General features: G+C 43.3%; 1 protein-coding gene across 1 annotated transcript; it reads right to left on the bottom strand.

Annotated features, from left to right (window-relative positions):
• Positions 1-20,853: 20,853 nt before the first annotated feature.
• Positions 20,854-66,771, bottom strand: C1QL1 (complement C1q like 1). The gene is made up of 2 exons (XM_044418751.1): positions 66,166-66,771; positions 20,854-21,033 (listed from the first exon to the last, which is right to left on the bottom strand). The coding sequence occupies exons 1-2, from the start codon at positions 66,769-66,771 to the stop codon at positions 20,854-20,856; spliced, it is 786 nt and encodes a 261-aa protein (XP_044274686.1).
• Between the last annotated feature and the right edge of the window lie 5,318 nt (positions 66,772-72,089).

Here is a 72,089-nt window from a genome sequence, read left to right as displayed (position 1 = left end):
CTTCTAGACGTGGGGAGAAGTAAACAAGTGCTGTACCAGAAGGTTCAGTCCTGTGTCCAGAACTCTTCAACATTTGTATTAATGATTTGGACAAAGAAGTTCATGGAATGATCAGAGAGCATGAGATCCTGGGTACATCATAGTATCATAGAGCTTGCAGGGCATTTGAGGCCAACCCTCTCCTTGGCACAGGACTCCAGTTCAAAAGAACCCCAACAGCGAGCTATGCTTGAAAATCTCCAGTGGTGGAGATGGGCTCATGCTCCAGTTAAGACTGCCTCGGTACCGTGCCTCTTCAAAACCGCATCTGAGATCACTTCTGCCAGCTTGGTCAGGGATGCCGCTGAGCAGCAGGGTGGCCAGTAAGCCAATAGCATTCCCAGTTTGTCTCTCTGCATAGAGCAACTGGGTAGATAAAGCTGAGCCAGTTCCAATCCACCCAGTTCATCCATCCATGTCTCAGTAATGCATGCCAGGTCACCTTCATCGGTTATCAGTTTACGGATGAATGAGGTCTTATTATGGGCTAGATTGGCATTTTTCAACAGCACAAACAGGACTGGTGCTCTATCCAGTTTAAAGAAAATGAATGTTAAGAGGGGGGAGTAGGGGGGTTATTGTTGTCCATCAACTGTGAGTTAGGGAGGTATGAAAAATGTGCTTCCATTATTTTTTTTCTCTGGAATTATACTCCCAAACTAAATATGGAGTTAAACACAGCTGATATTTGTAAATTTCTGAACTTGCCTTGAGATTTGTAGACCAAAACAAAGTGTTCAGAAACATACATACATTTGAGAAACATGCATGAAAAAGTGCTCATGAATTTCATGTGCAAAGAAACGAAGTCCATAATCTGATAGTGATGCAAAACGGAATGAACATCAGCATAGAACTTGGATGAGCTCTCACTTTTCTGATTAACACATGTGTACCATCGGCATCTGAACAGCGGACTGAATAGGGGTCACATGGCCACAGTCTACATAACTATGGTGAGAAGTATTTTTATTTACATTATAGCAATTTCTAAATGTGCATCTGTCTATATGAACCAGCCTTTGCAAATTTAATGCAAAATGCCATCCTTTTGTTTGGCAATGTCTGCCCTAGACTGACGTTCTTCAAGTTCAACTGAAGGATAATGTCAGGAAATGCAGATGATTCCTTTTCTACTTCAACATTAATTTAAGCACCCTTTGGACATACTGAAAACTGGGAGAGCAAAGCAGAAGAGCTTTGATCTGGTAGATCTCTGGTTTGCATCTTTCTTCACCCATGAGCTCATTCGGAGATATGAGGCAAGCCACTCTTTTCTCCAGTCGAGATCTGCATTTGTGATAGGTAGGTAATAAATCTGGTCTTTTTACAAGATTGTTTTAAGGATTACTAAGATTACAGTACCTGGAAGACAGAAATTACAATATATTATAAGTGTTAAGTATAATGATTTCTGAACTGTATAGCATGAGAAAGTCCAGGTGAAGTATCTTTGGAGCCCCACTGGGTAGGAGAACATAGGAAGCGACTTTATAGTGAGACAGGCTGTTGGTCAATCTAGCTCAGGATTCCTGACAATGTCTGGCAGCAGGTAGATTTTTTTCAAAACCTGCATGGAAATGCCGTAGATTGAACACTGGATCTTTTGCACACAGAGCAGGTGTTCTGCCTCTGAGCTGAAACCCCTACTGCAGTGGCCGGCAGAACACTCCAGTGGTTAATTCTGCAGCTCTCACAGTGGTGAGGGTCTCTGAACAGGGCTGTGTCCACCCAGATCGCAGCTGGGAACAGTAGGCCCCACAGCGCTCCAGCCCTTGAGCAAAACAAAGACCAGTGGGTCATTGTGTCTCATGTTTCTCTGCTGTTCCACTCCAAAACAAGGACTCCCTGCAGCAGCCAAGCTTATATGCAAGGCTGAAGTTGGTCAGCTGCCCCTCTTTTCCTCTTGCACAAACTGGCCTGTGGTCATCCTTGTCCTGGAAAAACTGTATAGCATGAGAAACAGCCTGTCAGACCTTGTTAGGCATCAACTATCTTGTGAAATGGAAGGGAATTGAAATCATGCAAGTGGCTCGCTTGCATTATGCTGGTAAATGGCAGAGATGTGGAATGGAGAGGGGAGCTTGAGTGATAGAATTAAGAGACAGCCAGGAAAGTCTCCCCCCCGCCACCCTAATTCTGACAAAGCACAACCAGGAGTGACAGAAGCGGAGATGCAGAGGCTGGTGAGGAGTCTGCCAGGCCAACTCAAGGCCTGTCGTTCTGTCCATCAACACCCTTTGGTGATTATTCCTGGCCCACGTTTCATGCAAAATCATGCGGGGTATCAAAACCTCTTGCACTCTGATTACCCCAAACTTTTCTGAAGTAAAGCCTGGAAGGAAGATCTGACTGCCTGCTGCCAACTATTTTGTATAAGTGATCTTCCCTTCCCCACGCCTGCTCGCGCTCTCTCTCTCTCTCTCTCTCTCTCTCTCTCTCTCTCTCTCTCTCTCTCAACACATACACAGAGTTGCATGATTCCTTTTTTTAGAGCTATATAATGGCTTTTTCAGTAATTTCAGAACCTTGGGTTACAAAGAATTCTTTCATGTGCAGGATGCAAAAGGAGATTATGAATTATATGAAGGGCAAAACATGATTTAAAATGTAAATATACATAGATATGAAGAAACCATCTGTCTCCACTGTACTCCACTACTAGCTGCTTCAGCAGTAAGAATGCAGCAAGCACAGGTTAAGACAGTTCCTGCTAAGACGTACTACACATTTCAGCAGCACTGGTGATGTATAATAGTGTTTGGGCCATTTTGATAACTTGGAGACAAAACAATTAGTGTCATGAGAAGTGATTGGAAGACCATTTTTTAAATGAAACCCAGAAGGATTATGACGCCCGATTCATATTGGCAGGCTAATATTTTCTGTTTCTCTGGCTCATGTTATGAAATTGTCAAATAAAATTCAATTTTAGCAAGAGTTATATTACTAGAAACTTCAAGCATGATTGAGAAGAGATTCTGCCCTTCCTCTTTGTGACAGCCTTTCAAGTGTTTGAAAAGTGTTATCATATTTTCCCTCAACCTTTTCTTATCCAGGCTGAACATGCCCAGTTTTTTCAGTCTGTCCTCATAAGGCTTTGCTTCCAGACTCCTGATCACCCTTTTAACTCTCTTCTGAACCCCCCACCCCCCGCCCCAGCTTGGCTACACCCAACTTGAAGTGTGGTGCCCAGAACTTGACATAGTACTCAATTTGGGGGCTCAGCTGGTGCCAAATAGAGGGAAACCAGTACCTCACATGATTTGAAATAGTCTATTAATGCAGCCCAAAATAGCATTTTCTCCTTTTGCAACTGCATCACATTGTTGGCTTATATTCAGCATGTGATCTTTGGCAATTCCAAAAAGTCACATAGAAGACAATTCTCAAAAATATTGTTCTCTTCTCAAAAATATTCATATATAATATATATCAAGCCTCAATAGGATCAAATACATTTTCTTACCATGGAGTCATTTATACAATAATTAATACAGGAGACAATAATTAATACTGGAGACAGACCTAGAGTCTGAAAGCCTCTGTATTCCTAGATCACTTGCTGGAGAAAATACAGATGACTACTGCACATTATCCAGAAACAAATAGTACTTCAGGGATTTTGAAAACAATACTTCGGGATGCCCTGAATGCAGTGGTCAGAAGAGCTTGTATTAGTGAATGTAGCTACTTTCAAATCTTATTAACAGAAATAAGCAAGATGCCTATTAATAGACAAGTCACAAAATTAAGCAGAAGTCAGTGAAATTGGCATGCTAGAAACAAAGCATAAGAGGAACAACAGATAAATCTACAGAATTATAGAAAATCATTGCAGAAGAGTTAAATTCATTATATCTAAATAAATAGCAAATATTCTGCAGCTATGTAATAATAGTATGAACTTGATAATTCATAATTAATAGTCAAATAATTCTAAATTATTAGCCAATAAACTGAAGAAGGCAAAATAATCTCAGAACAGAATATGCACCATTCAAAATAAGAAATGTAACTGATATAAAGAAAATCTGCAAGGAATGTATAGTTGCTGCTATCGCTGTCATTATCGTCATCATCATTTTGGCCAGTTTCCACTTTTCAAATCACTCAGACTTGGATCAGTTACAGAATTAACACATACAAAGAAATTAAATAAGGAACATCAAGCCTGTCTTAATTGGAATATTATAGTAGAAGAAATATAAAACATTATAAAATTGAAATCACATAAAGCACCAGACCTGACAGTATTCCTGCAGAGTTCTATAAGAAATTCACTGTAGCTCTTATCACAACTGGAAACCCTGTTTAATGACCTACTGAATCATGGAGGTGTTTTTTCCTCTTGGCAAGAATTAAAAATTGCAATATTCCAAAACCAGAAAAGGACAACCAGTGTGGACTCAGATGCAAAATGCTGATGAACCAAGACTTAATCATGCTTGAAAGATTAAGCAATAATACACTACTTTCCAAATCAAATCAAACAGGATTTATCAAAGAGCAAAATGTTGTATACAATTAGAATTTTCTGAATTTAAGATATAGCAAAAACAAATGTTAACTGGACACTTAAAATATCTGGAGATGCAACTAAAGCTTTTGATATGTTGGAGAAGCATTTATCTTTAAACAACTTAAATAATTAAAATTTGGGCAAACTTTTCCAGCTATGCTACCTCATTTGTATATTAAGATTAAAGCAACTATAATAATCAACAATGTTAATTCAGAAAAAGTTGGCACTAATAGGAAAGTTAAGCAAAGCTATCCAATTTTTGCCTGCCTTTAGAACTCTGGGTGGAGGTTATGTAGAACAACACTGAGATTGATGGTATTCATGCAATGGATACCATATTCACAGATGATATGGTTCTAACTATGCAAATATGTTTACAGTTAATGTACTTCTAACTATGAAAATAGAAAATTTCCATAACAAATGTGGCAGAGGAATTTAATCAATTCAGTACCGTGACATTCTTGCACATTACTTATAAGAAATCAGAAATGTGAGCAATCAATTTATCCCGAAAATCCAAGACACATGCAAGTGCCACGAGGGAATTAGCAGTTTGTAGGGTGGGTTTTAAATATTTAGGAGTAAAAGTTTCAACAAATACAATGATCATTAAGACTCAGTCCAGCACTGTAATTAAATGAATTATTTTAAAAATTGGGAGAAGAAACCTGGCTGCATTCCAGGGACCATACAATTGTTTGGATTCCCCCTCCCAAAGCTGTAGACACTGCTATGCCTTGGGGTGGGGGTACATGATCCACCCCCCTCACCCTCACAGTTGCCACAGGAAGAACCATGGTACCTGCCTTCTGAGATTCAAAAGGTGAGGGAGAGATTAAAATAGCCGGTCGCTCCTTTTCCCCTGGCAGCACTAGTCTGGCACGGCACAGATAATACTCAGAAGCCTTCAAGATTAGACAGCCCCATCTAGCAGGTGTCAATCCAGTAGACTTGCACCCTAAGCTAAATTTATCATGGTTACAAAGTGCATCAGCCATTAAAATGATTTTGTTATCAACATAATTATATTTATTTCATGATTTACTCATAATCAGTACTCAGCATGTCTAAATTTACTTTCTTCTGCCTTTTCAGGGAAAAACGTAAATTGTGTAATCATTTAATCCTTTAAAAAGTAGTAAGTTTCATGATGGTTGCCCCAAGACATGTTACTGTGAAAAACTGGAAAAATGACTACAGATCTTGATCACTAAAACAATGGTACCACTTCAGCTGCTTATGGAATAAAATTTTAGGTGAGACATCTACTGGTCAAATATAAATTCCCCGTAAGCAGGAAGATACGGATTTTGTTAACAGTGCATGGCACTCTTTCGCTGACCAGATTAAGACTGTGGAAGAAGGCCACTGGCCACACATGGTCACTTGGGCAGGATACCTTTCAGTGTGATTCGAGTGCAAAAGGCATAAATGAATCATACTGATTTCCAGGCATTCTGAGATGGTGGCTTCCAGCTAAGCTGATTTCTCTCATTCCTGGCCTCTCTGGCTTGATTAGGAAACCTTTCAAGAACCTCCAGCAATTTTGCTGGCAGTGAGAATGAAGTGTGCATTTGAACTCAGTGTTTAGGAATTAGGAGGAGGGAGAACTTAAGTTTTCAATCATCACAAACCCTCCGTCCCTCCCTCCCTCCCTCCCTCCCTCCCAGCTGTTTGATATAGCAGCCTTCAGGGTTCTCTACTCGATGCCTCTAGAATCTAGAGTCTAGATCATAGCTTGGATCATATGGGTGCTTTCAGGGTATCCAATTCAAACAAAACCATTCCCTTGGCCAGGAATCTTGTCTCTGTGCACTCAGATTTGGTTTGGTTTTTGTAACAAAAGTGACTGGGGGAGTGTTTTAACATGCCCAATGTTCCCCCTAGCTGGGGACAAGAAGAAAAGCTGTTGTAGGGAGCCAGGATGACTGTGCTGCTGCCACTGTGCCGCTTTCCTTCCGAGGTCTGGCCAGCTTGGTCTGTGGAGCACTGGAAGAGGTGGTCGACCCATCTAAGAGGGATGGTGTCAGTTGGTGACCTGCAAGAGCAGCGGCTGGACCTGACAGCCTTCATGGCCCCTTCCAACTCTACTATTCTGTGATTCTATGACAAGGCAGCCGGGAAGTAGTATGGCTGCGCAGCTAGCCCCCTCTAGCAGGCCATCTCTGCCTGAGCCACCGCTGCTTTGCAGTGATTGTAGTAAATACCCTTTAAAGCTTGAGTTAAAGTGCACTTCAATTTTAACTTTAAATTTAACTTAAGCCTTAAAGAGTATTTGCTACTGTCATGGAGTAAGCGCTCCTTATAGCCAGCTCACTTCAGTAAGAAGGACCCCATTCTCGGAACAAAAGGCATTGAAAGCCCCAAGGAGCAGCTGGGGCAGAGGCACATGATTCATGGTAAAGCTGGGCCTTTGGCTGCCTTATGGGGTTGATTTTGTGGGCAGGGAATGGGGCAAGGCGTTAGAGGACAGAGCATGGCGCACCAGGCAACTTCCCCTGTGCTCTTTAGGCTAGCCTAGGTGAGGCAGAGGCATTGTCACCATGAAGATTCAACTACAAGTCCAGTTGCTTTCGGTATGTGGGGTGGAAAGAGGCATCATCTCAGGCTTTGCCTCACGTAACAAAACGTGTCGTGCAGGCAGTGGTAACAGCCTTTGTTTGTCTCATTCATCCCTTTTACACTTGCCTCTCCTATGCCATCCCACCAAACCTTGTGGGGTGGGCTTGGATGGGCTGTCTGCTTTCCAGGAATCAATCCCACACTTGGTGTCTTGCAGTCATTTAGTATTCTGAATGTATGTATGTATGTATAAACTGAAAGCTTGTATATGGGCAGGGGGCGAGCTTGATAATCAGGGGTGCCTGCATCCGGAATGCCCTTTATTGGGTCAAACTGCAGGCCAATGTAACTCCAGGAAGGGATATGCCTAAGACCTTGACTTCCAGGCAGGCACATAAAGGTGAAGTCACTTTCTGTTAGGCATCCAGATCTTGAGCTGTGTAGGGCTTGTGTCTAAGCACAAGCACCTTGAACTTGACTTCAGGGTGTCACTCCTTCAGAACTGGTGCAATGTATTCCAGGAGGCTGCCCCACCCAGCAGCCCAGCCATGGCATCTTGCATGAGCTGCAAAATGGTGGGCGTGTGTGAGGAAATGTGTTAGTGACAGAGAACTGAAGAACCCACTTGCTTCCTTTCCTAATGAGCCCTTGTGCCATCCAAGGCAAAGGGAGTTGTACAGAAAGCCCTTAGTGTCAGAAGCAGGTAGGTGTGGAGGAGGAAAGAAGAAAAGCGTGTTCACTTCAAGAGGGTTTATTTCAGCCAGCCTCTGTCAATTTGACAAGCCTCGAAATCACAAGGACAGAAGGGGAATTAACACAAGATGGAACTGCCCAATAGTTAGAGATAGGAGATGTTCCCATGTTTTGAAGCATGAAGAAACAGGGGAAGGATGGGGGAACTGCTTTGCATTCTCTGGGATTAATTAAACCCAGGCAGAACAAGAATTATTTCCATAATATTTTTTTTCTATTGGAAATTGTGATGCTATCTTCTAAAAGGACAATTCTGAGCATGGGGTGTTTTCTGCATCAACAATTTCTTACAACATTTTCCTCTTGATGATAGATACCTCACCACACCCTATTAGGAGTATCGGAACATTGCAAGTTTTGGAGCAAATCACGTGAGCAAAAGCTCAAAGGAAAAATGTGAGATTTGATCCCCTCCCCTATTTATGTTAATACCTCTTGCCTTTGGCAACTTCTTCCACTTTCCAGTCCTTCAATCCCTGGAAATTCTTTCCTGTTCTTTCTGCCAGTGCTATGGCTCCCTCCAGGACCTGGCTAAGGTTTGTCCCTCATCCAAAGTGATGTTTTATGTAATATTCATAGCTACACCATCAACATCTTCTTAGTGACAACTCTCTCCTCACTGGTTAGAATGTTTGTGAACATTCCATGGCATCAAAGCAACTCATCAATGGCTATCACAGTGGCAATGGCAACACAACAAAATTCCTTTTGAGAATGATAGAAGTGATGGAAGAATAGTGTTTGTCTTTATGCTGCCCGAGTGAAGACATATTTTCTTCCTTGGATCCTCATCTCCCAATTAAACTCCAAAGAGCCTTGAGATCCAGCTTAGTCCAAAGGTTAAAAATGCAGAAGAAGTGGCTGGAGCAAAGCCAGGCATTAATTGTCATTCTCATTATATTTGGCAGCTGATGTTGCAATTTTCGCTGTAGTACTTGAGACTTGAGTGCACACCCGTTCTGCTCGTTACTTCTACTAGCATGAAAAGGCTCTTCTTTTTCTTTTCTTCCTTACATGTGATTTTGTTTCATTGAAGTTCAAAATCTAATCAAACCTTAAAACTTAGAATGGACACTCCTTCCTAAGCTATTTGTGCAATGTGTGACTCAGAGGAACATAAGAAGAGCCTGGCTGTATCGGCCAAGGGTCCACCTAGCCCAGGATCCTGTCTGCCCAAGGGGGGCCCACAAGCAGGGCCTGTGCACAACAGTGTCCTCCTCTCCAAGTTCCCCAACAACTGGTGTTCATGGGCCTATTGCCTCTGCTATTCGAGGTAGTGTACATCCCTCAGGACTACTAGCCATTGATACGCTTCTCCTCCATGAATCTGTCCAGACCGCTTTTAGAGTAGCTTTATTGGTGGCCATCATGGCCACTTGTGGCTGTGAATTCCATAGTTTAACCATGTGCCGGATGAAGAAGTATTCCCTTTCATCTGTCCTGAATCTCCCAGCAATCAGCTTCATGTGAAGATCCCAGGCTGTAGTATTATGAGAAGGCAAGGAAAATGTCTCCCAACCCACTTTCTTCACACCATGCATAATCCTGTACACCTCTGTATGTCTCCCCTTACTTGCTAAGCAGTCCCAATTGTTGTAACCTTTCCTCATAGGGGAGTTGCTCCAGCCCCTTAATTATTTTAATTGGCATTTTCTGCAGTTTTCCATTTCTACAATATCTCTTTTTTAAAATGTGGTGACCAGAACCATACATAACCTTACAGTGTGTTTGCACCATAGATCTGTATAAGGGGAATCTGATGTTAACAGTTTTATTTTCTGTTCCTTTCCCACGTATGCTTAACGTGGAGCTTGCCTTTTTCATAGCAAAAACACATGGGGCTGACATTTTCATCAAGCTGGCCATCATAATCCCAAGTTATTTTTCTTGCTAGCTCACATCTGATCAGCTTACATTTGAAATTGGGATGTTTTGCCCCAGTGTGCATCCTTTTATACTTGCTTGCACTGAACTGCATTTTCCCATTGTCCAAGTTTTATATTTAACAATACTTTCTACCAATTTACTCAGAATCAATATGAAGTTTCCTTCTCTGCAATTTCCTGGATCTCTGCTGGATCCCTTAAAAAAAAAAGTGTTGTGTTGGCCATTCTTCAGTCCTCTGCTTCAGGGACTAATCTTAGGGACATGTTACATATTTTTGTTAAATCAGCAATTTCATATTTGAGTCCTTTCAAATGGATACCATCTGAGCCCAGCTGATTTATTAACTTTAAAATTCTCAGTAAGGCTGAGTACTTCATCTCTTGTTACCAGTATTTGCCTCAGTTCCTCGGACTTCCTTCCTGGAAACAGGCAACAGGTATCTGTCCTCTAGATTCCCTGCAGGGCAGCCAGATGAAAATAATTTATTCAGCTTTCTTGCAATCTCTACTATGTTCTAGTGGACCAATTGCTGTTCTTGCTGGTTTCCTGCTTTCGATATATTTAAAGAATTCTTTACTGTTGGCCTTGATGTTGTTAAGTGAATGCTCCTCAGATGTTCCTTCACAGCTGCTGTTGTCTGCTCGCATCTCTTGCCTACACTCCTTTCTGTTTCTTCCTTTGGGCAAGACTTCAGCTTTCTGTTCTCTAAGTGTCCTTGCTACTGCTCATTAACTGCGCTTGTGACCTCTTGAACTTCGAACTGCTTTTTCTCACATTCTAGCTGAGTTTTTATTATTGGTTTCACACATTTTGTGTGCATTCTGAGCATATTGAGGGTATTTAACCATCCTAAATCCCCCTTTCAACTTCCTTTTTACCAGTTCCTTCACTGTAGATGAGTTTCTGCCCTGCAAGTCAATGTAATTGTGTAGGAACTCTTTGGCCATTTCTCACTTAAATATATCTTAAATATTATATCACTGTGATCACTTTTTCCAACTGGTTCAACAGCATTTACACCTCATACTAGGTCCTGGGTGATCCCATTTAGGATTAAATCCAGGATTTCCTCCCACTGGTCAGTTCCATCATGCACTGCCTGAGGGCACAATTGTTTAGGACATCTTGAAATTTAACCTGTTTGTTGTGACTGGAACATGCATTTAGCCTGTCAATGTGGGAGTAACTCAAGTCACCCTTTATTGCAATAGTTCCTCATTTGGTGGCATTTCTGATCTCATTTTCCATCTCAAGATCATCCTGAGTGTTCTGGGCTAGGGTTGATAGCATGCTCCTCACACTAAATTAGTTAACTTTCACCCAACCCTGATCATCCCAAAGCAATAGAAAACATTCCTTTCTAAGCTTAGTTTAATTGCCATGGAGGGAATAATATTGAGGCGTGTTGTGAGAAAGGGAGCGTTAACCATTCCCTTGTTGGTGCAATGCACCTTGAAAAGGGGTACCCACATAGCAATTAAACTGAGTGGTGAGGAAACGTTTCATTGCCACCAATGGACACTCAGGACCCTGGGCAATTCCAGAAACCATAAAACTATTCTAAGCAATAATGGTATCCAGGAGAAATGGCCTGGAATACTAAATATAGATTAAACCAAGTCATCCAAATCACCAGACATATTGTCTGTGATTGGACAAAAGAAACACAATAAGCCATAAAACATTCACAGAAAAACTAAATTCTGGTATCTTTTTCAGGCAACTATTAATATTCCAGAAAAACAACCTGGCATGCTAATTGACCAGCTAGCCAAACTAAATGAATCTGCTATGATAAACTACAAATCGTCCTAAAAATCATATTCTGGTGTGTTGCAGACAGACCATATTCTGGAGAAATGGTCTGGAAAACCAATTTCCCAGAAGATGAAACCAAAGAAATTCATACACTGGATTACACTGAAAATTACCAGGGATTTTAAATAAAGCTATCCTGGGTAACAGACCATTTAGGAGGCTATAATGCCTGTTTGTAAACATCCTAGTCATGAAAATATCATGCCACATTGACCTGAATGGGAATAAGCATCCTGAAATAGTCAAGTAAGGTCTGCCAAAGATCTAAATTTACCACTATCCTACTTACATTCTACATTTCCTACTTACATTCACAGAGAAAGATTAGAGCTACATGCTGCATTTTCCAGTGGTAAATTAGACAAATTTCAGATGATTTGAAGACAAATTTCATTTGATAGGTCAAATCTTGCTTCTTGTTAAAGACATGTTTCTGTAATTTCTGAAACAGTTTTGATTCTTTTATTGAAAAAACAACAACAACTATAGATGGCTTTTCATACTGTCAGTGAGAGGTAGTTTTTGTTTATGGGTTACTGTATACTTCCCAGCTAGTCCTGTGTGATGTGTGATGGTTTGGTATACTTGGAAGTTGGCATTCTGGGACATTTCTGGAATACTGCTTATTGCCTGAGACCGGTATTGGAATGTGGTTTCTATGGATGTTGCATGGCTTTTTACCTCACTCCCATCTGGTCCTGTGTGGCTGGTGAAATTTGGTGGTTTGGCTGACTTGGAAATTGGCATTCTATCCCATCCTGTCCTGTTCCATGTGGGCTCTGGACATGATGAGATTAATACCAGTATAATGCTGCAAATGTTTCTCTATGAAAATATGGTTCTTAAGAGTCTGTAAAATCTGCTTTGCTTTTGGCAGGGATTTTTAAAACAAATGGCCCATTCTGGCCTGTTCCATTTTGTTCCTTCTTTAATAGTGTCCCAGCCCCCACCCCAGCTCAAGTAACCATGAGGAGAACATGCAAACAAGTGCATGAAGCTTAAATGGAAGTGGTACAGTCCACTTCAGAATTCCAATGTTGTGTGTGGCTTCCATCCTGGAGATCAAGTCTGTCCTGACAAGGAATTCCCTGATCCAAGTCCCAGCTGATGTCAACAAGAAACAGGTTTGATTCTGTTTCTTGCGAAGTAATATTAGAGGCAAGAGTACCTTTGATGCCTAGTGAAAACGTACTTTTTCTAACATGCATTTCTAGGCAGGCAGTATTATTGTCTGTATACAGTAATTATATAAATTAATCATGAATTTATGCTGTGTTTTCCTATATTGTTTAGTGTCAGCAATTCACAAATATCATTAAACATTGTTAAAATAAATAAATAAATAAGGGGCCTCTGGGTATCTGGAAAAGTCATTTCCCTCGAGAACCAACAAGCAGCTTCCCATGTATTATTGAAAAAGGATAGAGCATCTAGCTCACTAATGGATCTCCTGTTTGAAATTAACCATGGTTGCACCTTAATCACAACTTTAAAATTAGCCAAGAGATTACATCATCAAGTTTGAAAGTGTTAACTTCTCAGAAATTCCTTGACTCCAACTTGTAAGTCAGTAGGGCTTTCCTCTCCAAGCTGCCATTAAATTGCTGGCTTACCTCTGTAATTTTTAAAAACGTTTAACCAGTGCTCCTCTGCCTAAATGGGAAACAATAGGAAAAAATCCAAAGGATGCAGCTTTTTCTTGCACTTACCACTAAACTGTTTAATATACTTTTGGTATGACAAAGTCAGTTCTCCATACTTGTATCTGACACTCGGGGGGCCTTGACATTGTACTAAGGATCCTCTTTCATCCTACCATCCCTGAAGAATTCTTAAAACTTTGTGTCCGAGCCCAGCTGGTTAAGGCCACACATGGGAACAAGGACTGGCAGCTGTGAACAATGCGCGACAGATGGCAAAAGGCGACCTGTTCTGTCAGTTTAACATTGGACATTTCCTCTTGTCAGAGGAACTGCTGACCAGAACTTTTCCTGAGAAAACATGCTGGAAAGAACTCGTCCAGGGCAATGTGCATTGCTGGATCATGCAGCTCATTACTGGGAATCTTCTGCAACCACTGTTAAGTCTGCATCCAGCAGACTGCGAAAACAAAAATGCCTCAGTGATACCAAGTACTTTGCAGTGGTAGCAACGCTCATTCATTGGTTTATTTGGTATTTTGGCGATGTTTCATGATTAATATTTCATATAAAGTCTCCCCTCTGTGGTGAGAGAAGGTATTTGCCAAATCATGTTTGTCAGACCAATAGAGTTCATTTTATGGAACTGGCTGCATGACAACCTGCTTGGCTTTATACCCACTAAGCTGCCATTTCAGAGGATTACAATACCCTAGGCTTGGGATAGGAGTGGGGAGGGCCTCACTCCTGGAACTAATCTTCATGTGTTTCATGCGCTGACACACATTTCCCTGTTTTAGAATTGCAGGGGAATTGTTTTTCTGTAAAAGGTAACAGTGGATTGGCACATTTTTGCTAATGTCCTTCCCTGTGCCCCAACTATTTTTCAGCATTCCAGGCAGCCTTTAACAATCAGGGCCTGCTGGTTGGGAGAAAAAGCCCATGCTCACTCTTCCCATCTGCCAGAACCACCAGCTTGTGGATGCTGAACCCTTTGGCAAGGCATCGTAACCTGGAAGGAAGAGGGCACATGAACTGTGAATTCACCTTGCCTCTTTCTTGAATGCTAGGTGCAAAGGAAAAATCAGGGTTTTTGTTAGGTAATTTATTTTAGACATTTATTTATGAATTCAATAGTCTTATGGGAGAGGGAATTCTTTAGATGGCCATGGGCAGAATGTAGATCTCCAGATCTTTTGGGGGTCAGTTCACAGAAGCCCTTCCAGCCTGGCCAATAGTTAGAAATGCTATTTTCTAAAACATCGGGAGATCAGTATCTTTCTGCCTGCCCCTGCTTTAGATTTTGATGTGCAACTTATTTCAAAATATGGCAAGCCAGACTTGCTTCCTTTTGGGTCCTTCCTGCTCATTCCAGTGAATGAGGCCCTGAACATCTGACCCAAAGTCCTGTTTTGAAGGTATTGAAGTGACAATTAGATGCCGTTTGCACTGTGATTCTTTTGCTGGTTTTGAACACATGGCAAAAGCTGACTTCTCCACCCTTTGCAGCAACAGTGGAAAAGCAGTGGCCCTCCAGATATCATTGCACTACATCTTTTACCATCCTTAACCAATGTCCATGCAAGCTGGACCTCATGAGAGCTGGATTTGAACAGCATCTGGGAGAGCCACAAGTTGCTGACTTCTTTGCTACTGGACCAATAAGCCAAGTTCTAAAAGGCAACTGCTTTTAAGAAGACTTAAATACAGGAGTGAATAAAGCTCGAAGCAGCAAAACCATTAGAAAGGTTAGATGAAATATAGAAAGTTGAAGCAATAGGAAAGGATGGATGAAGTCACTGTGGTGTATTGGTTAGAGAGTTGGACCCAGGTTCTAGTCTCCACTCAGCCAGGAAGTCCAAGAGGTGACTTTGAGCCAGTCACTGACTCTTAGCCCAACTTACCTCACAGCTTTGTTGTGAGAATAAAATGGGGGCGGGGGGGGGGGGGGGGGAAGAAGGGTTATGGAAGCCATTTTGGGATCCTCCCTGGAAAAAAGGATATAACTAAATAAATATGAGTGACTTTATTATTATTATTAACTGTGGATATAGACAAAGTGGCATCAAAACTAGACTTCTGAAAAGTGTCTCCCCACCACCAGGTTTTCCATGGCAGTTAAAAAGTTTAATTTGTCATATTTTGTGTAAGCAGCTTTGAATTCCTTTGTGTATAGTGGTGCAAACTTAAAAAGGTGGGGAGGAAGAAGTTCAGAATAAATAAAACAAATACATGGTACCAAAAATGAAGTGCAGCATGCCCAAAATAAAGAGGGAAGACTAACATGTAACAGATGTTGTGAGGCATAGTAGCTAAGCTGGACTTGCAGAACTAAAACTGAGCTGAGACTACTAGGGTTAGCATCCTCCAAAGAAAACATCAGACAAAATGGACAGAAGAAAGATATGGGGAACCTCAAGATCAGGGACCAAAACCATCCATCCAGGTGTCCCAATCCCCTCTTCTGTGGTTATCCAGATGATTATGCCCCATCTTCCTGGCCCCACTGTTTCCTCCTCATGATAGTTGTGCAGTTTTTCCTCCATTCTAAAAGGTTGAAATGCCTCTCCAGAGGCCTAATTACTGGCAGGGAAAGCTTTAAGCTGCAGTTTGTGTTCTCTCTGACCCTCATTCCCTCTGCCTGCTTTGCTTGATCCCAGCCCACCATTAGAACCTGGCTTCTGAGAGTTTTACTCAAATTGAATCTAGCCCTCAGGCTGAAAGAGGATCCCCTTCTCTTGTGTGGCAACAGCTGTACAACCCAGTCAAAAAGGGGTTCTCATAGGAAGGGGAAGGCTGGAAAAGGGCTGTGAACCTCAGGCCTGCACACTTTGCGACTCACAAGCAATTTGCCAGCCGAGTCTTGCAGCCTGCCAAGAGCTCGATAACCCCCATATTTGTCATCTCAGGCAGACAGTGAAAGTAGGAGGCTCATGAGGCCCTTGGCGGGCCAACACTGGTTTATTTAAATTATTTACCATAACTTGTTTCTGGATATAAATTATTCTAAGGTAGTTATCAAGAAAAATCCAAATATTACAAGGCTGTATATATTATAGTTCAGAGGCATGGATGTCGTTTGCTCTACATAGTTGGAGAGGAGAGTCCCGCTGGAGCAGGCAGTCTTGCTCTTTTATTGCTCCCTTGTTCTCTTGTTCTTGCCCACAGGAACCTTCGGGAATGACAGATTTCCTGCCACTAAAAGTTAGCCAGCAATGGAAAACACACTGTATTTACAATCATATAAACAATATATTGGTGATAAATAATAGCCACAGGGCTACAAGGTATTTTCACCTTTAGCACACTTCTCTGCTGTTAATGAGAATAATCCATTCAATTCCGTGGAACGCCTGTTAACTTACAAGAATGCATCCAGGCCCTTTGAAAGCCCATAATCAAAGATAAAAAATGTTAGATAGTCAAACAAACATCCTCTATTTTGAGCCACTGCAGGTTTCTCTGTTAAGAGTTCGTTTTATAAAGATTTACAGTTATTACAATGAATGAATGACTCCCACATTCCAATGCATGAAGAAGGCATCCATCGATGTCAATGGACCACACAAAACCTTTTTGATTTTCAAATGAAGCATAGGCTGGGTTCACACAATGTGAGAAGCCACAGTGAGCTATCAGCCTTGTTAGTGATGGTTCCTCCACTCTCACAACAAGCCACTCTGAGAACTCAAGGCTTGGTTTGTTGAGGATAGGTTTTTCCCAGGGAGGCTTGTGACCTCAGAATCCAGCACTGTAGCTTGTCCCAAGTGGCTACAAAGCCGCTTGGCGAAAGTGGGCAAAAACAGGCACAAAAGCATGCAGCTCTGCAATCTCATCAGTGCCGGCGCATCAGCCCCACCCACCCTCCCACCAATGCTGAACTGGCACTTGGAATTCTTCTCGCCTTTGAAAACCAATCAATCAATAAATCTGTCCTTTGGGAGTACACAAATGGAGTCGTTGCTGTTTATTTCCTGGTCTTTTGCAGATGTGCAAGAGTGCACATTTGGCTGTTTCATATGTGTAGTCTTACCTCATTTCCATGTATGTTTCAGCTATGAAAGGGAGGTGGAGCAAGTGTACAAAGACATTGACAAGATGAGGATGCACAGTCCCTTATTTGCACACCGATGTGAAGGACCAAGTGGGAACAGGGAGAATAATGCTAAAGGAAAATCCATTTGTGTAACTCGTGTAATGACAAATAAGAAAAAATGTGAACAAAGTGTTCTGAAGAGAGCACCGAAGGGGTAGGGTCACTTGGCGATGTCATCTTCTCAGTATTTTGAACTGACACTTGTCACTTTATTCCCTGCTTATAGCACTTTGCTGAATCTTCAGCAAGTTCAGATTGGCAGCTATTGGCTTTTCCCCACGTTTGCTGCTCCTCTTTGGAGCAGTTACTACAGTTGTGCACATTAGTGCAAATACCCTTGACAATTAAAAAAGAAATCTAACCTTGGAGGGAGGCTGAATGTGATAAAACAAAAAGAGCTCTTGTACCAGCAGTAATCAAACCTGCCCCCTATGGTGGGGCTCCAATTGCTCCATCCTACGCAGCCAGCATTTTACTTCTCTTTTTCCCTTTAAACAGTCAAGGAGATTTATGCAAATACACTAATGCACAGACACTGCAGCAGTAATTGTTATTGTGTTCACACTTACCTGGGAGTAAGACCCATTGAACTCAGTGGTGCTTTTGAGTAAATTTGCAGAGAATTGCATTGTTAATGTGATTTCTATTTATTTTTGTTTCTCAGTCCATTCACCTTTGCTTTCCCTCTGAGTCACAATAAGCAATGGGTGCGGTTGGCTTGGTGGGTTACACATGCAGAATTGGGCTAGACTGCTCATGTGGAACAAGCTTTTTGGTAAGAAACTGAGGCATGGAGCATAGGCAGGAGCTTGCTTGCAGTGCTTAAACTTCAAGAAAAACTATTCTTGGAAATAACAGTCTCTGATCAATAAACCTATCCCCTATTTCCTCATGGGGGAAGCCTCTCCTTACACACTATAATCTATTGTTCCTTTAATGGTAGGAAATCCTCACGTAGTCACTGTGAAGGGAAAATTATCAAAGGCTCCCTCAGTGCTTGGCAGTCCTGACCTGAGAGGGGTGTTGAGGCCTTTCATATATTGACCATCTTAATAAGTGTTTGTGCTTATGAAGATATCCTGAGATTTATGTAAAAGCATACATAAACAAGAGATATTACACATACTGTACTCTGTTGTGAAAGAAAACTTGGTATGCTCAGGGGAATGTCCATTTATTCTTCATATGTATTATGGTTCAATCCTGGCATGGGAAGCATGCTGGTGCTGAGCCCCATTTCGCATGAGCACTAGTTACTCATAAGCCCTGTTCAATGGCTGACTGTACCAAAACATAGCTGCTAGTTTTCTGGATGCACGGACATGGTTCTCAAGCTCCCACACCCACAATGCCCATGCACTGTGGCACCCAACAAGAAACCTTTGTGACACGACATTTCCAGGCCACAAGCTTATGGCGATGTGCAAAGCCCGGTGCAAATTACAGGGCATGTACAATTAAATGCACATGCTATGTTGTTTGTGGTGTGCGTGGACTGTGCCTGCGAATCAGCCTAGCCCTACCCTAGTCTAAATGTCAGGTTTTGCCGCATGAACTAACATATTTCATCCTCTATCATCCTGTTAAGTGAGAAAAAGGCTACTTACTAGTCATGTCGGCTATATATTACCATCAGTACCAGAGGGAGTATGTTTCTATGTTACAGCTACCGGGAAAAGTGTATGGGTACTGTTGCACCTATGTTCTGTCTGTTGGCTTCCCACACGTATCTCTTTACCACTCCGTAAGCAGAATGTAGGATGAGATTAGTTTTTGATAAGATCCAGCAGAGCCCTTGTTATGTTATTGTGAGAACCAAAACCAGTAAAAGAAGCTCATTGCTTCGATGTCAGAGAAGAAAACAGAAAGGATTGAGAAAAGGGGCGAAACTGGGAGATGGAGGGCCAGGATGGACTCCTCTTTCTGGCACTGCTTCTTACAATGACATATGTAGATATGGCATTCTTGTAGTCGGACCTATCTAGGGAGCATACATTTATACTGTACATATATAGAGAATAGAATGACCAGAGTGAGTGTTGGAATCTACCCACATGCTTCTTAGTAGTGAAGGAATTGTGATTTACCAGATTGTGTGCATGTGCACACGTGCGCGCACACACACACACACTCACAAAAGGTTCCAAGCAAGGGATAGATACTGAGACTACAGTAACCCTCTGACTAGCCCAGTCTTGGCTAGCAATGAGCTTGGACTTCCTCAGTGGGGAGTGCTGGGAATGAAGGATCCAGCATCCCTTGTGGAAGATGGCAGGGGAGGCTGCACATATAAGGCCATTCTCTCCTTTGGAAGGAAATGGGGTGGGGGAGTGAGTGGGCTGCGGTTTGTGATCAAAGGCAAAATTTGAGTTTGCAACAAGCAGAAAGTGAGGGAAAGCATTTGTTGATGCTCTGGTTTCATCCTGGTTTTATGAAATCAATTATGGCTGTTCTTTGATTCTGTTATACATAGATTAACATCCTGAAACAACTCATGGATGAAGAAAGACCCAAAATCACAATTTTACACCAATTTGAAATTTCAGGGATGTCATCATTTACACTCTTAAAAATAAAAAAATGTATATATTACTCTTCTAATATTTCCATAGATAAAAATACTGTGTGTTTTAAGAATCCATATACACACGCATATATAGACTCTACTCCAAATACAGACTCAAATCCCAATTTGAATTTTGGCATGTAGATTTGAGGATCTTAAAAACATTGCCTCCCGTTTCAGCTTGAGTCCCAACAAACACTATGGCAGGGGTGCAGTTCAGAACCTTTGGTCTGCAGGGCTAACCTGGTCTGCAGGGTCTGTCAGTCTGGTTTGTAAAGGTTCTTGAGGTCCTCCAGGAAACTGGGTTTAGGCCCCAAACCCTGCCTTCTGGGGGAATCCCACCTGGAGGACATTCCCTTGCTGCTTTCCCCAGTTTGAGATAGAGTTGAGTTTGTCTCCATCACTCCCCATCAGGGGAGCAATGCAGGCTAGTCTGGCTTGAGTTAACTGCACCTTTGCACAGCAAAATCTGGTCCCTGATCCAAGCACTGGGTGGAAAAACCCACTTGGTCCTTGGGGCAAAGAGCAAATCATGGCAGGTGGGCACAGCCAGGTCCACTTGTGTTAGTGGAGTGGCCATGCCCACAGGGTAGTATATGGCCCCCAGAGGTCATATAGCCCCCCACCCAAAGGTAGCTTCGCACCCCTCAAGCCTCATCCCAAGTCCCTTGGCTTCCTTTAGCTACCTTCCCCAAAATTAATCCTTTGAAAGGCCTAGTGTCCTGTGATGCTCTTGAAAATGAATGGAAGGAAGGAAAAGAGACAGGAATAATGATTGTCTTCAATGATCTATTGTTCCTCTGCAGTGACCCTGAGGGGGAAGGAGACAGGGACCCAACCACCGTATTCCCACAAACTGGCTGGGACACCAGCTGTGTATGAAGATGTCACTGACGTGGAATCCACAGCTGAATTTGCCACATAAAGAAGTCCGGGGCTGGGAATCAGGATGGCTGCACAGCCCTCAATCTGAGTAGATTATGAAGCCTGAAAAGGTGCTGTATTTGTTGTTATTGCCCCCGTGGGCTTTGCCCCCATCCAGCTTGATGAAAACCTCGTCACCAGCATCCAGGTGTAGGATGACACTGTTGCTAGCATAGTCATAGTTCTGATCTGCATCTTGCGCAATGGCACTGGCTCTCACCTGGGATGGGGAAGTTGGAAAAAGAGACAGATGGGGGAGGGAAGAAAAAACACAGACAAGAAAAAGGTGAAACAGTTACTGACCGTATGCAAATGACCATTATCTAGCATTATTCACAGGAAACGGGTGGGAAGGGCAGCAATGAGACAATACTGTGCCTCTGTGGCAACATTCCTCTTTAATTTTATCTCGCTAATCAAGTCACTTTAATTCCCACACTACAGGACAGAAGCAAAGCCAGAGTAACTTCTCTACTGCAAACGACCAAGCTGATGTCTCACTTGGGTCTTAAACTACCTATTTTTTCTGGGTCCAAAGCCAGTTTAGCAACTTACATGCACAATCATGTTCTTTGTCACTATCTGGCGAGATCATGGCATAGTGGCTCTATGCAGTAAGGACTGAAGCAGGGCCAGAGGCAGCGGTTTGGGCAGTACAGGGGGGCTCAGTGCCCCAGGTTCAGGTTCATAATCTGGAGGGTCCTGTTGGATGCAGCAATGGCATGACATGTACTACATGGCATGGAACACCTTTTATTAGTTTATGCTGATACACCAACTCTATCTGAACAGGGAGAGCCTAGCTACAGTTGCCCTTGCACTGCTCATCAGAATTACAGCAGTCAATGCAGCATTCATGGGTCTGCCTTTGAAAATGGTCTGGAACCTTCAGCTGGTTTAAAATAGGGCAGCGAACTGGACACTAGTGGGAACTGGACACTATGGTTACATTATGGCAGTACATTTTCATCTGCACTGGCTACTTTTCCATCCCTAAGGCCCAGTTCACAATGGCAGCACAAACATTTAAAGCCCTGACGTTTGGGGCCAGGTTATCTGAAAGATCATCTCCCCCCATATATACCTATCCAGGTCCTAAGATCATCCAGTGTCCCTTCTCAGCAAACTCTTGCCAAAGAATTGTGCTGGAGGGCTACTAGAAGAGGACCTTTTCTTTTGCACCCCAATTTTGCAATGAGCTTCCCAGAAAGGCTTGCATTAGTTCTTCGGGTGAAGAACTAATTTTCCCCAGGCATTTTAGACTTTCCATTTCTGTTGCTTAAAACTATGTTTTAGATCTTTGTACTACTGCTAAACTTTTAATATCATACAGTAGTTTTAAACTTGTAAACTTTTATAGTGTATTTAATTGTGTTAATTGTAGTGAACTGCACAGAGTGCTTTCGCTGTTATAATCAGTAAAATAATAAACAGAAATCTGGCCTCTGAGGAACCCGGGTTCCCTTGTCTCTCTGAGTGTGTAATAATATCTCTGCTGTGTATCCCTGTTTGTTCGGGGCATTAGGCAGTCAGACACTTGCATGCAGCAATAGGCACAGGCTGTGATGCTCTGGGAACTGCAGGAGCCCAAAGGAGCCATCACTGTGCCAGCTGACTGAAGACATTGCTGACTTCCGCTACACTTCAGCACCACTTTGGCAAGTGCCTAGAGAGCAGTATTGCAGCTACCGGCTCAGCAGGGATTAGCTAACACAGACATTTGAAATTTAAAAAATAGCACACTGCTATCTATTTCTGACCATTCATTGGAGGTGAGGCAGAAAGCAATTGCACTCCAAAAATGTGGGAAAGCGTGAGAGTTTAGAAGCTTTGGAGCTTCTCTTATTGTAGTAGGAGCATTGTAATATTAAAAAGTCTGTATTTTATTGTTGTTTGCCACTTAGAGTGCCCTGTTGGGTTATTCAGCAGCCTATAAATTTGAAAATGAATAAATAAAATAAATAAAATTGTAAGGGAGTGGGTGCTCTTTATCTTACCATGTTTATCCTTTCCCATCTTAAGCAGCAATCTGACTTTTTGAGCTTTCTGAAAGTCTCCCTGGAGGACTGAACCAGAACTTCCTCTGAGGAGCCTTTTCAGTGCTGCTGCTTGCTAAAGGCATGAGGAGGCATCCTTGGTTTTGTTTTGCTGCCATTAAAAGATCTTTTAATAGCAGCAGAAACTTCTCCAAAAATATGGAAGAATTATTTACATATATGATAACAGCAGCTAGAGTTATAATTGCAACAAAATGGAAAGCAGAAGACTGCCCAACTAGTGAAGATTGGAAAAATAAATTAGTGGAATATGCAGTAATGGCAAGATTAACCAGCTATAGGAACAGAAGACTGGTCAAAGAATTTAATGATAAATAGAAAGCTTACTATGCATATTTTACTTAAATTCTATTTTTTTGTCTGAATTGTTATGTAAGGATGACCTAGTTGATACATTTACTGGTCAGTTATATATAGAAGACTGGTTAAAGAATGTGATGTTAAATGGAAAGCCTATTATATATTAAATATATTTTACATTTAATATTTATTTAGCAATCAGAAGTGTTACTATTTAGTATTATGTTTACAATGATCACATTAATATAAATATTTTATGAATTTAACTTTTTATTATGATATTGTTTTATCTGGGAAAAAGAAAAATATTAGTTGCTTGTGGGTTTGTGGATATGTTGCAAGATGAGGTATTACTTACTTGATACCCATCTTTATTTTTTGTAATAACCAAGTCAAAATTGTAGTTATAAAATGGATAGAAATAATAATTATTGACTTTCTGTGTAATTTCCTGCACTTAGCGCTATATGTAATTTTTGTGTAACATTCCTTGGCATCTTTTTCTTTCTTTTTCATGCTCCTTTTACTTGTTTTTCTCCTTTTATGTATAAAAAACCCAGAAAAAATCTTTTAATAACAAGAAAGGAAGAAGGAGACAGACTGACAGGCAGACCAACTAGAACCCAGGCAGCTTCCAGGCCCTCCTCAGGCAGCAGTGCTGAGGGACCCAAAGGTGGACAGCTGGGCTGGGTTCTCAGTTAGTGGCTTTCTCAGAAAGCTCAGGCAACCAGAGGAGCTGCAAGGAAAGAGCCGAGGAAAACGGGGAATGCTAAAAGAAGGTGCACCCCTTCCAGCCACCTCCTTACAGTAAGAGAAGCATTGAAGCCCTGTGCCCTGAGGAATTTCTCCCAAATTCTTACCATCCCAACAAAAGTGGCAGAAAAATGACTGTCTCTTTTGCAGAGAAACAAAGACACTGAGAAAGGGCAGGCATGGTTTCCCCATCTGGTCATATAAAAGTAATGTCTCTGGCCTGGCTCCTTCATCCGAGCCAGAGACATAAAGCGCATTTCATGGTGGATCAAAATGGGAATGCCCTTCCTCCACAGGAGTACAGCTGTCACAGTCTGAGTTGTGTACAGCCCCCTTTGAACAGAGCCTGACAGAAACCAGCACTCACAACCTGTCCCCACTTCTGTCACGCCCTCCTTGCTCACCTCCATCCTTCTCCAGGCTGAAGATCCTGCAGAGGGTCACCTTCTCTTTGAGCCCCGGCAGGAGCGAGCAGCATGTATCATTTGGTGCTGGGGAGAGGCATCATATGCCATCTCTTGGGTTCATGGAGATGACCTATTATGCCCCTTCCCCGTAAGAGAGGTTGCATTACAAGAGTAGGGGAAGGCAGCTCAAGTGGTTCATACTGAGTACTCAAATAGCCCCTGAAGGCATCTCGCAAGTTTGATATGAATGCTGAGAAAGCCCTATTCATGTTGGATGTTCGCCCATTGGTAGTGTAAGCAACTTGGTACTCAAGGACAGATGAAACTGCTTCTGGGCTACTCATGTTTTGTCCCAGGAATAAATGCATAGCAATGGTTGTGAAAATAGTCCCTCATAATTCATGGGTTGTAAAATAATTCAGATTGAACTTGAAAGCCACTTGATGGCCTGCGGAAGGAGAATGTTGTTGTGTAATTATAGCAGGATACCTGAAAGAATGATTGAAGTAATGTTGGGATTTGTCTGTGGTTAAAGGTAGAACTTCTTTGTGTAAAATATCCATTGTGGAAGCAGTATTATTTGCCATACTAGTAAATACTATTACTAGTTTTTGCAGAAGATCTACAAAGAAGCCAGATCACTGAAGTTAAGGAGAACACAACTTCCATCATTGACAGTCCTCTAGTGTAGTTCTTCCAGTTTTTTTAAAAAAGGGGAATCATCAAGACCCTAAAATCGAAGACTGATAAGCCTGTTGAATGTGCCCTTTCTAAGCTTTGCTCCCTTTTTTGCCTTAACTAAAAACCTGGGTGGAAGCTAGTAGCATTGCTGGTGAGGAGCAGGCAGACTTTTGTAAAGGATGAAGCATGATAGACCCGTTCTTTGTCCTTCACTGTCAAATAAAAAACAAACATCCAACCACTAAGAAATTGTTTGCAGCATTTATAGATCTGACCTCAGCTTTTGTCTCAGTAAATAGGCCTTGTCCACTGGGAACACTTTCTGGTACAAATATTGACAAAAGATTGCTGTGGTTAATTCAAAAGCTCCATCAAAATAATGTTATGCAGGTACGTGTGGGTCTTCCATGGACGTCTGACAGAGGACATTAGTATCGGCTGTAGCGGTCAGATAAGGTTGTTATCTTGGCCCTTTCTTATTCAGTGTTTTAATCAAATATAGTACAAGAGATGGCTTCATCTACCTCCATAGCCCTGTGCCTGGACACAGATTAAGTTCCAGTTCTAATACATGCATTCGATTTAGTTTTGCTGTTTGGGACTGATCAGATTGGCCTGAGAAAACTGTAAGTTAAGTCCAGCTCCGATTTTGCAATAAGGAATATCTTAGCATTAAAAAATGGAGACTGTGATGTTTGGAAGAAGAACTAGGAAACCTAAACGGGCAATGGATGATCACTCTATTCAGAAATTTAGCTCTTTCTGCAGAGGTATTAGGAAAACCCATTTTGAAGCTGTAATTGTTGCATGTGCGTGCCCTGTCAGATCTCAGGTGCGGGTGTGGGAAGCTACACATCCTGGCAGGACAGACAACTCAGATTCCAAAGCTGAGGCTGTTTTTGAAATGGTTCAAACCCAGCTGTGGTCCAAGCTCTGGAGACTCCATGGGAAACAGATAGTTGGAGGTGGGAATGGGGAGGAGCAGCAGCCTCCCGAGCCAGGGGACATTGAAACGGGTAGTTTCTCTGATGGGAAACTCCTGCCTCCTGAAGAGGTAGGTCTGATCACTGGGCATCATCATTGGAGACGAGTACAGTTAGGTGCAGAGTGGGAAGGGGGCAAGTGTCCCTGCTTTCACAGCGTCATCCCCCAAGGAAGAGACACAGAAAGGTTCGTACAGAGAGTTTCAGGTAATGAATATCAGAAGGGGGCTCAACATTTCACTCTGTGTATGCTTAGACTTGTAAGAATAAAGATTATTAGCAAAGAAACGTTGGTGAGACTGGAATAGCTTGGAAAGAGAAGCACAGAGCATGACAGTAATATTAATAGTATCAAGAACTATTTAGCAGATTCTGAAATGTTTCCCCACTCCCAAAAGGGGAACAATTAGTGAACTCTTCTCTGAAAAATATCTGTAAGGAAAGTAGTCGCCCAAATGTGAGATTTGGGTTGAAGTAATACTCCAGAGTTTATTTTTAAAGAAAATTCCTACATTATCCCTGGGGAGACCAGCAGCTCTGCTAAGTGTTGAAGCAGAGTTATTTCCTATCAAAGCAAGAGTTACTTAGACTATGATTCACTATTGATTCAGATGAAAACTGTGAATTCACAGCTTAATGTTCGGGGGTGGGGGGAGGTGTTGTTTCGTTTTGTCTTTTGCTTTTAAGTAACAGGATCCTAGTCCTCAGGAGTAGGGGACAAACTTTAAAAAGTGAAACTAGCAACTGAAGAATCGAACATTACTAAGGTGAGTTTTCAGATTTCCAGTGTGCTCATGTTGCTCAGTCCCCATTTCTTTTTCCCATCTTTCTTTTTGGTAGGCTTTGTGTTTAATACAGCATGAGAGAGATTTCCTAACTGGATCTCTTCCCAGCTCTGTGATGCAGTATGAACAAGATCAGAGAACTACACGTAAACCCAGAAACTGGTCCCTGGAGACCCATCTCTAACACAGGGCTAGAGAAACCTTTTCACTCTGCTGGAGTTCTCAGCCTTCTGATGAGTGCAGGTTGGGAGCCCTGGGGCATGAGCTATGCAATAGCAAGCTGTTCCCTGAGCAACACGGGTCTTCCTGTTTGCTGTAGTGCTTGCATCTTGCCTGATCCTGATCTTGATCGTGCCTCACTGTCTTCCCTGAGCAACACAGACCTGGTGTGGCTTAGCTCCTGCACCTTGCCTGACCCATCTTGCCTCAGCAGGGTGGGGTTTCCTGCCAACTGTGGTCTGGTCCAGCTCCTCCGCCTTGCTGGATCTAGTTCTTCTCCAGTCTGGTCTAGTTCCTGTTGCATCCTGCCTTGCCATGGTGCCTTAGCAATGCAAGTTCTCCTACTAGCTGGGGTTCAGCTCCTGCATAACCTCCCATGTATCCTGCCTTGACTATTCCTGAACCCTGCCTGATTATCCTGCCTTAGGGTACCTGCGCCTCTGGTTGTCTGTCTGCTTCTTGATCCTTGGCTTGTTCCTGACTGTGTTGTTGAATGGCCCTGATATATACTTCTGGTTCTTGACCTTGACCTGCTCTGTGAGTGTGGCCTGGATTTGCTGTTGAACCTTGCTACCGGAGTTTGGACTCTTTCTTGCCTGAGTTCACTTATCCTGGGCCAGTGCCTCTGTCTTGTCTCTGGCAGTCCATGTCCCAGACCCTGACAATTCCAGTCTGGAAAAGGACTCCGAGCCTGCATTCCATCCGTTGGTGTGGCCACAGGCAAAGTGACTGTGTCCAAAATGTGATGATTACCAATTTCAAGCAGGAGGAGTCTCTGCATGTTTCCTCAGAAGTAACTGGACTGAATAACTTAACAGCATTTTTGAATAGCATCCCAAATAGGAAGCCTCTGCACATGTACTCAAAAGTTAGGAGGGCAAGCTTCTGTGTCTCTGCCCAGGAGTAAGCAGGCATGCCCCTGCCCATCTACCCAAAAGTAGGTAGGGCAAGCCTCAGAAGTAAGCAGAATAAATCACTCAGCAGTGCCTTCAGACCCACCTCATTTCCTAGCAGGAGAAAGCTCTGTACAGGTGATCAGCCACTTTTCACTGGTGTGGTGCAGATAGGGTCTATGTAAAATGTTGGAGGGCTGGATAAAGATCGAAGTGAAAAGAAACTGGGCCCAGTTTTTAAATGATTAACTTCCTGGCCCAAAGTGTAGGAGTTCCAAAACAACCGAGGTGCCAAAGAGTAATGTGTAGTAGAAGGCTTGGAAGGAGCCAGGTAGATGAACTGGTGTCTCTCCTTGCATAGCCAGGAGGATTTTAATGGGGCAGAAGACAAAAAAGTTTGAATAGGGCAGGGAGACACTCTCAGTAAGCTTTAAAAGCATGTCCTTGGATAGATGCTATATGAAATTACCAAAAAGCAGCTCATTTTAAGAACATTTGTTGTGACAGTCGGTTTATACTTGATGATAATGTAAATAATAACAACAAGGTCACACATTTACCCTTGATGCACTTTGATGCACTTTGCACACATCTGTTACATTGGCCCACTGTTTATGAAGAATAGGCACCTGAGCTGCTCTGCTTTCATACTAACAATTTGATCTAGAACTGTCATTCTTCATCCACTCACTTTTTAAAATATGGAATCCAGGTAATAGCCTGGTTTGCATGACAAGGGGGTGGTTAATAAGCTATGGTGGCTTGTTGATCCCTCTTGTGTGTCCTGGTTCATTTCCTCAACTACAAACCACCCAGAACCCATGGCCTATTGTAGGGTGTTTTGATAACCACCCCCAACAATATGCCTTTTCTGGGTTTCGATGACATGAGAAGCCCCAGTAGAGTTCCATTTAAAATAAAATATCACCACAAATTATGTCTGGGACAGGGGGAAACAGAAGGGCAACAATGACAGTGTTGGGCAAGGTGTGCGTAAACCCCAACAAGCTTGCAATGATAGTGATCAAATGATCAACACAGCCCACAAATGCTGTCAGTGTTCTCATTCTGGAAGTTTGGATGACAAGCTAGTCCCCTTGAGATTGTTAGCTATGTATTCTGGCAAAGATTCCTGGTGCCAGAACACCAGTCAGGCACAGAGGGAAGTCATGTGCCGCTTCTCGTTCCCTTGATCCTCCCATCAGTATTCCAGGGGATTCCACAAGCATGACTGGAGTAGGGATGGCAGAAAGTACCCAGCTGGCAATGTGTGCAGCTGTTGCCTGCTTCCCACCCTGCACTCCTGCTGATAATGGAAGAGAGATTGCTCATGAACAGTCTCAACCCCCCAGCATCAACAGGAGCACACAGTAAAGAAGGTGCAGTGGGGTGAGGGGTTGCATTCAATAGGAGAAGAGAAGGTGGGGGAAAGCCAGCATTAGCAGGAGGCAATTACGCAGGCCCATGAGGCAGAGGAGATGCATTCTCCCATGCCTTCCACCAGCCAAGCCCGCTCCCCAGTGCTGCTGTCAGTGGAAAGGGGTGCCACGCTGCTCTGTCTGCCTTCCTCATCGCTGTCCACCACTGCAGCCAAAGGGACTGTGGTGGCAAAGAATGGGATCCAGCCATTTGGCTTACCTTCCTCAAGAGGACGCAAGGCTGGGAAGTGGCAGCAGGATTTGGCAGCTCTCCGTCGTGCACCTGCTGGTGCTGGAAAAGTGGGATTGCTCACAAACCTCTCTTGGCATTGGCAAGAGTACAGAGAGAAGCCAATGGCAGTCACACAAAGACGCTGCTGGCTGTCATTGGCTGGAGCCCCATGGCCAGAGTGTCAGCCCTATTTTGCTGCTCTTGCCCGGAGAGTTTCAGCTTGCGTGTTGTGAAGGTTGGAACAATGAAGCTTGGGGGGGGGGGGCGGTTAATAGCCCATGACTAGATGGGGTGACTTATATGTTCAGAAGTGGCTTATAAACCACATCTGGGAAGCAAGGGAGGTTTGGATAATATGTGAAGGCATCCCCAGTGACTTACCATGTCATACAAACCCTGCCTTTTTTACCCTAGACCTGATTTGTGGTGTTTTGTTTTAAATTCAGTTACTTCACCAATAATCTAGCACAGACTGTAGGAGAGCTATTGGCATCCTTTACCAAAAAGAGCTTTTGCCCCCTCATTGCTTTCAATTTGGTGCAGAAGCAGCATTGCCAATCAAGCCAAAGGCTTGAAGTCCTGCTCAGGCTGAGGTAGACTCTGAGGGAAGGTGCTCTCCAAAAGCCATGTTCAAGGACAAAGTTTCAGGCCAGTGTAGATCAGACTATGGCAGCAGTGGTCAAGGTTGCAGGCAGAGGCCAAGCACAGTGTAGCAGTTAGACATTAGACAGTGCTGAAGCAGGGCTAAGCAAGACTCCAAGAGGCAGGAACATCAGTGAGAAGGCACAGTAGAGGAGACAAGGTCAGACCCCTGATGCTGAAAGAACCACATTGTTCCTGGTAGTGGTTAGGCAGACATGGAAGGTTTCTCTCTCCTGGTTCTGTAGAGCCCAAACCATTCCGTGTAAGGTTGTACATTTTGAAAAAACCATGATAACATCAGATCCCTACCATTTCTGGTAGAGGTCTTATTGCTGCTCAGTCTGGTGTTTGAGCAGCAGTAAGACCTGGGCATCAGGTCCAGAAGATAGGTAGATCTAGCCTTTGAGACATTTTATACCCGTTTACCCATCCTTGTTTCTCAGGGCTAAGCTCTGGCAACCAGACAGTACATTCTCACCAATTCTTGAATCCTTCAGCTCTTTCCACAGTTTTTTCATCCCTGTAAGTGTCCCTTAAGCCAAGGGCTATTTCAGGGTTGAAGGGCATAGTGAAGCACATGCTCAGCTTGCAGCCCATTGCTAGGTCCTGTTCTATAAGCCACTCACAATAGGTTCAGGTACCTTCACAAGAGGGTTCTTTCTGGGACAATCCATGAGAAAACAGTAACTTCTGTGGAGCTGCATGGCACACTGGCTCAGCTCTAAAGCCAATGCTAAGAAAAGATGGGGAGGGGTTCCACTTGACCCTCCTGCAAGAGGTAAAAATGGCGGGTTTTCTTAAAGCTCCACCTCTGCCTGTATCAATCTCACAACAATCCATTAATACACTGCAGTGTTGCTACATTCACAATCCAGGCTACTCTTCAGCAACACCCTACACTAATATACTGTGCTCTGGGAACAGCAACACTGGCCTACTTTGCAGGGCTTGGGCAACCCACATTTTCTCAGCCCCAGCCTGGTCTCCTGCAGTATGGATATAATAATGATGAACCTTATCATAACCCTTATCATAGCATACTTCAAAAGACAAAAACAGGATGAGGATCTTGACACAAAGGGGTGTAAATGCAACCAGCCCCTTTTTCTGAGCAAAGATCACTCACACCTTTGCTTTCCCTTGATAGCTTTTGACAACTTTCAAGAGAAGCTGAAGGAAAGAAAAAAACCTATTCAAAGCCTCCTTGGGTTAGTGTCCAGGGTTGATACCCACTGCCTATGACACAACTGAGTCTGGAAGTAGATATGCAAGTGCAGCATTTTTTTAAAAAAATGCATATTGTGTGCATATTTTTTTTTTTAAAAAAGCAGATTTCCCAACCACTAACAGACCTTCTGATATGCTGTTTGGGCAATTTGAAGGGGCTGTTAGTGGCTGCCAAAATAGGGTTGTGAAAGCCGGCTGTCAAACAAGCTTTCATGATCTCCAGGGGGAAAATGTTAAAGGGAGAAAAAAGCCACAGTGAGATAAAAAGTACCTTATGATCATGGTGGGACAGGAGAGACAAATCTATCTTGCCATGAGGAAAGACCAAGAGAAAGAAGTCTTGGTCTCATCCGATCATTTTCTGACACACCATGGGTTGTTTGCACAACCAACCCACCATGAGCTATTGCTAGGATAGGCTGTTGTGAAATTAAAATCAATTCCAACAAAAACAAAAGACAGCAGATGATAGAAGGACCTTTGTGGCTCCGCAAAGAGCAGTGAGTGGAACCCAAGAAGATGTGTATAGGAAGTAGAAGGAAGGCCAGGCAACAAAGGAAGAGTACAGACTGGTGACACAGAACTGTTGTAAGCCGCCCCGAGGCTTCGGTGAATGGGGCGGCATAAAAATGTTTTAATAAATAAATAATAAAAAAACTGCAGGAATGACATCAGGAAGGGTAAGGCTGAGAATGAGCTGAGGTTGCTAAAAGCAACAAAAAAGTTTGTTTTCAGGTATGTTCATAGTAAAAGACTTAGAAAAGGAAGGGTGGTTCAACTTCTCAATGAGGAGGGTAGATTGATAACATTACCAAGAAAAGGCCAAAGTGTTCAGTTCCTACCTTGGCACTGTCTTCCCCCAAAAGCACTCTATGACCTTCCCTCAACCCAGCAGTTATGTAATGCAAACTTGGTCAGGACTGAAGCTTGAGATTAATAAACAAGTGGTCAAAGAACACCTAATTTCTTTGAAATAGTTCAAATTTTCATGACCTGATGAGCTGCATCCTAGAGTAATAAAGGAGCTGGCAGAAGAACTCTCAGAACCACTATTACCTTCAAAAAAATCATGAAGGACAGGTGAAGTGCCAGATGCCTGGAGGAGGGCTAATGCTGTCCCTGTCTTCAGAAAGGAGGATCCTGAGAACTACAGGCCAGTCCATCTGGCATTGATCCCTGGGGCAATCCTGCAGCAGATAATGAAGTCTGTCTCTAAGCACCTTGTAGGCAATGGAGTAATTACTGAAAGCCAGCATGGGTTTATTAAGAACAATCAGGAGGATCCATATTTGGCTACAGATTGGTACCAGATTGGAGATATTTGGCTCAACACCACGACAGGCGAGAAGGATCTTGGAAGTGTCATAGATCACAGGCTGAAGATGAGTCAACAATGTGATGAGGCTGCAAAATAAGCAAACACTTTATTGGGCCACATTCATTCATAAATAAATAAATATTCCGCATTAGCTGGGCCCTTCAGAATTATCTTCAGTATTGTTTCCAGTTCTGGGAACATACATCAAGAAAGATGGAAGAAGTTCAGAGGAGGGCAACAAGGGTGATCGGGAAACAAAGCCCTCATATTTTAGTTTCTACAGGGCTTTCTTTTCTTTTTTTCTCCTGTGAAGCGAAGCAACTGCCTGCTCCCTAAAGCAGCACTGTTGCTCTAGAGTAGCACAACAGGAGCACTTCCCACTGTTGCCACACTCAATCCCAATGTGCAAGCATACCCAGCTCTCCTCCCCCCTCCTTGCACGTGTGTCCACACTCCTGTGTGTAGGACTTGCATATGCTGCCAGGGGTTGCCTCCCTCCTGCGGTCAGGCATACGGAGGGCATCAGTGCCAGCACCCTTTTGAACAAACAGGATCAAGATCAAGCTTAAGGCAGCAATCATCTGCAGAATTATGTAGCAGTGAATGTGAATTAAAGAACTTATAGAGCAAAACAAAGTGCACATATTTGTGTAAATACATCTCACAAGCTGCATTTATAGCTTATCATGACACCCCCATCTTGGAAACTTAAAGGCTGCAGGCTGATGCGTAGTCCCTTAGGAATAAAAGCAAGCACCTGTGAATTCAGTGGAAACTACTTGGAATTAACACATTCATAGGACAGGACCAGAAGATCATTATTGCAACTTACTTAGCGGAAAGTGTCATTGTGTACAATGAGGTTTACTTCTAATTACCATGCTTTGACTTGGGCTAAGTATGTGAGCCCTCCCTCCAAAAATCACCCCCAGCAGGCTCACAAACTTTCCCTTATAGAAGCAGAAAATTGATTTTCAGCACTGGAGCACAAGCTATGAATGCAAAACTTGGGGGTGGGGAGGGCACACCACAGAACCAAGGTGGTGCTAGGTAAAGCAACCTGGCTAAGCTGGCCTGAGCAACTTGAGCAGGCACAGTAAGGACAGGCAAGCAAGCAAAGCTAGGGTGAGAGAAGCAGCAGAAACTGGAGGGCATGGCAGTGTTCCTAGGATTGCCCCTTGCTGGTGGTCTAGAAATCAACTCATTGGTTTGCATTAGGGTGAACTCAGCCAGGGGGTCTTACTGAGTGGAAAAGACAGGCAGCCAGTGACTTGCACAGACATGGTCCATGAGGGAGGAAGCCCCTCATGTTCCTGCCTGCTGCTTTATGAGGCAGATGTCCCTAAGCAACCAAACCAAGGCCCTTACTAGTTGCAGTGCTGTCTGGCTGAGCTTGCCGCAAAGCCAGCCACTGCCGGGCCCACATTCTACTATTTGCATTGCAGCCACTCCCAAGTGAGCTCAAGAGAATCTCCACCCCGGGTTTAATTTTCCTGACCTCCCCTGACTGGGCCTCTTGTACCCACACTGTGGGGAATGGGGGAGTGTAGAAGGGGCAGGCGGGCATGGCAGGAGAGCCGTTGTCACTCTTGGACTGGAGCTATTTCAGTTGGACCCGTCGTCCTCCCAAGGAGGTGCTCCTGTTAGATAAATGCGGTGAATGTGGCCTAGTAGTTATCAGTATAAAATGAGCACAACCCATATGCTGGGCTATGCAACACATACAAAGACAGGTAGGCTGAGCTAGACTGCTTGCTGACCATAGAAGGAAACTTGGCTGCGTTGGATAGATTTACAATTATAGGGTGGTAACTGGAGCTGGGGCATAAAAGTTTATTGAACTGCACCACAACAGTGTGAAGACTGCTTTGTCTTTAAAGGCAGCAGTTTCACCCTTCAGCTGAAGCCTGTTAATAAAAACTAGTTTTGAGCCTACATTGTGTCTTTGCTTCCCTCTTGAAAGGACAAATTGGCACAAGTCCTCCCAGGAGATGGATTCCTGGGTCCAATTTACCCAACACTCCTATGGGTCTGGTTAAACTGAAGGGCATCCCCACTCCTGAGATTAGCAGACTGTGACCTTTCCTGAGCCTTTCACATGTGCTAGAAAAGGTCAGTGGGGCAGATGAAGTGCCTGTTGCCGCTGCGCCCCCTTGGCTACATGCATGGATGCCCATGGCTTTGTGTTTCTGACTGGGGCAGGCTTATTGGAAAAAAAGTTCTGCACAAGCCTTCACAGCAAGCCCCTTCCCAGGCCCAAATTCTTCATTAGAATGCTCCATGTAGTGTAGTCCATGAGGGCTTTCACCCCGATGCTGCCTCATCAGACAAGGCCTGGGCTCAGGTATCCTGCTCATGGGAGAGCCACAGCTCAAAAGCTAGGTATACACCCAGGATGCACAAGTCCCTGGTTCAGTCCAACGTCTCTGCTTAGTGCATCCTTCCCCAACCTGATGGCCTTCGGCTGTGTTGGACTAGAATTCCCATCATCCCCAGTCAGGAGCAGCAACAATAGTGGTAGCTACTCAGCAGTGCTTGGTAGGGATGGAGACAAAATTTAACCTTAATGGCATCAGGAAGACTAATACTGAGAATGAGCTGAGGTGAGTGAGGGAAGGTAAAAGAAATAGCATTTTTTTCTTCAGATACGTACATAGTAAAAAGAAGAAATAAATGGTGGTTCGGCTTCTTGGTGAGGGGGCCAAAATGAAAGCCAATGTGGTGCAGGGGTTAAGAGTCTGGCCCTTAGGTGATCTGTGTGCTGGTGCCTGTTTGGTCATGCAGCCAACTGGGTGACTTTGAACCAGTCACAGACTCTCAGCCCAGCCTACCTTACAGGGTTGTTGTTGGGTTGAAAACAATGCAGTGCTTAGTAAAAGCCAACATGAATTTGTCAAGAGCAAATCCTGCCAGATTTACCTGATCAGTTTTTGATCCAGTAACCTCCCTGATGGACTGTGAGAATGTTGTGGATAAAATACATCGAGATTTCAGCAAAGCTTTTATCAAAGTGGCCCGAGATGTCCTAATTAGGAAACTAGCTAAAAGTGAACTAGATGGGACAACCAGCAGGTGGATCCACAGTTGGCTACAGAATTGGACTTGAAGAGTGCTTATCAATGACACCTTCTCAAACTGGAGAGAGATAGCATATGGGGTACTGCTAGGCTCAGTCCAGGGCCTAGTGCTCTTCAACATTTTTATTAATATGTTTATTAATACTTTTTATGCGGTCATGCAAGGAATGCTGATCAGATTTGCAGTTGACACAAAATTGGGTGGGATAACTAATACACTGAAAGACAGAAAGAACATTTGAAGTGATCTTGATAGGTTGAAATGCTGGGCTGAAAACAACAGAATGAAATTCAGTAGGGACAAGTGCCAAATTCAGCATCCAGGAAAAAGAAACCATATGTATCATTACAAGGTGGGGAAAACTTGGCTCAACAATACTACAAGTATTGGAAGGGATGTTGGAATTGTTATTGACACAAGCTGAATGCAAGTCAACAATGTGATGTGACTGTGAAAAAGACAAATGCTGCTTTGAGCTATATTAATAGAAATATAATTTCCAAAGCATGTGAAGGACTAGTCCTCTGTTCAGCACTGGTTAGGCCTCATCTTCTGCACTGTGTTCAGTTCTAGACACCGCAAGTTAAGAAAGAAGCTGATCAGGATTCTGGAAACAAAGCCCTATGAGGAGAAATGGAAAGAACTGGACATGTTTAGGCTAGAGAAGACTGAGGGTGATACAGCAACACTCTTCAAGTACTGGGAAAGTTGTCACAGAGAGGAGGGCTGGGATCTTATCTCAATCATCTCAGAGTGTGGGACATGGAATGATGGGCTCAAGTCACTGGAAGCCAAATTCCAGCTGAACATCAGGAGGAAATTCCTCACTGTTAGAGCATATGGCAATGGAACCAATGACCTAGGGAGGTTGTGAGCTCTCCCATGCTGGAGGCATTCAGGAGGCAGTTGGACAGCCATCTATCAGGGATGCTTTGATTCACAGTCCTGCATTGAGCAGGGGGGGTTGGACCCAGTGGCCTTATTGGCCCCTCCCAGGTCCACTATTCTGTGATAGGGTAATACATACAAAAATGCACACTTTGGGGGAAATGCACACAAAAATGTATATGAATGTTCATGTGGACTTTCAAGGAACTGCAAAGTGCTGTGGAAATGGGATGGAGTGAACTTGTGCTTGAAAAAATGTAAATATTACAGGAAGCAAAACCAACAGTGATTGGGAAGACCTCTGTTTTGCAAGCCTGCTGCCAGAGCAGGTAGGACTTAGTATTTTAATGTTGTATATACATATATTCATATGCAAGCTCACTTAGCATAGTCTCTCAGACTAAAGTACCTAACAGAATTGTACTGAGGATAAAATTATATAACCCCATAAAAGCCATTCAGGGAGGATTGGATACGATCGTGTTAAATTGTGTGTCTCTTATCACAGGGCAGGATAAATAACAATTGCCTTCTTGCAGTTCATTATTAGTTACAGCAAGTGGGCAGGAGAACCACCAGTCCTCTCTTCCAGGAAAGGCCTCCTCAGGGAGCCAAGACATTATTTGCAAGAGAAAGGAGAAAGAGACATGGGCCACATCTTTACTTTTTAGAGAAATTGGTACAAACTTAAACACCATTTAAAAGAAATAATAAACAGGTCCAAGAAAGGGCTTTTAATATGGATTTCTCTTGCTGGTGGAGAAAAATCACATATTCACAGCACAATCAAGTGCAGGCCTACCTACAAATAAGACCTGCTGAATTTAATGGGACTTACTTCCAGGTAAAGGGCTCTAGGACTGTCCCCTAAGCCTTTAACACTTAGTTTGACCAGTGGTCTATTAATGGACTAGTGTCTGGCTGGCAACAACTAACAATGTCTTGTGCAAGATACTAAGAGCCTATGTAATGTGATGGTGAACATGCTGGACTGGGACTTAGGAGACCCAGGTTCTAGTCCCTGCTCAGCCATGGGAGACTTTGGCCAGTCTCTGATTCTCAGTCTAACCAAACTCACAGGGTTGTTATTAGGAGAAAATGGAGAGGAGGAAGACCATGTAAGGCACCTTGGTTCATTGCAAATGGAAAAAAAGTAGGACATACATATAATGACAATATAAAGATATATGCGGGATTCTGCCTCTTAGGTCCCCCAGTGCATATAGGTTCCAACTGCACAGGCAGTCTTGCCTGTACAGAGAAACCTATTGGTGGACTTCCCCACCAGCGAAGTAACTTACCTCCAGCTTTGCCACCCTCAGAGGCACACCTTACCTTGCCTTTTGGTGGGGCCCCCTCTGCCTCTATTGAAATACAGGTCCATTCTCCCATCTGTCTATCTACAGACTAAACTAATCTAGATTGCAAAGTATGGCAGGCCAAGACCTTGATATGTTGGCCATAGAAGAATGAGCACTGGACAACTCAAAAGAGTGAGGCATGCTAGGAACAAGTAAATAAGGGAAAGTCATTTGGTGGGGCTAGGGGGAACCTAAATAAATACATTCCATCTGAGCTGAAAGAAACCCTTCCCAAGATGTTAAGCTTTTGGTTCTTGAATCAGCAAAGCCCATTCACTCAATAAGATACAGCATCCTACCTGTAAGTGTTAGTATGCCAGATGGTTGAAACAAAGTACCCTATTACCCATATAAGAGCATATCCTGAGAAACAGCATCCAGTGGTCTGGTTTGAGCTCTGGTTTTTCATCCTTAGTGTGGTTCTGTATTGCATTGATTGCTCATCTCCAGCTGAAGACTGGCAGAGGGATGCAAAGAGCATCAAATAGGGCCTGGCTGGCAGCAGGGGTGATCTGGGGTATGGGGAGGGTCCCAAGGGACCCCACCAGGGAACCCAGGAAGAAGGTGAAGTAAAGCTTCACACTGTTCCTAGTAGCAGTGGGTCTTGTATGTTTGTTGTGGGTATACACTGAGTCAAACTCAGCAGCTACATCTTTGAGTTTTACTATTTTAAATGGGATTTTTAAGTAAGCTGGGCTGAGAATCCTTGTTATGGGATTCTTGAATTCTAATGTACTGATCTAGACATTTCTCATGCAGCCAGTGCTTTCCTTCCCTTATTTTATTTCCCATCATAACTATTCCTCCCCACTCCACCGTCTGCAATACAATTACTAGTTAAATGCCATTGGCAGCAAAAGGCAGTTTGACTGTCACTGGGGCCATTTATCTTCACTCGTTAAGGAGCTTCCTTGTCACAGCACATGAGTCGGTTATGACATGATCTTCTAGCTAGTGAAGATAAATGGCTGCTCCAGAACCAGCCTCCTGGTGTAGCTCTTCCTTCCAAGGTAGGGGTGTGTGTGTGTGAGGGAGGGAGGGAAATGAGTTCCAGGTGTAGAGTCTCACATAAGGAAATTGGATCAGTGCTTCTGAAGTAGAAACTGGATGATGATGGAGGCACAGGCAGGTAGCTGGGGATTGTGTTTAAAGTCCAAGAGTGGAGCCACAGCTGGGACCAGGCAGGACAATGCAGCCTGCGGAAATCCTGGCCTCTGACCCCAAATGTGGGAAAGCTGCTCAGAGTAACAGATGTGAGGGCCATGCTGGGTGTGACAGGGAACAGGTGGCGGGACAGTTTGTGCTGGCTGCTGTATTTGGTCTCTTGAAGAACTGAACTCGCAAGTAATGTGAGTAAACTGGAAGAAACAGTTCCGCTTCTACCGCAGAAGCCTGAATGAGTGGCTGGGCCAGCACAGTCCTGGGCTTGACAGAAGCAGAGACAAGCCTTAGTTTCTGTATCTCCAGTCCAATTGTCCTGTCCTGGGTTTCCTAATGTGAACTGTTGAGTTTGCTTAAAGCATTCTGGTGCATGTTTTTCTCATTCTGATGCATGTTGCACTTGCTCCCCTTCAGGGCAGTGGCCTCACACCAGGGGAGGCAACCCTAGCACCTTCCAGAAGTTCTGGCCTAGAGCTTCCATCATCAGCCCCAGTCACCATGGCCAGTAAGGTCCTGTGTAAGTTTAAAAAGCATCCGGAGGGCACCAGGTTGCCGGTGCTCATTCTACAGAATCAAATAGGAAGCCTGCTCTCAGAATTTTCTGCAAGTGTGGCTCTTCGACTGAGGGCTGTATGTTGGGACAAACAATGGCTCTGAGTGAGAGGGAGGGCAGCCACGACCCACACTACTTTGCCTTTCTTGGAGGAAAAAGAAAGCATAGAATAAACGCAAATAAATAGAATAAGAACATTCTGTGGCATGCCATGCTCCCCTCAACACTGGATACAAGTGATTATTTTGTCCTGGACACTGGGTTACCACTCTGGGGCTCTGATTTTGCTTCAGTCCCACCCCAAGCCTTGAAAACTGAAAAGATTATGCAACCGCAACTACACTGTGTGAGGCAGCAACACCTCTTGGGCCAGTTCTGCTTCCATTACTGCGGCATTCATCTAGAAGGCTACTGACAACTAGAACTGTAACCTTTTGGACAATTGGCACAACCAGTGTGCGCCAACCCTGCCCTCAGATTTTCCAGTTCTTTGCACTAAATATACATGTGTGTGGTGGCACTATATCTTTCTGTATCAATTAAAAACAGTGAATGCTCTTGCAGCAGAACGTGCCCATGCTGGGTGCTGTGCTACTCTCTGGAACAGGAGATGGCTGGCCCCATTTTGAGAGTGTCCCACTTGCTGATCATCTTCAGACCTTCCTGGTAAACACAAGGTGGCCATATTAAGGGAAAGGGCTTCAGGGCACATCCCCTGCCCCTCCACACTGGCACTCTCTGAATGGCTGAGTGAGACTACTGTTCCTTCAGAGACCTACTGATAAGATGGCTTTATTTATTACTATATTTCCCAATATCTCTTGCCCCCAGCAATGCACTCAGTCACACCCCGCTTAGCTTCATCATTGTTGTTGTCACACAATAGTGACATGGCAAGTCTAAAATTTGAGCTCTGATCTCCCAGCCCTCAACCAACTTTCTGCCTGCAGCATATAGCTGATCACCTGAATGTGGCTTCCTTGCACCTGCAGCTTGAACATGTAGGGCAGTAGAGGGTCAACATAATAGATCTAGAGAAGGATTACAGTCACCAAAAGGTGAGTTATTTTCCCCTGGAGAGCAGAATATCTCTAATCACTGGTAGAGATAGCAATTACAAGGGATGCTGGCGCTCCTGAACTGCCATGGCTGATTGATGATTATAACAACCTTACATCTTTCATCCATGGTGACCAGGGACGGGTAGTTTAACCGATCATGAAAAGTGGAAGGGATGCTCTTCCAAAAGCCATTGCAAGTGACAGTTCAGGAGTATGGCTGAATGGGATGCACAACTTCTCAGAATCCCTCATTTTGTGATTCCCCTCTCACTAATCATCTTCTGCCCTCTAATGATTTATAGAAAGAAGAAAGGTGAAGTCCTTTCTTCACATTCTCAAGGTTCTTCATGTATATTTTTTTACCATTCTAGATAATTATTTCAAGAAATAGGCCACATTTAGCAGTTGAATAAAAGAGATAGCTCCTTATCAAAGGTCATTCCACAGAGTTAATTGCTGTGTTTAGGATCACTACAGAGTCTTTCCCCACACTGCGCCCTCCAGGTGTCTTGGACCAGAGCTCCCATTACCCACAGCTAGCATTGCCACTAGTCATACTGTCTTGGGGTAATGAGAGTTGTAGTTCAACACATCTGGAAGACAGCAGACTGAAGAAGGCTGCTCTGAACTCTAGAAGCTCATGTTTATTTTTTCATCATGTAATTATCCTTGCATTCCAAATATTCACTCTTATTCCCTAGAATGCACACAGAACAAAAACTACCACCATAAATAAATCCAAAATTTGTTTCCCAACCAACAACAAAATAGATAAAAGTTAATAAGACCAATACCATCAACAGAGAGGTGGACGCACATATAAGGAAATACCAGTGATTTTCATTCTCAGTGGACAGATCATCCATTGTGGTCAGAAGGGCCTCCAATGTTGGAATTTCCTTCTTCCCTATAGATTGTTACAATTACAGGGACATTGCTTTATATAATGGGGTTGTGCCCTGTAAAATTTCTTTCATAGTAATTTCACTTTTGAATATGTCCAAGTCTGCTGATGATGCATTCAGAATTGGGACAGGGCTGGCCAACCACAGATACATTCTAGGAAACCACCCAGACTGAAGTTTAAGAATGCAAGGGGTGCCTCCTGCAGAGAGAACAAAAGCTCACAGAGACCCTCCAGTTATTATGGGCACCCACATATGTCAGGAGTAGAGATGTGAATGCCCAGAAAAAAAACTGGAACAATTTGGGCACTTTTTTCCATATGTTTGTTTGTTTGTGTTTTCCTTAAAAAACGGGGAAATGGATTGTGGAATATTTTCTTTCACGGTGGTGAATGAAATGTTTCAGACAAGGTGTTTGTAATGTTTATTTATTTATTTTTCGATTTCTATCCTGCCTTTTTCCTACAAAGGGCTCAAGGCAGCTTACATCATTCTCCTCCTCCATCTTATCCCCACAAGAACAACCCTGTGAGGTAGGTTGGGCTGAGAGTCTGTGACTGGCCCAAAGTCACCCAGTTGGCTCCATGGCTGAGCAGGGACTAGAACCCAGGTCGTCTGAGTCCCAGTCCCAGGCTCTTAACCACTACACCACACTGGCTCTCAAAATGTTTCCCTCAAGATGTTTTCTAGAAACTATACAATGATGTTTGTTTAAGGCTAGCTATGGTATTTGATCATTACAATTCTTGTAAAAGTCCTAGGCTGTAAACTGAGACAGATGGCTTCTGCCTCTAGGGGGCACTGCCATTGTCACATGAGGGGGAAGAAAGTTTGAGTTTCTTCTTTGTCTGTGGACTTCCTCTTCTTGTATAGCTGGTATACTTCTTCATGTTCTCTTGGCTAGAACTCAAAAAAGTACTGGGGAAAAGTACAGAGCAACATAAAGGGGCTGCAAGCATGCTTTTTTGAAAGGTAAGTGTCTAAACGGATCTGAATTCAGAAAACTAAAACATATTTTAATTACATTAATTTATCTTCATAATCCTTATGTAAACTATAATTTCATTCCTACTAATCTAATGTTTTGGCATAGCGACTACTAACAAGTACTACATTATTTTTTCTTTGCCTCCCTTTAGCAAAATGATGAGGCCAACATCTAGCATTTCCCCACTGTACGTTCTTCCGAGGAAAAAAATTATACAAATACTGTCAGAAGAAATGTGCATTTCCACATGCTATTAGGATGACAAAGCATATCCTCTTATCGTGCAAGAAGTGTCCTGCTGCCATTATCAAATTCTTCATGGATTTAAGTGAGAAGGACCATATTGATGAAAGTGCAACATTCTTGTTTCAGAAACCCTTTCTGTCCATTGTGTTACACTAGGATCAGCATCTTTAAGTAAACAAACATTGCAAAAAAGTGCATCCAAGCTGACTCCTGAAACTCAGGAAAAAAATGACCAAGCTCTTGCAAAACCAGTATATACTTCTGGAACCCCATTTGTCAGTAACTTAAAATGTGTAGTTGTAGGAAGCTTTTTCCAGTAAGCATTCTCTGAGGAAGCCTTTTTTGGAGTCAGAATATAAATGTGTAATGACATCTGTGGAAGGAAAAATCAATGGAGCAGTTTGTCTTGCAGTACTTACAGATGGATAGACAAATGGGAAGGAAGAAGAAATTATAAACTTTGTTATAACAGCCGCCCAACCAGTTTTTATAACAGAAGCTTTGAAACAGGAGGGAACAGACATATTGCAGAGTGTATCAGCTGTAAAATATATCAAGTCCTTCAGAAACTTGGGAGTGGCAAAGTGTTTGCTCTGATGACTGACAATGTAAGTGATATGAAAGCTGCTTGAGAGATCATAATTGATAATTACCACATAACACTGCAATAGGATGTGCATGTTGTGGGCTAAACTCTCTTAATGACATCATGAAACTGGACACTTTCCAAAAGATCAATAGAAAAGCAAACAAAGTTGTAAAACATGTAAAAGCTACTCATAGCTGCTGTCTCCAAAAATACAGCAAGAAGAAAAAAATGCAAAGAAAACAGTGACACAAAAGCTCTGTAGCCACACTGGAGGGGGTGGAGATCTCCTTTGAAAGTGGATGTCCCCCCCACCCGAAGATGCTCTTCAAGAGCAAGCAATGGTTGAGCCTCTTAAAGTACCCAGAAGAATAAAGAACACTGCTCTCAATGAGGCTGTCTTCCGGGTTCAGCTTTGGAACTCACTGGAGATGCTAAAGACAATTTCTTCAACAATAAACTGCATCACAATAAGGCAGTGCACTTAGTCAGAAAGCCCTGACAAATGGCCAAGATAAAAATGACTACTTTTGAGACTCTAAGTGATTCTCCATTTACAAGTACAGAAAAACTGAAATATTTTATTGAGACACAAACAATTTTGTTGGCATTCAATTGATGCTGCAAATTTGCTGGATCCAAGATTCAAAGATAGAAATGCAAGTGAAACTTGCTACTGCATTTGACCAGATTACATAAAAAGCAGCACACTTGGGGTTTGATGTTGGAAAGGTACTTTGAAATGTTGCAGAACACAGAACATCTTTAGGAGCCTGGTCCAGGATTCTGCCAACCATAACTCTTTTGCAAGATGGTGACAAGGCCTTTGGTGACAGGTTCTCTTTCTTCTTGCTCTGTGCCTACTTCAGATTCCTCCATCTTCGGTAGCATGTGAAAGAACCTAGTCTGTGTCTGGAAATGCACCACATCAAGAAAGAAACCAACATGAGAGAAGGGTAGAGAAGTTTGTTCCAGTCCAGGGAAATCTTCAGTGTTTCCCAGTCCATGATCATTAGGATGGAGACAAGGATAAAGAAGCAAAAGCTGAAACTGATAGCAACAGCTCAGAAAAGGGGACTGCTTAAATTTCATGCATATTCATTCAGTCTAAGTTCAAACCCCCAGTCTGCCCCCACCACTCAGTTATTTTTATGGGAATTAACGCTTTATGTCTCCCAGACACTGTGGAGGAGTTGACGAGAAGAGACATGATTTTCTTTGTTTTACTAATATTGAGGATATCCCCTGTTTTTCTGTTCTGCTTCTCATAAACTGGCAAAACTAAAAAGGTTTCTTACAGTTCAGGGCACAAAGAAGCAAACAAAAGTAAATTCTGTCTATAATTCTTGACCAAGTAAACTGTACTTTTAATATACCAAACATGGTAATTTTATGTTAATTCAAGTTATGCATAATACATTTTATGTTCCTAAAGTAACAAAGTTACAAACTATAGATAAAGGGTGCTAATAGCAGATTTTTTCAATTTTTCCAAAATTCTCCAAAATCCTTTGAGGAAAACACATTTCTTCTCATGGCTTCAAAATTCTGGAAGTTTTACATGCTTAGCCAAGATACACAACTGATTAGGAGTTTCCTTATGTCCATGAGTCACTGGGAACATGGGCATAATTGCAAAGGGGAGAAAATAAAATGACAGACATAGTTTAATTTATATTTTTTGTATACCTAGGGTGCTCATGTGTCCTACTTTGCAGACAATAGTCCTCTATTTATGTACACTATCAGAAGACAATCCTTTATTTGAAGGTGTCCTCTATGTAAAGGGTTGTCCAGTCCAAGTTCAGCTTACAGATACCTATAGAAAGCCAGAGTAGGAGCCCTGAAGTAGGACAACACCCAGTGGAATCTGTCCCTCTAGTATTCACGGACATCTTCTCATGCTTGGTCAGGTCTTCTTAGGAAGTGACATGGCCTTTTGCTTAAGAGGAGACCAGCAGCTGCTTGCAGCAAGCAGGCTTCTGTCTCTTGGACCTAGTGAGATGGAGTCAGTCTGATGGAATCATGCAGCCGCAACACCATCTTGTCTGGACTGATTGACAACCATACAGTCCATTAGTGCATGCCCACCATGAGCTAGCACTTCCATAGCTTCCTACATTTGATGAAGAAAAGCACTAGAGCTGGGTAGCATCAGTTTGCTGATGGCATGTCACTCTTAGGATTACCACAGCCAGGTATTAATTGGAAGGTAACTGTTGAATGTTGTGGAGGTCAAAAGAGAGCCCTGCAGAATACATAGCATCTTGCCATGAAATGCCGCTTCCAGAAATTGATCATCAAGGCAATGTGTCAGACCTTACCTGACTTGCCTTGGCCCCTGGCCCTTCCACACACACACTCCTCCTCCTCTGGCACTACAACATCTTGCCAAGCTCTGTCCAACCTTGGAACCCGTTTCCTGTTGAGGATGCATGCTGCTTGCATCCTGGAGCTGACACAAAGATGGACACAGACATGATGGATACCTAAGACGATAGTTCTATATGAACACTATTACTTGCTGATCACACACAGCTAATCATCAGGGTATGTTTTTTCCCTTTCTTGTATCTAGTTGGGTCCACATATAAAATGAAGTCCCAGTTATGCCTCAGAAACAGATTTAATAGCTTATTTTTCACAGCAAGAAATATGGAAACCCTTGAGGCTATCTGTCAGCTCTGGTAACAGCATACATGGTACCATGGTGAAGGCCTCCAGTGATACTAAAAGCATGGATGGAATATAGTGGCTGAGAACATGCAAGCTGAAATCGACTAAATTGTCAGAGAAGTTGACAAGCATTCAGAACACTGAGAGCAAACCTTTCATGACTGCCATCTTAATCATCTCATAGTGCTTACTCACAGCTTATGAGACAAGAGGAAGGACTTAGAAGATAAATTACAGGCAGAATTTATGAATCAGAGCTGATGGAACAAGAAGAATGGGGTGACATGATTACCTTCTTGCCATTGTGGTTTAGTGAAATATGCCTCATTTTGTAGATTACTGACAAACAAGTAGACATCAATAACACAGCATGTCCCCTTGTCCCCAGTACTATCACAATAGAGCCATTAGTCTGCATGATAAGAGCAGAAGTTAGTTTAAGGTCAGTCCAGATCCGGGGCCAAGGAACATTTAATTAACTTGTTTACAGATTACATGATGTTCCTTGTGGACTTGAAGGAACATCTATGCTCTTCTGAGGTATTTCTAAGCTCTGATTTTTCTGCAGCGATGCAATTTCTATACCCTAGAAGCCATTGACCAACTTGGTTATGGGAATAGGGTTGTTGCTATGGAGTAAATCTTATATTTGAAATAAGTTGCAGCTTTTCCAGCCTTTAAATTGAATATACGTGTCTAGATCAGAGAATTAGGAATGATCCAAAATAGGAGGTGCTGGTGTGACAGGAGGTGTAATGATCTTGATCCATTATCTTCTGGCTTGTAGGGTAGCTTTGTAAAAAGGATTTTCTTAATTACTCAGAAAGGAGTGGGAAAGCAGCATGAATGGATAGTATGGGAAGGCGGTGGAAACTGCAATACTGACCCATAAAACTGTGTTATTGTTCTGGATGAGATGGACTAGCTCCCTAATTTGACAAGCCACAGAATACAATTTGAGATTTAAAAAATCTGTGAGGACTTTGTTCTTTGCATTACAACACGGTATTGTTCTGGAAAAGTAGGATGATTTGCCATTATCGATAGATAAATCATTGATTTTCTGCCACCTAAAAAATTACCCCACTTTGTAATGTTTTTTTGTTTTTGTTGCATAGCTGAACAAAATATTTTGTGTTGATGATGATGCTTCCTTTAAGAGAAGTTACTTCAGGTTAGAATATCATAGCACTTGATTTGGGAATGTGGATGTTTGAACTTTTCATGGTTAATTTTCAGTTCAGACAGGGTTTTCTAGGCAGCTGGTTCCACTGTCATATTACTCTGACAGTGAGGAAACTTTTTCTGATATCTAGCCTAAATCTGGGTTGTCGCAACTTGAGTTGATTATTCCATGTCCTACAGTCTGATATCAGCAGGAAGAGATCTTGACCTTCCTCTGTGTGACAGTCTTTGAGGTACTTATAGAGGATATCATGTCCCTCCTCAGTTTTCCCTTCTCAAGGCCAAACATGCCCAGTTCTCTCAATCTCTCCTCATAGGGCAGTGTTTCCAAACCCTGGATCATTTTTGTTGCCCTCCTCTGGACTCTTTCTAATGTTCTGCATCTTTCTTAAATCTTGGTTCCCAGAACTGGACACAGTATTTCAGATGGGGTCTGACTAGTGAGGAATATAGGGGAACTACTACTTTTTGTGATTTGGAAGTAATACTTCTGTTAATGAATCCCAAAATAGCACTTGCTGTTTTGGCAGCTGCATCACATTGTTGGCTCCTATTCAGCCTGTTGTCCACAATTACTCCAAGGTCTTCTTCTTTTTCAGTTCTGTTGGGCCATGTATTCCCCATCTTGTATTGATGCATTTGATTTCTTTTTCCTAAGTGGAGGACTTGGCACTTGTCCTTACTGAATCTCACTCTGTTGCTTTCAGTCCAGTATTCAAGTTTATCAAGATTGCCCTGGATCTTCATTCTGTCCTCTAGGGTGTTTGCTATTCCACCCAGTTTTGTATCATCTGCAAATTTGTTTATCTTTTCTTGTACTTCCTCATCTAAATCAAGAATAAAGATGTTGAAGAGCACTGGGCCCAGGACTGAACCCAGCAGCACCCTGCTAGTTATCTTCCTCCAGTTTGAGAAGCTGCCGTTGATGAGCACACTTTGTTTTGATTTAGCATCCAATTTTGAATCTAATAGTTTTTCTATCTAGTCCAGTTTTTGCTAAATTTTGTTTCAGAATGTCATGTGGCACTATGTTGAAAGCTTTGCTAAAGTCTAGGTAGATTATGTCCACAGTGTTCCCTCTGTCCATTTAGGAGGTTACCCAGTCAAAAATGAGATTAAATTAGTCTGACAGGATGTATTTTTGATAAACCCACATTGGCTACGATTAATCACTGCATTTTCTTCAAGATGTGTGCAGATTTGTTTTTTAATAAATTTCTCCAGAATTTTTCCAGGGATTGATGTCAGACTAACTGGTCTGTAGTTCCCAGGTTCATCTTTTTTTCCCCTTTTTGAAGACAGGAACGTTAGCCTTTCTCCAGTCATCTGGCACTTCACCTGTTTTCCAAGATTTACCAAAGATAATAGCCAGTGGCTCTGAGAGTTCCTCTGCTAGCTCTTTTATGACTCTGGGATGGAGTTCATCAGGCCTTGGAGATTTGAATATGTTTATTCCATCTAGGTATTCCTTGACCATTTGTCTCTCAATCTTGGGCTGCTATCTCTCACTTCCAGCTTGTACTTCTTGATTATAGATTTTGTTGTGGAAGAAGTCTGAGGCAAAGCAGGAATTGAGCGCCTCTGGCTTTTCCTTATTGTCTGTTATCACTCTGCCATCCACTTCAAGTAGCTGGACACCCTTCTCTTTTACATTTATTTTGTTTTGGATGTATCTGAAGAAGGTTTTCTTGTTCTTAGCATTCCTTGCTAATCACAGTTCATTTCCTACTTTAGCCTTCCTGATGATGTCCCTGCAATTCCTTGCTATTTGTTTATACTCTTCCTTTGTGGCCTGACCCTGCTTCCACTTCCTACACAAGTTATTTTTTATTTTCAGGCCATCATTTATTTTTTTGTGGAGCCAGGTGGGCTTCCTCTGTTGTCTTCTACACCTTTTTCTTGTTGGAATTGTTTGCAGTTGTGCTTGGAGAATCTTCTTTTTCAAGACTTCCCACCCCTCTCAGACTCTTTTCCCTTTTTGGAAAGGTCCTCATTTTGACTGGGTGGTTGGTAATAGACACCAATTAACTGTTTTTCTTATTTTTTGCTTCCTTTAAATTAAGCTAATGATTTGATGGAGCCACTAAATTCCTCTTCTTGTATTTCTGTGTAGATGTATATGTCTCTCACATATAATGTGTCTCCACCTCCATTTCTGTCTTTTCTATTTTTCTTGAACAGGTTGTATCCATCAATTGTAGAGTTCCAGTCATGTGAATCATCCCACCAAGCTTCAGTTATTCCTATAAGATTGTAATTTCCCTCATGTACTATGAGCTTAAGTTCATGTTGTTTGTTTCCCATACTCTGGGCATTGGTGTAGAGACATTCTTGCTGTGCCCTGGTTTTCTTCCTACATTTTTTGGGAGATTGGTGTTGGGACCTGCTTGAAGTTTTTTCTCTGTTGAAATATGTAAGTCTTTGTCAGGTGATGGTACGCCATGCTGCACATCTCCCTCCCCTATAGGTTTTAGTTTAAAGACTTCCTGATGGACTTTTTCTTATAGTGGCCAAACACATGGTTTCTGTTCCTTGTGAGGTGCAGCCCATCATTTGCCAATAGTCTGTTTTCCAGGAACTTTAGCTTGTGGTCCCGGAATCCAAATCTTTCTTTAGGGCACCACCATTGTTGCCAGTCATTCACTTGAAGGATTTTTCTTTCCCTAACAGTTCCTCTTTCACATACAGGTAAGACTGGGGAGACTATCTGAGCCGCAGTGTTTTTTTTTATTTTCCTTCCGAGAGTGTTGAAGTCTGATCTTATTTCATCAAAGCTTCTCCTGGCAGAATCATTATTTCCCATATTAGTTCTCAAGCATATCCAATGGTATTGGTGATATAGAAGTTCTAGCAGGATTTCTATGGTGTGTGATGTTAATGACACCTCTAAGGTATCAGCCATTAGCCAATTGGATATAAATCCCAACTGGACTTTTGAGATACAATCACTGATGAGCTGGTTGATTCTTCTTGTTAATATCACCATGAGGAATTTAGTACCCTGACTGCTATTCAGTTCTTGAATCAGAATATAGTCTATATTACACAACAGTACAAAGAAAAGTGTTCTTGTCTACAAATCAATAACTTATTTATTTACATGTATTTATAGGCTGCCTATAATTGCCGAGGCCTTTTTATATTAACTTTTTTATATGAATGTACTCACAGCAGGACAGCATGAGTCCATTGTACCTTTGCAACACACCTGTATATTGGTATCCTAATCCCTAAAAACATATCCTAATTAGTCACCTAAAACTATAATCTGGAATTAAATGAAAATTTGATGAAAAAATTGAAATTAGTCCAATGAAATTAATAAAATGAGAACTGTAACACTGGAAAAATAATCTATACTAGGCAAGATAGCCTACATTCCAGCCTAAACTGTTCCAGCCTAAACTAAAATGTTCCTGGCTCTTAACTCAAATGGTCTGAGTGGGATGGTGTAGGTTGGTGTCTTGCAACAGCAGGGGATTGATCAATGGCCTTCGTGGCCCCTCGAACTCTTACTATTCTATGATTTTATTCCCCACTATAATGGGAAGTTCAGGAAATGGTGAAAGATAGAGATGGACAAGTGTTTAATAGCATTTCAGATTTGGCAAAATTGTATCCTTCATGCAACATAACCATCCCATGGCCCCTGTATGTGTGTGCATGCGCCCTCTTACACGCACTTGTGTTCATGAAACTCATGAGTGCCCTGCTTACTAAAATTGAAAACCCGTATCACACAGCTGCATTTGAGAATGGAAACCCTGGGCCACGATACTAGCACCTCCTTCATCCCTCCACCCTGTTCCCAGTACAGGGACTGGGAAGAGATGGCAATCTTTCATATGAGAGGTTTATTTGTGGAAGGTAAACCCATCCCTGTGAAAGCCCTGCCTCTTTCTTGTCAAGATGGCGGTATTACCTGACTGTAAACGAACCAAGTAAGCTTTTTGGTTAATAAAGGTTAAGCCCAAGGTCGTCCTCTATCTTTGAATATTTATATATTGATCACAGCATTGCCCTAAAGGTCCAGAGGGCTTTTGGATGAAAGCTAGGGAGGCCTCAACAGACTTGTGATCCAATGGAAAACTGATTTGGGCATGCTATTCACAGATGCTCCATGAATCAGGTCTGGTCTTGTTCCCCACATAGACCCATGCTTGCACAACTCAAGGCCAGTATTTCCTGTGCACTGGAGGGAGCTAGACGCAGGCTACCTCATATGAAGCTCTGCTGTCCAGTAGTCCCTGGATCTTGGAAAACAGCACCACATTTTGAAAGAAATCTGGATACTAGACTTTGTGAGACATTACTTTTGTTTTCAGTGTAATGATGAACCCCTGAAACACAAAGATTTTATGTCGGTTACTTCTAGGAGTTGTCTTTGGAAAACTAGAAGGCTGCTGTTGCTTTTCCCAAGCAATATCGGTTGGACAAAGTATGGGCAGTAGCCCAATCTGAAAAACTAACATATAAGCCGCTGCACTGGGCAGAGACATGTGATGCCTTTGCAACCACCTCATTTCCTTGAATTCTGTATATTGACAGAAAATCAGCACCCCAGGGCCTACTGAGATAACAGCTTGAATTTTGGAGGGACATTTTCTACACTTGGATGCCACAGTGTTAAGGGATGCAACAGCTGTTGGACTCAAGCATGACAAGATGAAACAAATCCTATGCAGGGCATCTCTATCCTGGCTAAATTCACACATCATACTTAAGCCACCCTGAAAAAATGTTGGCTGTTCTCTGAAGAACTCGCACTATTCTTGACAGCTGATCAGGCTTGCTGTGGCTTACTTTCCCCCTTGTTCCTTCTCAGTCCTCCCACTGGCTCAGGTACCCATCCCAGGTGTCTTTGGAGCAGAATTCCTTGTTTCTTTGGTTCCTGTATCAGCTTCTTCTCTGCGATTGGTCTGCTGGATTTGGCTACTGAGGGAAACTCAGCATAAAGGACCATAAATCTCAAGACAGAGCAGTAAAAAAAAGCAAGAATTGCATAGATCTTAAGGTGGTGTTATTGACTTGTGTGCACTTGGGCAAGACCAAAGGAGTAACCCCAAAAAGTTGTGCAAGCATTTGCTATTTTTAGGGATACGAGCCAGAGGGTTCTGCGAAAGGATGAAGGAAGGTGGCAGCAGCACTCACAAGACTGCAAGCAGCAAGGGGTTTTGCTGTTCTTGTCGGGCAGTTCTGTAGCCATTATTGACAACCCACAGTGAAATCAGCACACCAGTTCACACAACACAAGCCACCAATGGGTATCCACAACCCAAAAAAAAGCTATGGATTCTGACAGGGTTTGTACATGAAAAAGCTGCACAACACACAGTGGGTGGCCAAGGCAGGTGAACAAGGTCATTATATTCCAGACCAAAACAGGATACACTCTGTTCTCTTTATTCACTGTACTGGCTGTTTTGTATGTGTGAAGATAATGCTGATAAGGACAAGAGGCCATGGCAGAGAATGTAGGTGGTATATTGGTGAGCGGGTAGTACTTGGCAAGAGTCTTTGGGTCCGGAAATGCAGGCAGCTTTTATAATTCTCTGGCCAGCTCATCAGGTCAGGACAAGATGCTCAAACCTTGTTGAGCATAGAGTGCTCTGCTTGTGAGCATGCTGGGAGTCAGTCTGTGGGAAGGAGACGCTGCCTCTAGGCTGGCATCTTGGGGAGCACGGCTTTGTTTCCAGTACTGCTCAGTCAGTGTTGCTGGACTAGGTAATTATAGATTGGAAGGCAGGGCCAGGATTTCACAAGCTAGCAAACACAGAGCTCCGACCTGGGATGAACTTGCCTTGAATTTGTTCTGCATATCTTTAAATAGCAAGGAAGTTTTATCAGCATGGTTTCAGCCTGGGGTGTCAGGTGGAGACCCCACTGTGTGTGTTGCCAACAGTGGCAAGAAGGAGGCTTCTTTCAAGATGCTGTGAACTAGAAATACATCCCTCAAATTGAAAATATTCATTAATTCACTCACTTTCTAAAAAAAGGTTAGAGTTAAGTTCATGATTCAGCCAAATCTGTGCATGTGGGGCAGGGAGATTGACCATTTGGGGCCCAAGGAGATGGCTCCCACTTCAAGGACCTCTCAGCTTCTCTGTTCATACTATTTATCCTCGTTTTTTCACTATTCAGTTATGCAGCGTGCTCTTTCATGGGCCACTTTCCTCCCAGCCATTGCTCCTGTAACAACAGCATTCTTCATCATTACCTCTCTCTCCCTAGAAAAGCTGTACCTGGCGAATTCACGGGTTAAAGAAAGCCTGAAGGAATGGGGGGGGGGTGTGGGTGGAGACAAGACTGTGGATGGGCCAGTGTTCCTGGGCAGAGGGTCATTCAGATTCTGACAGTGAGAGCCTGGAATGTAAGGGAAGTAGTTGATAGTTCTACGAATGGCAGAATGGATCAAAGAGTGTGACTGTGGGGCTCAGGCAATCTGGGTTCTGTTCCCTGCTCAGGTGTGAAGCTGACTGGATGACTTTGGGCGGCCACAGACTCTCAGCCCAACCTACTTCACAGGGTTGTTGATGTGGAGATAAGTGGGAGGAGGAGAAGGATGTAAGCTGCTTTGTATTCTTTAAAAAAGAAAAAGTGGGATATAAATCTAACAACTAAACTAAATCTAATAAACTAAATCTAATAATCTAAATAACTAAATTAATCTAATAATTAAATAATTAAACTACAATCCTCGAGAGAAAACTGGCCTGACTTCTTCCTTAACTTTTAATAGCAGCCTCCTGTGCAGGAATCAGTTGGTGATGTTTTCACTGACCAAGAGCTTCTCTATGTGAGCAGTTTAGTCTGCTGCCTTGCTGGAGTTTCTTCTTTCATTTTCATTGCAGGAGGGAAAATGCATCCTTCACACAGTTTCCCCACCCTTCACGGGCTTGTATTTCTGTGCCTTGTTATATATTGTTGTTATATATTCCATTAACCAAGCACATGACAATGCTGTGGTATAGCAGCATACGGAAACTTTTCAGCAGACTTTTGTCCTAGTTTGTTCAGATTTAAAATTTAATAGCAGACTTTCTTTGTTCTAAAAACTAACTTTAAAACCAGGAAAATAGCTGGGAAACTAGGGAGAGACCCTGGAGGACATTAGCATCATGAAAAGGCCCTGCAAACTTTCATGAGTGAGGGCTCACAAGTGCATAATAAACGCCTCATGTAGAGCAGCCCCAGAACAAGAATGGTAACACCATACCAAAATAGAGCTCTTGAAAAATGTCCTACTCAGTACATGTACAGAGTTGGATCCTGATTTAGTTCTCTTTACAGTATGATAAACTTAAATCCCACTGATTTCAATGGGCTTATACTAAACATGATTAAATCTAGATCATACAACTCACACTGTATATTTTGTAACAAGAAGTACTAAAAAACCATTGGTTGAGACCAGAAACTAACAGTAGCAATTAGAAAATAAAAATGAGTAGAAATATATACATACTCGCCATATAAAGGAATCTATCATTAAAAATATTTTATTTATATCCTGCCCTTTTCCTATAAGGACCCAAGGTAGTTTCCATAATCCTCTTTTCTGTTTCACCTTCACAACAGCCCTGTAAGGTAGGTTAAACTGAGAATCAGTAACAGCCCTTACATCATCCAAACAGCCTCATGGCTGAGTGGGGACTAAATTCTCATGAGTCCTAGTTCAGCACTCTAATTACTATTCCACACTGTGTCTCAGTGAGAAATGGCCTCAAAGATTAAAAATGTCTGCTGGAATTCAAGATTTAAGGACTTTCACCTTTTGGCATCTGCACACCAAACTGCAGTTCAAGGCACACATGTGGGGGCTTATCAAGACTTGTTCAGGCAGCCTTACATAAGGCCCTTGCCTCAAATAGAGGGCTCTCGTATCATCCCCATAGCACTGAATCAGAAATTGTTCAACTCTAACTGGAACATGAGCGCTTACCCATTGCCAATGAGGAGGCCAAAATTAGGCACTGATTTGTATGAACTATGCACATGCTAATTTATAGGTTTAGATGCCCATTTAGAAATAATGCTTATTAGTTAAACAGAAGCACAAAATATCTCACTACAGCAGGGAAGATTTTGACGGGCTGAACGGCCTTCTCCTTTCTACAGCATTGCATCCTCTTGCAGTCAAGACACCTCAAACTGAATGGGGTGAGCTGTGATGCAAAGGATGGGAGCTCCTCCTGCCCCCAAGATGGGATGGAAACCACTTTCATAAGCAGAGTCCTTCCATGCGCAAACCACAAACCCTGGATCAATAGCTAGAGGAATAAAAGTAGTTGCAGGGTCAGAGCTAGGGTGGCCAGATGCCAAATAAGAGAGGATTCATGCAACCTTATTAGTCATGGTGCAGCTGTTTTTTCCATAAGAACCTGCTTCCATTTCCTGTGTCTTTAACAGTAAGCCTTGCTGGAGATTTCCAATGCTGGCTCCAGGCTTAGATCTGAAATTAAAATATGATCTGAGGTTTCACAACACTTTATTATTGTTGAGCCCTGTGGTTAAATAAAAAGGATCCTTGTGAAAACATAGGTTCTAATAATAACTGCTGCTCCCACCTGCCAGCACATGTGCACACACCCCCCCCCTCTCCTGGCACCTTTCCAGAAGAGGATTAACAACTACTTTTAAAGTTGATATGATCCTTGTGCCAAATACTTGTGGACATGTGCTGAAGCTTCCATCTGATACAAAGCCATTGTTAATGTTTTTTAAAGACCCAAGGCCAAGGATGCCCCCTCAGAGGATGGCCAAGAGTTCCCTAGGCCAAGCATCAGAAAGGATCGGCCTTTGACTGGGAATCTTGAGGTAGACCAGAGGGCCCCTGGGGAGAGCACCACCAGCATTGCTCTCACAACATCCTTGGCTGCCCAGCAGTTGCCTAGCCCAAACAGCACAGGCATCAAAAGGTCAAGGCTCAGTCAACAGCAAAAGACTGGAGGAATAAGGATCTTTGAAAAACTTTGTGTATCACAAGGAGGCTTGCTCATGAGTAGACCTTGCTGCTCCAAAACCTCAGGCTTAATAGCCTTGGAACAAAGTTTGCATATCAGCTCCTAGGCCTTGCACCTTCGTTTTCCTAACTCTGTTTCTTCCCTTAAATTATTCCTGGGCCTCTGCCAAGATTTTGTTCCTTGGAGTATGATCATTTTGGGAAGTTCACCTCTTCTTGACTTGGCTCTCTCAGATTCTGCTTTTTAACTGTTCTTTGCTTGACTGGTGACACTGTGCTTTTGACTTCTGCCTGCTTTTTGACCTTTGAGATGGATTTGCCCCCCCAGGCTGCTCCCAGACAGAGCCTGCATCAGCCATGGCAGAACTATTGAAACATTCTATGCAAGTGAAACATAGAAGGTGCCTCAATAGCATCTGTCTCTTCTTTTGTCCTTCAGGACCCAACCAGGAAAAGACATTTGCACCAAACCTAAGTTTAGGAAAGATATACGTTTGAAATTTTTGTCAGGATGTCACGAGAAAAATTATGATGGGCACTAAAATATACTGAGCAAGCCATTGCTACTTGCCAGTGCAACTGAAACTGCAGTATATATCTGTGATTGTTCTTGGCTGTTTTAAATTATGCATGTTAATTTTTTAGATTATGTTTTCATTCTGTAATTTTGGTGAACAGCTCAGAGAACTTTGGCTGTTGGGTCCTAAAGAAACAAACTAAGAAAAATGAAATTTTGCTTCCAGCAGCTTGAGCCGAAGACCAAATCAATACCATATACTTGTATGAATGAAGGAATTTAGTGGGGGGAGGGGTCAGAGTGCCAGTGGACCAGGAAAAAATGGCTGGCCTGCTCTGATGCCTTTTGACAGCTTGGTCAGCTGAAATGTGCACGCTTTTGTAGCATTGACAATATTATTGCCTATTGGGTGCCTGTCTCTAAGTATATGTGGGTTTGCTTTTGCCAAGTAAGCTACTGAAGTTTAGTGGTTAGGCACTAGTTATAATTCCTATGATCTAGGAATCCAAAGTTCAGTCCTAGAGTAGCCAACTGCCAGGCCTGCTTTTGTGCCTTTAAGAAGAGCTTGATTGGCAGCTGTCAGCTTATACCGCTGGTGTCATATAGTAGAAATTAGCATTATCATCTGCTGATGTCTGCAAGAAGCAGAGGCTGTAAGGACCCCTTCTGTAACTGGCCTCCTTATTTGTATCTGAACCAACCTGTTCGGATTTGTTCAGACACCGATTTCACTGGCTGTAGGCAAATCACACTACTGTTGACACCCCCTTACCTTTCCAGGCTGAAGCACGGAGATAGCACTGGCTGTTTACATTTTAATCTCCTGCCCAGAAAAGTGGCCTAGAAAGACATGCATAGAGAAGGGCTTTGCAGGCACAGACTAGGAAAAGATGATGCACCTGCCATTGTTTTCTGTCCCTGGCAGTGCCACGAGTTCTTCTGCTCAAGGACCTCACCTGGTCAATCTTAGCTCAAACTCAGCTTTGTGTTCATGGTGGCTACCGGGGTTACAGGCGTTTCAACTCAGCCTGCAACTGTGCCTTTAAAAGCAACTTGCTCTGTTGCTTTTAGCAGGTGACAGTGATCATCCCCATGCCAGAGAGAAGCTTCACCAGCTGATTTCTAGCATTAAATAGCTGTTAACAGCACTGGTCCAAGTCAGGCTGGTTCAGATTTTCTGGCTGGCTGATTGGCAGCCCTCTTGCCAAGGTGAAACTAAAAGAGTAGGGTCTGAGTGAAGGCAAGCCAGATTGTTTTCTTTTCCAAAATCCAGGAGACAGTTTTCTAAACAAGGAAAATATATTATTAGCAAAACATTCATTTTCTTGACCAAAGAGCAGAAAACTAGGAAGCTGGCTTAATTTCAGTGGCAAGCATCTTGTCCTATAGTCTGAGATGGCTGAGTTCTGCATTCATTTTCTGGGAAGCATAATGAGCAGTCCAAATGCAAATAGACAAGGGGAAAATTGAGTGTAGAGGGAGGAGAAAAATGCATTCACTGATTGGGAAGTTATTTGTTATTTTAAAGTTACAAAGCCTGTTGGCCTTTGAGTCTTTCCAGAGGTAAAAAATGAATCACAGAAAAAAATTTCCTTAACTTTCTTTTCTTTCTCTGCCCCTCTCTGGTGTGGCATTGAGGAAAATTCAGGTGTGACATTCAAGGTGTGACAAAAGCATCCCCATTAAAAGTTGTCAATGTGAGCTTTAGAAATCACAGGCTGTTTCTTTCCTTTGCTGTCTCATTTTTAAAATGGGACTTAGGAATGGGTTTCGGTGACCTTGTATATTTCAGAGGAAACAAAACAAAACCCACACCAATAGATGAGTCCCAAGCAGCATCTACTGCAATGGGTGGGTAATCAAATTATTATTCAAAGTATTACTGTAGTGTTTTTCAAGCTATATGAAGGGACATGAGAAAGATGCACTGGCTGCTTTTTCCTGTAAGATCTCTTCTCTGCCTTTCTGCTGTTATTACTCATCATGGCACTGCTCATGATTTTCACCCATCCTATTCTACTAAACTCAGCCATCCAAAGTTATACTCACACATGCACACACACCCACATACGCAGTGCTCAAAAAGATAATACACATACACAGAGCCATATAGGAAACAATTCAAAACAAAAGTATTTCCAGGACTGCTGCCCCCTTTATCTGGCTCTTCATTTTAGAATACTACCACATGCTCCCTTCTTTCTCCCTCTCTAACACATTCATCAAAAATAACTTCCTTGTGAAGGCCTTTCCCCTCTTCTGAAATGAACATTCAGACCAGTAACAGAGCACCTGCTCAATCCCACACCCTCATTAAGGCCAGCCCAATTGATGGGCAAAAGAGATAAGACCTTTTAAGTGGTAGCCCCATACTTACAGAATTTCTTTCCAAGAAACTGCATTTTGCTCCTTCTGTATTTGAGTGAGTTTTTAATATATTTTTATTTCAGTCCGCTTTTGGATAAAATGATGGGCTGAATTTTTAAATTGTCTTATTGCTTTCTAGGGCTTGCCCAAGAAATGTTGCCATCTGGAAGCAAAGGACAATTTGCCATCCCCTTCCCTTCCCTTCCCGCACACAAGCTGAGCAGAGGAGTAGTCGAATCTTGCTGGCCTCGGAGCAGTATCCTCCACTGTACCCGTAGCCAGCAGGTTAGAGGTGGGAGTATAAACCAGGAAATGTGGTTGAGTAGCCATGTGACCCATTTTATGGAAGACGGTCTCCCATTTGAAGGGCTTTTGCAGGGCAGTCTCAGGAACATAGGTGAAATCCTGGATCAGACCAAGTCCTTCTAGTACAGCATTGTGTTCTCACAGCAGCTAGCCAAATGGCCTGATAAGATGCCTGCAAACAGAACATGAGCTAGGCATGATGGGGATACATTACTTCCATGTTCCCCAGCAACTGGCCTTGAACAGCAGAACACTTCAGATGCTGGAGCTAACATACAGCCATCATGACTCGTGGCCACTGACAGCTGGCCTTGATGATGCTCATAGACACAGCACCTGGACAGCCGACTAAGGAGGCCTATCACCTCATCACTCAGCTTCCCCCTTAGGGTGGGATTTATTGTATTTCCATTTTAATGGTAGTAGTTATTCGTAACTGCATCTATACATATGTGTTTTTTGCATGGAAAAGTTTCTGCAAAGTGGGTCTTCTTGTGTTCCTTGTTTGGCAATGCATTCCCCCCTTTAACCAGCAATACGTAAGTGGCCACCCACACTGGCTCAAGCAGTTTTGTCCTCCAGCACTTTGCTGCTGCTCACCACCCCTCAGCATCTCCTGCCTGAGGCCACTCTCTCTCCAGTCCTGCTTTAGGACTGCACTAAACCTAAATGTCTCCATGTGGGAGCAAGCTAAATGAGAGAATAAAGGATCCCCACACCATTTGGACAATTCCTTGTGGTTTTCTTTGAGCAAGGGCTGAGCCAGCCTTCAAATGTGTTCTGAATGCTGAGATTCAGTCCTGCATGATGTGATACGATGGTGAATATAGTGCTTTCAGCATGAGCCGCATGCATGTCCCCTCCACTGAGTAGCCACATCTATCACAAAGACTTCTATAGAGTTTGCTTTACTGGCCCTTCTCTGTTTTGAGATAGGTCCTGGATTCCCTCTTTGCAATGCTTTCAAATTGCACCTGGATTTGACACATAACAGAACAACAGAATATTACAAGGCCAGCTTGAAATGGGATTTACAAACAGCACCTGAGGGATAGCCCAGTCAGAAAACTGTATGGCTTGCGTTTAAAAAGATTGCATTTGGCAGGCAGCAGTAAAATGGAACCTTCTTCCCCTCACTCCACATGTTCCTTGGCATGGAAAAAAAGATACAGTAAATGGAACTGAATGGACAAGTACAATGACAGCTATGATATATAAGGGACACAACATGTCCAGCAAAACCTCTTGTATAACTAACTGTAGACATGGATTGGTTCTTGAACCTTGCATTGCTTAAGAAAAAACATAGCTTCCATTTAGCCTGAAGTACTTGATCCTGCCTATTCCTGGAGGCTAAACAAGGTGGGGCCTCGGTGAAATCTGGATGGGTGACTTAATTGTTGTGAACCACCCAGAGAGCTTCAGCTAGGGCAATTTAGGAATGTAATTAATAATAGGAATGAAAATAAGAGACAAAACTTCAGCCATTTCCTTCTTAGTGCATTTCCATGTCAGGCAAGGGGGTGCCTGTCAAAATTTTGCTTCACCTGCAGTTGTTCGAGTCACAGAAATACTATACCGTGAGATGACAATCCTGCTGGTCAATCCAGAAGCCTCCTTTGAGATATAAACATGACATGCTCAATAAAACACAGTGCTTCACAACACAGGGTTCCTGAGAAGTTCTTCTGAGCCTTCTATGGAGTCTAGACAAAGTCAGCAACTTTGAAAACTTTCTGATGCTCCCACATCAGAAAGTGGGTCCATGAGTAGTCATCGGGGGGAGGGGGCAGAGAGGTATTAGGGGAGAGCTTGGTGTGCCGCGCAACCCATTCTGCACTTGCAGTGGATGGTGGTGTCCCACGTTTGCCCTTGATGGTTATTTCTGTCTGCCAGTGTGGCCAGCTTCTGTATCTGGAATGGAAAGGGGCACCATCTTGTCCTTCTCCTCAGGCAGCCCCTAATGTGGTGACAGCTGTATGGGAAAAAGTTTCAAAAACAGTCCCAAGAAATGAGCCAGTGTAGGATTTCTCTGGGCAGGCATTTGATAGTCAATGTTCAGACATGCATACTCGGTCATCTCCTTCACTGACAGAATTTGTCTCCAAGCCTGAGCAGTTTATGTAACTTGTGAGCAAAGAGCTTGTGCAGTTGAGATCTGGAAGCTTCTGCTGAGTGGAGACAGCCTTCTGTTAGCAAAGAAGCAGCTGGGTATAGCCAGTGGTTAAAAGAGCACAGCACAGGGCCCTGCTTCCCGATCCCTGGGCCAATGGGTGCTGGACACTTAAAAGATCTGGGTCCCAGCTCCAGAACACAAACATGCATGTTTCTGCACTTCAACAAAGCAGAGACAAAGATCTGTTATTTAATTTGTCAAATGTTTTTGCTTCTGTCTTATTGTTATTAGGTACAAAAGCTGAAACCAAGAGATGTACACTGACCCAGTGCTTTGAGACAGACCCTGATTTGGCATTTTGAAAAACATCCTGCTTCTCCTTCAACCATCTGGTACCAAACTTGGTACCAAAGCTATGAGAACATTGGAAACCTGAGGCTTTGTGCTGTGATATCACAGGAAATTTAAAAGAACACTATAATATTTTTCCTCTTGGTCTGAACTTGATTATAGCTGCAGCCATTTAGGATTATCCCCACCCCACATCAGAAAAAAATATGTGCAAAATATTGTGCTATGTGCTTTTATTTTCTAATTTTCTTTTAAAGGGAACTGCCAGTAACTTCTTTATTTCTGAGTAGAATAAATTAGTTTTCAGAATGAGTTGTCTCATCTGAAGGGACAATGTCTTCCAAACTGCAGAATAATCAGAACATTTTTTGCACAAGAGCAGCTTTGACATCTTGAGGGTTTAAAACAAAAAAGGCATACTTTTTTCCTATGTTCCTTGTGGACCATTGTTCTAAAAACAATGGCCTGCCAGATGGGCTATAAGTGTCCTGGAAGGTGCAATCATATTGACCCTGTGACAGATGCTTGTCAGATGCTAAACTCAGAATCTAACATGCATCCTATGCCTGGTGCAAGGTGCAGCAGTGATGGAGAGAGAGAAAGAGAGAAACAGACAAAATGGCCATTTCCTCTCTTATTTAACAGGCTGGTAACTTGATGCTTGACTCCCTACCCATCTGCAAAGGGAGTGACTCTTAAGGGTGCCTAGTAACTCCAAGAAGAGGAAAGAAGCATGCGCATGAGTCACAAGATGGCACTGGAACAGCCCCGAAGATGTGTGGCAGATGTCCAGACGTGACCTCCTGTAACAATGCTCCTCCTGTAACAATGTACAGGGGTTGTGCTTATCCATTGGTGTGATAAAGGCACTTTGCACGTGTTCAGAGGTACTCATTTCTTCACATAGTATGGGCTAATCTCTGGTCTTGAAAGTTGGTTCAGAGTCTGAGCCTAGAGCAAGGTCCATTTCTTTCTTTCAGGTTTAATGGCTGGCCTTTAATGTATAAACTGGGAGAGCCAGTGTGGTGTAGTGATTAAAAGCAGGGGTCTGGAACTCAGACAATCTGCGTTCAAGTATCTGCTCAGCCATGGAGCTAGCTGGGTGACTTTGGGCCAGTCACAGACTCCCAGCCCAACCTGCCTCACAGGGTTGTTGTTGTGGGGATAAGACTGGGTGCAGGAGGAGAAAGATGTAAGCTGCTCTGAGTTCTTTAAAAAAGGAAAAGGCAGGCTAGAAATCTAATAAATAATGTGTGTATCTAATATTAGTTGTAAGTTTATGCATACCATTTTTATTGTCATTTTCCCACAGTTATCTAAAACCAGTTGGGAGGCCTGAGCAAGAAGTTTTAGGTTCTGGGAGGAGAAAGGAATGCTGACCTTTAAGTTCTTATACTTTGTGTACTGAAACTGATCGTTTTGTGTTTGTGTGTTCTGTTGGTGTTGTTGATTTTGCTGCTGCTGCTAAAAATGTACTTTACAGTCCGAGGATCACAGCCTCTCCAGTATCTGCTCTTACCATAGTTGTTCTGATGTGGTGGTAAATTTTGAAGTGCAGACACTCATCCAGACTGCCCCTATGGCCAAACAGAGGGTCTAAAAATCTAGCTATGAACCAATATTTGTAATTCTCATTTCCACAAAGAGTGGGGTTTTTATAAGGCTAAGAGGCTTTAATTGCCCATTCAGGATGAAGCCCCCCTCCCGCATATTGTGCATCACAGCCAGGGATAATATAATATATCATTGCACAGAAGAATAATCCCCCCCCCCAAGCTATTATGAGGCCTATAGTTAAGCTCAGAGGGGGCTGGCAAATGATGTCAGCATCCTCACAAGTTACAAGGTGCTGATGCCATTTCCTTGGGAGCCCTGGCTCCACCACACCACTGTTCCCATGGAAATGTGAACATATGGAGAAATAGTAAAGTAATAGAAATAGTAAAGCCCTTTCAGGCAAGAGTTTTGCTAGTCTGTGTGCGCTGCTGCATGCTCAATATCAACAAGTTACATTTATGAGCTCTCCTTTGGCATGCAGAGCTATGGGAGAAATTCATTTTACTTGAGTTAAAATGAAGTATTGCTGCATCCTAAATTTATTATGGCACTTGTTTTCCTGGAATAGAGGCCACTGCATCGGGTGCATGGATTATGCCATAATTTAAAAAATTTGGTTTCAGTCTTTACACATTTACCTGAGTTAAGCCCCACTGGATTCTGCATCTCTGAGCAAACACGTGTAGGATTGCCCTCTAAGTCATTCAGGCCAATGCAGCTTCTCCTGGAAATTGTAACCTGAGTTATTGAGTGTGAGTACAGAACTAGGGCTGTGATAATTTCTTTTGAAATAATTAAGGCAGAATAGGAAGGCATGAACTTGTTTGCGTGGTCCATTACCTCACATACATTTTCCAAATTAAAAGCCATGACAAAGAGAATATCACATCAGAAAAAAATACAAATAACTGGAAAATTGTAAAAGTATGTGGTACCATCTCTGTACATGTATTTTAAAAACTGCTGAATTATTAGCAGGGAAATTCAGAGGCACATGAAAAAAGAACAGAGATAGATCTGTACTGGATACAACATAAAAAGCAGTTCTGTGGAGGCCAGACTTAATTATGAAATTCAATTAGGAAGTGTCAAGAATCCTTTGCTGGTCTCCCTCTGGCAGGATTAACTGGTGCTATCACAAAGGGAAGGTTTGATTAATAAGAAACAGATTATGGCTGCCTTCTTTGGTGGGCTGTTCCCCCCTCTTTGCATTTTAGTTTTTATCTTAAATAAAAGTGGACTTCAAAAAATGTTCTTGCATAATGCAGCCCACTTTCAAATATCTCAGAATGTGGGAGAAAGGTTCCAGATAACCTCAAAAATGTCTTTAAAATATATTTTTGAAATGATACTTGACATTGTACATTATGTCCCAAGCTATTTTCATCCCCTCTGTTAAATTAGAGAGACATGTATCAAATATTAAAAATAAAAGTCGGTGGATTTCCGGAGACAAAATGGAAGAAATGAGTGATTTAAATGGATTCCATGAAAATTGACTAAAGCGACAATCCAATGCACACTTGCCTAGAAGCAAGTCTCAGTGAGACTTACTCCTGAGTAAGCATGTTTAGGCTTGTGCTGTAAGAACAGCATCAATTCAGCCATCCTGAAAGCCTGCCGAAGAGTTTGGGACCCCTTCACAGTTGAAAGGTTCTTGCCAATGTCCTCTTCCTTCCCACCATCCTCCCTCTATCTTCCTGAAGGGGACGAAAAGGAGGGAAAGACTTTAGGGTTCTTTGGAAGGAATCTGAAATGCAAACTGACCTTTTGATGTTGAAGAACATTGTCTGTGTATCTGGTTGTATAGGGGAACTTATTAGCTGATGAAAAATGGGGCCCTTTTTTTATGACTAAGAAATGTGCAAGAGCCCTGGCCTTTTATGCATCTGGCTACCTGAGGGCTCCCATCTCCCAACAGCCCTTTCCTTTGCACAGCTGAGCTGCACACATTCAAGCCCCTGCATTAACCACATAAAAGCTGAGTGGTGGTGAACAAAATGATGGTAACTCTCCAATTTCCCGACCTCCATAAGGAACCGGCAAGTGTAGTTTAGCCCTCTATAGAATACTTACAGCACAACCTCAGAAGTTCGGTTGAGTTCAGTAGGGCTCATTCACAGGCAAATGGACATGGGCTTGAACCCTGCCCAACTTGGCAGGCACCGCACAGAAGGCGGGGGGGGGGGGGAGGAAACTGTGTCGTTTTCCGGCATACACAACAGAGATATAGAGCAGGATAAGTTACGGGGTTCTTTGATGGGTAGGTGGGATTCCTAGTAGCCAAAGGCTTGCCTAGAAAGTGGAGGAGGAGGAGGAGGAAGCCTATGCAGGCAAAATGAGAATATTTCACAATAGTGTAATGAAATCTCACAACTGAAGAGCTGTTTAATCTTGAAAGGCTATACCGATGACTAGTCCGAACTTTATCCTTATCCCACCTGAAACCCCCTCAGGGGCAAAGGGTGAAGTTCGCGCGAGGGATAACCGATTACAGGGACGGGAGCGGCTGGTCCCCGGACAGCGCGGCGGCACCAGCCACTGCAGCGCCCCTGCGGCTTTCGGAGCCCTACCTGCCCGTTCTTGCACAGATCTGCCCACATGCTGGTGCCATCCCCGCCGCGCATCAGGACATGGTAGGTGAAGAAATAGGTGCCCGGGATGTTGCAGGTGAACTTCCCCGTGGTGGCATCATAGTTGTTCCCCAAGTTGGTCACCACGTCGTCAAACTTGAGGATCTCGTAACCTTCGTGCGGGTTCTTGAGGCCAGCATAAAACGCCACGCGGGGCACCGTGGTGTAAGTGGCCGTGCTGATGGCCCCCGTGCCCAGTCCCGGGCCGGGGAGTCCAGGGGGCCCCGGTTTCCCCGGATCCCCTTTCTCCCCCAAGGGCCCCATGGCCCCCGGGGGCCCCGGCTCGCCAGGCGGACCCGGCGGGCCCGGCTTGCCTGGCCGCCCAGGCTTGCCCTGGGGTCCCTGCACCAAGGTGGAAGGAGGAAACACGCCGCCGCCGCCGAGACCTTCGGCCCCCTCGGTTCGGATGCTGGCGCTAGTAGTGGAAGTGGTCTTGCCCAGGTAGGGGTCGCACACCATGCGGCAGGTGCCCAGCATCTCGTAGTGCCCATCGATGCCCACGGAATTCACCAGCACCGGGATCAAGATCACCAGCATCAGGATCATCACCACCCCGATGGCCGCGGCGATCAAAGTTTTTCGGCCAATACTCAGCCGCTGGAGGGGCTGGGCGCCTTGCCTGCCCGTGGCGGAAATGGTGGCGGGTGGCCCGGGCGACCTGCGGAAGAAAGAGGCGTGGAGGGGCGGCGAGAGAGGGTGCTGAAACACCGATAGCCAGAGAGCGAGCGAGACCAGCGTCGCTTGGGGAGAAGGCGCGGGAGGCGCGTGTGCAGCGAACATCGACCGGGTCCTGCGCGTGGCTCAAGGCTCGCCCCGGGGCCGGGCGCTCCGGGGCCTTCTCAGGGCAGCTGCGGGCACGAGTGGCGCGTCTCGCATGGGAAAACGCGCCCGGGAAGGAAGCGAGGAAAGAAAAACCGAAGCAGGGAGCGCAGCAAAAGAGAAGCGGGTGGGGAAAAAGCGCGCGCGAGAAATGAAGAGGCGAGGCGAGGCGGGCCGCTCTTTGCTCAGCGCCCCCCACCCGCAGCCGCTGCTGCCGCTGCGCTCCGCTCCGCTCAGCGCTTCTTAGTAAGATACTATCATTGATTTGTTTCCCCCTTCTCCCCTCCTCACGCCGTTCTCCTCCACCCACTTCAGGGAAAAAATAGAAAGGGAAGGCAGGGCGCCAGGTCTGGAAATGAGAGGGATCAGGCACTGGGGACACAAGGGGGAGAGTTTCTGCGTGTTGGGTGAACTTTAGGCGGGTGAAGAAGTCAGCAGAAAGGGCAGGTAGGAAGGATCCCTTCCGTCCGCTAGCGGAGTGGTTCATTACTCCTGAAGACTTAGGTTTAGGGACTTAGTGTGCGTTGGGATTGGAGAGGGTGCTACAATACAGGGCGACGGAGAAGCGTATCTATTAAGAAGCCTCCTGCCATCCCGCCTATTTTCCCTTTCTGGACTTCGTAGATAAAAAGGCATAAAAGGTGAGATGGGAGAGAGCCTTCTTCATAAGTTTCAGTCGTGGACACCTCTTCCCACCCTGTATGACTTTGGAAAACCTATCTTAAACAATATATGTATGTGCCCTAGTAATTCAAAACACTGTGTTTTATTTTTCTTTTTTTAAACCACCTTGATTACATATAGAAAATGCTGTCGCTGTGTCTCATGCACAGACGCATACACAGTTTTCAAGAGAAATCTGTTGCTTTCCTGATCTCTAAAAAGCAAGAATAGCAGTGCTAGGCCTCAGGCTGGCCTGGACTCCACTCTGTCCTCCCTGGAAACCTTGCTCGGCCACTCTAAGCCAGTAGAGGGTAATTTCTTGGCAGTCCTTGCACTGGTACACTTTACACAAGTTCCAGGGCTTTGCCTTTTGTGTCACAATAAATTTCATACAATCTGAAGAGAACGTTACAGGATGAAATAGTATTTAATTAATCCTGTGTTTGGGTCGGTTTGTTTGTTTGTTTGAACAGTCTTCTTGAACTTTTAGGACCGTTTTGGGACTTGTCTTCTGTTAGTGATGACCTTGTGTTTTACTCTGTGTGCCAACTGTTGTGTAAGTCTTATTGTGAGGTCTATTGACTGGATCACTCAAAGTGATTGATTGAAAACAAATTTGGGGAAATTCAATTTAGCCCCCAGCCTGACCCACCCCACCCAACAACAGAAATCAACAAGTTATATATGATCGTAAATTTAGGATATTTTACTAGGCAGGTCTTCTGGGGAGCTCAATTTTGCAGAGTCTGATGACTTATATTGAGACATTAATGTAAGAAATGTTGTGTTTATGTATGGGTTTAAGGATTGGTTGCCTGTATGTTTTCAGGCCCAGTTCAAGTTGCTGGTTTTAATCTATAAAGCCTTACAAGCTTGGCAACACAGTACCTGCCAGAGCAACTCTTCCAACTGCAGTCAACTCAGATGCTCAACTTCTGGGCCTTTCTCTGAATGCCAGCTCCAAGGAAGGCTTGGAGGGTGGCAGCAAGGGGGGGAGGCTTTCACTGTGGTGGTCCCCCATCTATGGAATAGCCTTCCCACTGCAGCCCACTTGGTGCCAAATGTGTCATCTTTTAACAGGTTTAACAGGTTAAGATGGCCTGTTATGCTGAGGCCTTTAAAGATTTACTTGGTCACCCAGGGGCTAGAGGGGTTTACCCATCCCCACTGTTTTTCACAGTGTCATTCTTTGCTTGATGTTTTAGCTGTTTACAGTTTTAATGTTTCCGTGATATTATTGTACTTGAATTGTATTTTATTATCTTGTTTTTATGGATTGTTGTAAGTCACCCAGGGAGCTTTGGCTATTAGGCAGCACAGAAGTTAAAAAAATAAGAAAATAAATGTGGTATGTTCCTTCCTTCTTTCTTCCTTTTCCCAGCTCTTAACTTCCAAGATAGTTCTATGATCATGCCAGTAATATTCATTTTCCAAGGTAAGTTGCTGGTTAGCTCTGATCCAGTATGGTCAGGGTAACCTGGGGAACACTGGGCTACTGGTTAACTGGACAGCTACTAGCATAGAAAGCTTCTCTCTTTTTTTCTTTGCAAAAGAATGTACAGCTTCATGGAGAAAACCAACCAGCCTCAATAGTAAAGCAGAACCTCCACCTTCAGTGGCAGGTTATTTATGCTTATGAGGAGCTGCAGCAGTCAATAGAGAGCGTTCTGCTTGTTAGTTTCTCAGGGACACCTGACTTTCTTGGAGACAAAGTGCTGAGGAAGCTGGATTCTTGATCTGATCCAGCAAGGCCCTTCTTAAATCCATTTGGGAGTCAAGGGCAATGAGAAGATATTACTTGATGGCAATGTAGTGGCCTTCCATTATTTTGGTAAGAAGATAAATAGACATATTTTCACTAAGGGTGCAGTCCCAAGCATGTGTAGGAATAGGCAGGCATGAAGAGACCCTCTCAAAGGGGGATGAGAGCACAACTGACCCCCATAATGTCCTGTGGCAGACCTCAGCTTTTGTTATGGATGGGAAGAAAGGCAGGCTGTGTTCCAGCTCTGTTGTACCTTCACCTGCTAGCTGGCTGTGCCCTGGCCTGCCTAATGTAAAGGAGAAAGAAAGAGACAGAAAGCAGACAGAAGAAACAATCTGATTCCAACATATTTCTGCTATCCAAAGAAATACGATCCTGTTATGTCTACAGCCTCAGCCTAGCTATCATCTCTCATATCTTGCCTTCATTTGTTTATTTCCTTAGACTTGGTCTGTCAGCTCGCAACTACTCCTCACCCCTCCAAGCCCTTTTTTCCCTCCCTACTTGCTTCCTTTCTCTGCCGGCTGGCGGAGAGCAGTTTGAATTATATGAAGAGATGTTTTGGAAGGGCGAAGAGAGACTGGCACTTGCAATGCAGGGATTAACTCTCTGTCTCTGCACATGGAGTTGACTTTCTCTCCTTTTCCTGAGCCTTCCCCCACCCTTTTGCTCATGGTGCTCTAGTTTGACTTGCAGAAAGTGCCTGAATTCCCACAAACTGATTCACATCTCACTCAAATTGACACACATGTCTGCATCCTGCCTGCTGCTGCATAAACACCTGGGCACCCTCAGGGAGGGCCTCCACTGATGGGGCTGCCGTGGGAGGGATGGCACCAATGTGCTCCTCTGGAGAGTCTATTAGATGAGCAGGGAAGGAATATCTACTGCTTGGGTGTATTCAGTGGTATCATACCATTATTAGGTCTCTTCTCTGCAGTGGAACCATCATAATTGGTTGGTGGGAGGAAAGTGTAAAAGGGACATGTGTGTGGAAGAGGACTGGAGTGGCCCGTGAAGCAGTAAAGGGCAGTGGGAGATGTCCTGGTGGGAGTTAGCTGGGTCATGATGGGGCTGGAAAACCAATGGGGTGCTGCTTGCTTCCGAGCTATAGCCAAATCAGAGACCCTGAGTAGCCCTGGTAATCCTCTCCTTGAGCTGATGGGAATGGTGCTGAATGCCAGGCCAGGAATGGGAGAACTCTGTCAACCAGGACTTGATTTTGGGTGAGTGTGTCAACCTGTCCTCACCTTACGAGGCATGTAAATCTCTCCTGGTTTTGCCCACCTGTTCTCCATGTTGCAGTTCTTTTCCATCACCACTGCTGCTGGTCAGACTCACCATCAGAGAGACCTGTCACACTCTGGACAACAAGAAGAACATTGAGCCACTCAGTAGCCTACTGTGATCAGTATGTGCAATGCTTTGCATGTGAAATTCATTCCATCTATTAGATATCATACAATTTGGGCTTCTGCTTCTCCAGTTGTGTGAACCTGGAGAAGCGAGGCCTGTCACTTGTGTACTAGACCCTTGCCCTTCCCACAGGGAGGGACTTGCTGAGCATCTGAAGACAGTAGTGAATTCCTCTTTATGGCACAGTTGCCTAAAGCAGCTGGTAGTAAGATCTTTGCTTTTTAAAACCAATTAAAAAGCCCACTCCCTGAACCTCCAACCCACTGTATTGGATACTTTCTGGCTGGTCTCCAGTATTGTTTTTGGGCAAGGCGCTGGGGTATGAAGTAGTTTCTCAGCTCCAAGGATTTTTGTAGAATAGATTACCTAGATCTATTTCAATCTAGCTTCAAACCTAGCTGTGGGACAGAGATAGCTTTGCACTTTGGGGGATGATCTATGCTGGGAACTGGAAGGGGGAATGTGTACTTGTTTGTTCGGCTAGAACTTTCTGCACTTTTCAGTACCATTGATCATAGTATCCAACATGGATAAAAAAACAATGATTTATAAATAAATAAAAACAATCCAATTTTTAAAATTTAAATTAGATTTTTTATCTAAGTTGGATTTTTAAAAATAAAATGCTTTTTGATGAAAAATCTATCTTCTATTTAATAAAAATTATAGTACAATGATTATTCATCATGAAATAAGGATTAGTTTTTAATTATGTAGCATGTTGTGGTATATTCATGTAATGTTTAATTTTTTCGTTAATTCTGTATCCACATTTCTGTAAGTTTATTGGGCAGTTTTTCTATTATCAGAGATGTTTGGTTTTGCAGTTCTCAAAACTGTGAATTTGTATCTGCAGAGAACACATGCCTCTTCTTCACAGCAAAAATGTTATAAAATAAACATACAGAGTCCAGAAAAAGACCTTAACGCCATTGTTCCTTTGCAAATCTATGTACACAGAATCAACCCTTTACTTCTTAAGTTTCAAAATAATTCAATGAATAGAAGAAGATTGTTTGGAGGGAATAGATCTGTACAAGAAGCTGAGTATGAGGAGGGAGGGATAATCAGGAAAAATTAAAGTGAAACCTTTTGAGCAAACTGCTTCACAAGTCTTTGGATCTTTTTGTGTCTTATCATATTCTTCTTTTCCTAGAGGAGAAAACTTATAATGGCAGCAGGCCATAGTTTGGGAATATTT

Source organism: Varanus komodoensis, unplaced genomic scaffold, assembly GCF_004798865.1.
Source record: "Varanus komodoensis strain SLA01 unplaced genomic scaffold, ASM479886v1 scaffold92, whole genome shotgun sequence".
Taxonomy (NCBI): domain Eukaryota; kingdom Metazoa; phylum Chordata; class Lepidosauria; order Squamata; family Varanidae; genus Varanus; species Varanus komodoensis.
The sequence above is the reverse complement of the archived record's forward strand: the minus strand, read 5'-3'. Positions and strand labels throughout refer to the sequence as shown.

Bases quoted from the DNA above. Each gene is read 5' to 3' on its own strand.
- C1QL1 (XM_044418751.1), bottom strand. From the start codon at position 66,771: ATGATCCTGATGCTGGTGATCTTGATCCCGGTGCTGGTGAATTCCGTG. The intron at 21,034-66,165 runs GTAGGGCTCCGA...TCCCCATCCCAG, and splicing joins ATCTGTGCAAGAACGGGCAG to GTGAGAGCCAGTGCCATTGC.